General features: G+C 48.1%; 1 protein-coding gene across 1 annotated transcript; it reads left to right on the forward strand.

Annotated features, from left to right (window-relative positions):
• Window positions 1–22,707: 22,707 nt before the first annotated feature.
• Window positions 22,708–53,342, forward strand: HIF3A (hypoxia inducible factor 3 subunit alpha). Its single transcript, XM_064293857.1, has 14 exons — window positions 22,708–22,773; window positions 28,674–28,864; window positions 30,280–30,425; window positions 33,866–33,950; window positions 35,174–35,286; window positions 35,894–36,090; window positions 39,264–39,370; window positions 39,664–39,811; window positions 43,926–44,044; window positions 45,263–45,453; window positions 46,117–46,221; window positions 49,049–49,320; window positions 51,619–51,736; window positions 53,188–53,342. The coding sequence occupies exons 2-14, from the start codon at window positions 28,816–28,818 to the stop codon at window positions 53,275–53,277; spliced, it is 1,740 nt and encodes a 579-aa protein (XP_064149927.1). The 5' UTR covers window positions 22,708–22,773; window positions 28,674–28,815; the 3' UTR covers window positions 53,278–53,342.
• The last annotated feature ends 11,526 nt before the right edge of the window (window positions 53,343–64,868 follow it).

Genomic DNA, 64,868 nt, shown 5'->3' on the forward strand with positions numbered 1-64,868 from the left:
GGTCACCATGAGTCAGACTTGACAGCACCTAACGACAAGGTCGGAAGACCAGCAGGGTTGTCCCAGGGCATCTGTGGAGTCCCAACACGGAGCCAGCATACCCATTCCTGCCAAATAGTTTGTCAGTCGCTTCTGCCCTGATGGTGGAAGTCCCTTGTGGGGGAAGTTAGGGTGTCTAGGTCCAGTCCAGATGGTCTCAGTGCCCTGTAATGGGACCTCGTGCCTGGTCCCTCCTTTCAAGGGGGGAACTGGGGTGGGAAATAGAACCAATGTGGGTACAACTACCGTCTTATTTCCCATAGACCCCCTGAGCCTCCTCTGGCCGTGGGATAAGAGGCAGCCTGCTTCCTGTCCTCGTGGAAATTCTAGGGCCAGTGGAGTAGCTGACTTGTCCCCAGATAACAGAAACTCAGAGTTAGCTGAGACTGGGACGCAGAGGTAGCTCACTTGGTAGTTGTTTTATTTGGGCTCCTGGTGTCTTCTGTGGAGCCCTGGTGGCCCAGTGGTTAAGAGCTCAGCTGCTAGCCAAAAGGCCATCAGTTTGAATCCACCATCTGCTCCTTGGAAACCCTACAGGGCAGTTCTGCTCTGTCCTATAGGTTTCTAAGAGTCAGAACCGACCCCAAGGCAACCGGTTTTGGTGTCTCCTGCAGGACACCAGGTGGCTCCTTCCCAGGGCTGATATGACGTCATGACGAGTGACACAGGCGCCACATATATGAAAAACAGCCTGTCACCGTCAGGAAACGGCAGCAGAGGACCCCGAGGAGAAAGTCTCAGTTTCACTCTTGAGTCATAAATGGGGCCCGTGATTTTGGCTTTTCTTGGCTAGGAACTAGGGCCAGGGTGAGGGTTCCCTCCTGTTGGCTGGACTTTGTGTGGATTGAACTTCCCAGTGACACTACTGGAGGGACCCCATGGGCTTTCTTATCAGGTTGCCCAGGTGTGGGGGAGAAGGGGAGGGGTGAGCCTTGAAAGCTGTCAGAGTCAGACTTCAAAGATGGAATCGTCCTCTTCAGGTAGGAGTGAACAGTGCTCCCTGTAGACAGAAGGGGAGGGCAGGATTCAAAGCCAGGGCTGTGTGTCCTCTAAGACTCATCATTGTCAAGTCACTGTCCCTCAGTGTCCTCACAGAGCTGGACTGGCCCCTGACCTGCCCTGACACAGCCTCTGAGCCCTGCTAGCCCTGTCCTGACCTCCTCCAAGCTCCTGCCCCAGGGCCTGACTCTGCTGACCTGTGACACCAGGCACCCAGCCAAGAGGGCAGCTTGGCTCCTCCCTGCTCAAAGATGCCACCTCCACCTGCCCTGGGGAATGGGCATCTCTTGCCCTGGCTGGTGTCCAGGCCTGGCCTCATCCCTCTCTTTGGCAGAGATGACAAGCTCAGTGCCTGTTTCAACTCCAATTGCCCCTGGAAACACCTGGGACCAAGGACATGAGAACTGAACCCCCTTTTTGGGGGATGTGACGGGGCAGCTGAAGTCAGCAGCTCTTCAGACTGGAGGAGACAAAGCTGGAGAAAAAATGTAGAACAAAATTCTAGCTCAAAAAGAAAGACCAGACTTCTGGCCTGACAGAGACTGGAAAAACCCTGAGAGTATGGCCCCCAGATACCCTTTCAGCTCAGTAACGAGGTCACTCCTGAGGTTCACCCTTCAGCCAAAGATTGAACAGGTGCACGGGGCAAAACAAGACTAAACGGGCGCAGCAGCCCTGGGGTAGGGACTGGAAGGCAGGAGGGAACAGGAAAGCTGGTAATAGGGAACCCAGGGTCGAGAATGGAGAATGTTGACATGTCATGGGGTTGTTAACCGATGTCATAGAACAATTGTGTACTAACTGATGAGAAACTAGTTCTGTAAACCATCATGTAAAGTTCAATTAAAAAAAAAACTTACTTTTGTGGCTTCTTCAACCCCTGTCCCCACATCTGGACTCTCAGAGGGACCAACAGCAACAGTAATAAGAAACTCTCAGTGATGCAGGGATTAAAATCGTTCAGCTGCTAATGGAAAGGTTGGTAGTTCGAACCCACCAGCCACTTCTCGGGAGAGTGACATGGCAGCCTACTTTGTAAAATCTTCCGTAAAGATTATAGCCTTGGAAACCCTATGGAGCAGTTCTGCTCTGTCCTACAGGGTCACTATGAGTTGGAATCAACTTGAAGACAACCGGTTTGGTTTTTGTGTATGCACAGGGCGGGGAGAGGGGTATACAGGAACTCCGTATACTATGTGCCCAATTTTTTTGTAAAGTTAAAATTCTTCTAAGCAATGTTGTTGTTGTTAGGTGCCATCGAGTTGTTTCCGACTCATAACGATCCCATGTGACAGAGTACAACTGCCTCGTTGGGTTTACTAGGCTGTAAACTTCATGGGAGCAGATCACCAGGCTTTTCTCCCTCGGAGCCGCTCGGTGGTTTAGAACCATCAACCTTTTATTATCAGAGGAGTGCTTAACCATGTGAACCACCAGGGCTCCTTCCTCTAAGTAATAAAGTATTAATTAAAAAGAAAAGAAGCAATAAGCCCTTGTTGGATTCAGACAGCTTATGCACACGGACAGCAAAAGCAACAGTAGCAAAGCTGCCAGCTCCCTGTGTCCCTTGTCCCACAGGATGACGCCAGAACACAAGGGACCCATGATGTGGTGATGCAGCATGGCAGTGGGGTGCCCCATTGCTGAGGAGCTGATCCCATGCTCAGCTCAGCAGTTTTCTGGCCTGCAGCTGCACCCCGAGGAAGAAGTGAAGCAGAAAGCTTCATACCTCACCAGACCCCAGAGGCGAAGAGAAACTGTTTCATGAAGGCCTCCCAGAAAGATGGAAAGGGGAGTGAGAATAGCCTTGTGGCAGCTCCTCACAAGCCCCCCATGCTCCCGTGTTCTGGAAGGATCACAGGGCATTCTTCCAAGACAGCCCAGTTGTGGTTAAGCCTTGTCTATGAGGTCTATCCGCCACCCATCTATCAGTTTGTTGCACTGTGGTGGCTTCTGTGTTGCTGGGGTGCTGAATGCTATGCCACCAGTATTTCAAATACCAACAGGGCCATGCATGGTGGCCAATTTCAGCAGAGCTTCCAGGCCAAGACAGACTAGTAGGAAAGGCTTGGTAATCTACATCCAAAAATCAGCCAGTGGAAACCTTACGGATCACAGAAGGACATCGTCTGACTCACTTGCTTTGGACAAGTCATCAGGAGGCATCAACCACTGGAGGAGGACACCAGGTTTGGTGAAGGAGAGGGCCAGCAAGGGCGAGGGAGACCCTCAGTGAGATGGATTGATACAGTAGCTACTAACATAGACTTGAACATGCTGACAATCCTAAGGACAGCAGAGGACCGGGCAACATTTTGTTCTGTTGTACACAAAGTCACCATGTATCAGAGTTGCCTTGACAACAGCTGTCTCTCTGTCTATTTATCTCTCTAGCTATCTATCTATGCAGTCTCTGTGGAGATTCTCAAGGTCTCCAGGACACCATGACAAAGCCATATCCCTACACTGTCCCTCTGTCTTTCATAAGCTCTATCCTCCAGTAACAGGTGTCCTGGGTGGTACGAACTGTTAAATACTCAAAGGTCGATTTCAGTCCACCCAGAAGCACCGAGGAAGAAAGACCTAGCAATCTACTTCCAAAAAATCAGCATTCAGAACCCTGTGGAACACGGTTCTACTCTGACACGCGTGGGGTCGCCATGAATCAAAATTGACTTGACGGCAGCTGGTGGTGGTGGTACCCTCCAACATAGCTCTTCCACTCCTAACTCCAGCTCAGTGTCTGCTTCCTGTAGGACATGAGCTAACCCAAGAAAGACTGACGCAGCAAGTAATTATACTGAAGATAATGGAGGCCAGGTTTTTCATTGTTGCAGAAGGGAGCTAAACATATGGAAAGGGAGAAAACGAAAATGAACCCAGTGGCATTGGATTGAATTGGGAGGTGTTGGTGTGAACGCATGGTTTTCAATAAATACAGATAGAGTAATGAATATGTGGGTGTATGTATGTACTTTGTCTAGTTCTCTTTACTGTAAGGGCCCAGGACAGCAACACTGCAGTAGTAATGAACACCCCGGGCACCCAGACCTTGGTATCCAATACCATCCTTACTGAAGGGAACCAGAGCTCCTTGGAGGAATGGCTGATTCCAGGACCGGGACAGGGGAAGTATAGGATGGGCCTGCAACGTCTTGTAAGGAAGTGCATAAAGGATGACGGGGACATTTCAGAAGAACACGGGGCCAAGTTGGGGTGGCTCCTACTCACCAAATCTTCGACAATTTGAATTTCAAAATAATGATATAACCCAATCATTGAAATAGGAATCCAGGAGTCCATACTGTTATAAATAAAGGAGAAGAATAATATTTTCCTTATGGTAGAATGACAGGTAATAAATCCAGAAGGAAAGACAGAATTAGAATTTTTTCATTTATAACTTTCATTCATAACTTTCATAGTAATTTATTCAGCCAGCCTACAACAGCAGATGCTATAACTAGAGAGTAAAATTTGATAAGGAATGGGATATTTACATAGTCTCAAAGTATCTCTCCACTAAATAATTTATTAATTATCCAAAACTTCATTGCCCTAGAGTCGATTCCAACGGATAGGGACTCTATAGGACCGAGTAGAGATGCCGCATAGGGTTTCCAAGGCTACAATCTCAATGGAAGCAGACCGCCACATCTTTCTGTCACAGCCGCTAGTCTGTTCAAACTACTCCTGGTTAGCAGCCCAGCTCTTTAACCACGGTGCCACCAGGGCTCTTTTTGAATATGTATATAATATGTAAACCCGTTGCCATTCAGTCGGTTCTGACTCATAGATACCCTATTGGACAGACTAAAACTGCCCTGTAGGGTTTCCAAGGAGCGGCTGGTGGATTCGAACCGCCAGCCTTTTCATCAGCAGCCAAGCTCTTAACCACTGCACCACCCAGGCTCCGGGTGTGTATATGGTCACATTATAATTTCATCCACCAGAGGGTGCATCATACTTATTTTAAGGCTTAACCACTTTTCAGTTTAGATAGACCAGTAGTTCACAAACGTTTTGGTCTTAGAATTTCCTGTGTACTCTTAAAAATTATCGAGGACTCCAAAGATGCCATCTCTGAAGCGGTGAACACTCCCGATACCAACTTTATGCTCAAAATAGAGTGTGATCTTCCCTTGATTTACAGGTACTTGCCTTCCCAGAGGAAACCCTGGTGGCGTAGTGGTTAGGAGTTACGGTTGCTAAGCAAAAGGTCACCAGTTCAAATCCACCAGGGGCTCCTTAGAAACCCTATGGGGCAGTTCTACTCTGTCCTTTAGGGTCGCTATGAGTCGGAATTGACTTGACAGCAGCAGGTTTGGTTTTTTGGTTTTTGGCCTTCCTGGAAAATTCGGAGTATATTAAAACCGAAACCAAACCCACTGCCTTCAACTCGATTCCAACGCATAATGACTGAATAGGACAGAGTAGAACTGCCCCCATAGCGTTTGCAAGGCTGTAAATCTTTACAGAAGCGGACTGCCACATCTTTCTCCCCCTGAGCGGCTGGTGAATTCGAACTGCTGACCTTTCGGCTAGTAGCTGAGTAGCCGAGTGCCACCAGAGCTCCAAGAGTATATAAAAATGATGCAAAATTCTTGCTGTTTACGTGTAAAATGGGGAGAGGTTCTAGGCCTCAGGGTTGTGAACAGATTACTCCCTACGTGAGGGGAAAGTCCTCATTGTCAGGACTGAACGAGGCATGGAGGAATTGCACACGTAGCTGGAAGCCCCGGTATGGCAGTCGGCTTCCTTAAAGATTACAGCCGTGGAAACCCTATGGGGCAGTTCTACTTTGTCTTATATAGGGTCGCTATGAGTAGGAATCAACTCAGCTGCAACGGGTTTATACCTCTCGGGCTGGCCCCAGCTGCTGAGAGCTGGTTAAGGATCTCTGAGACGGGTCAGTGCGCAGGAGTGGGCGGGGCTCAGGACCTGGGCAGGGCCTCCCTGGCCTCCCAGAGTTGAGCCTGAGCTCTCCTGCAGAGGGCGCTGCGGCGCTGAGGGCACAAGTGGGGGACTTGAGCCACCACATCCATCACACAAGGCCCGTGGGTGTGGCAAAGCGTTTGCTCTTGACTGCTAACATAAACGTTGGTGGTTCAAACCCACCCAGCGGGACTGCAGAAGAAGTCTGGCAATCTGTTTCCGTTAAGATTGTAGCTAAGAAAACCCTGTGAAGCAATTCTACTCGGCACACATGGGGCCGCCAGGAGTCAGAATCAACTCCACGGCAGCTAACAAAAACGACGACGACAACAGCCGTCGTGCTGAAGTCCGGACACTCACCGGCATCAACGTCAACACATACATCAGCCTCTATAAATGAGAACCATGACACATATGAGCCCTTTACATGCGTGTGTTCATAGCCACGAACATAGCCTTTAGCGTGGGTTAACAAGGAGAAGTGCCCTTATTTATGGAACCCCAATGCACACAGCTGTCACTGTCAGCCTGGGCACCAACATATATCCACATGCCTTCGTCAGCCAGCATGCTAACATCAAGGTGTGTTAAGGTTTCAGTGGAGCTTCCAGACTAAGAGAGACTAGGAAGAAAGGCTTGGCGATCCACTTCCAAAAATCAGCCAACGAAAACCTTATGGATTACAACGGCCCCACCCACAGCTGATCATGTGAACGATGCATGACCGGCCAGCATTTTTTCCATTATTCACGGGCTTGCCACGAGTCAGGGAATAACTCAAAGGCACCTAACAACACAACAACAAGGCTAAGACACATATCTTGATACTGTGGTATCAAATCTACTGCAAAAGACCTCCTTAAAGCGTTAAAAAGGAAAGACGTCACTTTGAGGACTAAGCTGCGCCTGACCCTAGCCGTGGTATTTTCCAATCACCTTATATGCATGGGAAAGATAGACAGTGAACAAGGAAGACCGAAGAATTTATTCATTTGAATTCTGGTATTGGCGAAGAATATTGAATATGCCACGGACTGCCAGAAGAATGAACAGATCTGGCTTGGAAGAGATACAGCCAGAATGCTCCTTGGAAGTGGGAATGGCAAGACTTCGTGTCACATACTTTGGACATGTTATCAGGAGGGACCAGTCCCGGGAGAAGGACATCATGCTTGGTAAAGTAGAGGGTCAGCAAAAGACAGGAAGACCCTCACTGAGAGGGATTGACACAGTAGCTGCAAAGATGGACTCAAGCGTAACAATAGTTGTGAGGATGGCCGGGACCAGGCAGCGTTTCATTCTACTTTACATAGGGTTGTTATGAATCCGAACCGACTCAACGGCACGTAACGACAACAACAAATGATGTGCGCTGTCACATGTCTATTTGCTGGAATCCACACAGTTTGAAAAGACTTGTGGGCTAATGGCAGCCTGTTACTCGGCACCTGTGTGTGTTACCTTGACACACACATGGACATGCCATAGGTATGGACATATGTGTCACCCTGGGTAGTGAAAATGCTGGTAAGAGCTTGTCCTTCTGCCCTCCAACCTGGAGCCTCTTGGTGGGTGGAGGCCGTTCTGATTACGTTCTGTGTCCCATGCATCAGGCGAAGAATAACCAAAAAACCCAGTGCCATAACTCATTCATTCAAGCATTTATGATGCATATATTCTCTCAGGCAAAGAATACATGCATCATAAATGCTTGAATGAATGAGTGAGTGAATGAATGAGTGAAAGACAACAAATCAGAACTCACCACGTGTCAGGTGCTGTGCTAAGCTAAACACTCAGATGCCTGATCTAATTAAATCCATATCATTAAATATCTAGTTAGCATTCTCAGAAAAATTTTTAAGTTTGTTTATTTTAGCCAAGTCACAAGCAAGGCCCAAATGTTGCAGTTGGTTAATATGCCTATAGTAGGTTGAACAGAAGCTGCCAAAAAGATATAGTCATATCCTGGTGGTACAGTGGTTAAGTGCTCGGCTGCTAACTGAAAGCTTAGCTGTTTGAACCCACCCACAGCTCTGTGGGCAGAAGGTGTGGCCGTCGGCTCCTGTAAAGATTACAGCTTTGGAAACCCTGTGGGGCAGTTAGTTCTACTCTGTCCTACAGGGTCCCTATGAGTCGGAATCCACTAGATGGCAGCGAGTTTGGTATTTTTGGTTTTCAACCCCCAGAACCTGTGACTGTGACCTTATTTTGAAAAAAAGTCTTTGCAGATGTAATTAAGGATCCTGAGATGAGATCGCCGTAGATAACAAAGTGGGCGATAAATGCAATGCGTCAAGTGTGTTATTAGAGGCAGAAGAGAAGACACACAGAGGAGAGAGCCAAGTGAAGGTGGAGGCAGAGACTGGAGTCATGCAGCCACAAGCCAAAGGAACGCCAGGAGCCCCCAGAAGGAGGAAGAGGCAAGGAAAGATTCTTCGCTAGAGCCTCTGGAAAGAGTGCAGCCCTGCTGAAACCTTGATTTCAGACTTCTAGGCCTCCAGAACCGTGAGAGAATAAATTTCTGTTGTTTTAATCCACCCAGTTTTTGGTAATTTGTTACAGAAGCCCAAGGAAATGAATACAATGCTGGAAAAAAAAAAAAAAACAAACTTGCCATCAAGTTGATTGTGACTCATGGCTACCCCGTGTGTGTCAGGGTAGAACTACTCCGTAGGGCTTTCATGGCCATGACTTTTCGGAAGCAGATTGCCAGGCTTTTCTTTTGAGGTGCTTCTGGGTGGGTTTGAACTGCCAACCTTTAGGTTAGTAGCCGAGCGCTTAACCATCTGTGCCAACCAGGGGCTCCTCAATGCCAACTAAACCTCTCGGATCTATAGGTTCCCTAACCTTGTAATTTATTAAAGAAACTGGGTCATTTGTCCCCTAGAGCTGCACCACTAGCCACATGCGGTGTGATGGTTAAGGTTATGTGTTAACTTGGCTAGACCATGATTCTCAGTGGTTTGGCAGACATTACGCAATCATCCACCATTTTGTGATCTGATCTGATATGAGCAGCCAATCAGTAGAAAAGAGAGTTTCCTAGGGGATGTGGCCTGCATCTGGTATCTGTGGGTGTTCTGGCAAAGATCTCCCTCTCTCGATCTTGCCTCTAATTCGTCATCCTCTGACCCCTGGTTCTTGGAACGTGAGCCTGCCATCCGACCTGCAGATTTTGGGTTCGACAGCCCCTGCAACCACATGAGTCAGGAGAAGCCTCCAGACTGTCGCCTGACCCACAGATTTGGTGCTTGCCAACCTCCACAACTGTGTGATCCAGTTCCTTGAAATAAATCTCTATATATACTTCACTGGTTTTGCTCTTCCAAATAACCCAGCCTAAGACATTTGGTACTGAGAGTGGTTCTAGAGGAACAAAATCAAAAGCATGAGGTTTCTAAACTGGTTCTCAAGTATGGCTATTCTTAAAGGCACCGGTGACTGCCTCCAGTAGTAAAGAGGGCACTGCTGATCCATGGTGTGACATGGCAATAAAAATATGCAGAATATCACCATCAATGGATCAAATATCTGTGAGAGACAAGGCTCTGGGTAATTGCATATGTGATACATTTCTACGGTTTTATAAGAATGAGAAATATAAGGAAGCTGGTTGGTTGGTTCTACATTTGCGAGACAAAGTGGTGAAAGAAAGAGAAGAGCTCAAAGCTTCAAAGTCACAGCTCAAACACCGCACACAACACCTGAAAGCTGCCACTTGTGCCCGAAAGAAAGCCTTATTTCTTGTAGCAGAGCTGGTGTTGCAAAAACCAAATCCAGAGTCTTATCACAAGAGTGGCTGGATTACAGTGCCAATTGAATTCTGAACATCAAACTGTGTCTGCAGTTAAAGTAAGGACACTGATTGAGAAGAAATGGGATCCTGAAACTTGGGATGGGGTCGTGTGGGCAGATAATCAGGAAGCTGTGATCATTGAGCCCCTAAATTCCGTTGAATTACTCCTGCCAACAGAACCAGCCCTCTTACTCTCATCTGAAAAGATTACCCCATCTTTGTCTGCTAAGTCACTCTTCCCAGTATAACCATTATCCCCTCCACCTCCATCTGATTAGAGTAACCCAGCTGTGCCTGAAGAGTCTTTGTCTTAGATAGTGTCTGGGGCGGGGCCTAGGGTGTTGCCTGGGGCAACGCCTGAGGCAGATGCCTTATAAAACATTGTTGAATGTCCCCAGGAGCCACCTGCACCACCCGTTTTTGCTTCTAGACCTATAACTAGACTTAGGTTCCAGCGAGCCCCAAGAGGTGAAATACAAAGTGTGACCCAGAAGGACGTACACTATTCTCCAAAAGAATTGCTTGATTGTTCTAGTATATACAAACAGAAACCTGGGGAATATGTGTGGGAATGGCTGTTAACGGTGTGGGATAATGGCGCAAGGAACATAAAGTTGGATCAGTGTGAGTTTATTGATACAGGTACACGCAATCGACAAAGACAAGGTGGGCGTGGTTGCCACAATGGACAGCAGAGACAAAGCAGTAATGAGAATAGCCTGCTTTTTTTTTATGGACTTATGACATTGGCTACTTAGTCATGGTGTTCCCAGAAGTGAAATAGATGGAAAATCTGTATCACTTTATCTGTACAAGGGGAAGAATTCTAGGTCAAGTGAAGGGCAGTCTAATTTGAATTGCCAGAAAAAAATCATGGCCGCTCAAATAATTCCCAGGCTTGAATGAGTTTATAGACCCACAACCCCTTGAATGAAGGAGAGGCCAGGTCCCCTTGAGGAAGGAACCCCACTACACTGCCAAAGATTTATACTGCAAATCATTTTTCCAGCCTTCCCCAAAGGGATCTACAGCCTTTTACAACGGTGACTGTTCACTGGGGAAAAGGAAATAATCAGACTTTTCAGGGATTACTGGACACTGGCTCTGAACTGACACTAATTCCAGGAGACCCAAAATGTCACTGTGGCCCACCAGTCAGAGTGGGGGCATATGGAGATCATATTATACATGGAGTCTTAGCTCATGTCTGTCTCACAGTGGGTCCAGTGTGTCCCCGAACCGATCCTGTAGTTATTTCCCCAGTTCCAGAATCCATAATTGGAATAGATACACTCAGCAAATGGTAGAACGCCCACATTGGATCCCTGATATGTGGAGCAAGAGCTATGATGGTAGAAAAAGCCAAGTGGAAGCTCTTAGAACTGCCTGTACCTAAGAAAAATAGTAAATCAAGAGCAATACTGCATTCCTGGAGGAATTACAGAGATAATTGCCATGATCAAGGACTTGAAGGATACACGGTGGTGATTCCCACCACATTCCCATTCAACTCACTTATTTGGCCTGTGCGAAAAACAGATGGATCTTGAAGAGTGACAGGGGATTATCAAAAACTCGACCAGATTACGACTTCAATTGCAGCTGCTGCCCCACACGTGGTTTCATTGCTTGAGCAAATTAATACATCTCCTGGTACATGGTATGCAGCTATTGATCTGGCCAATGCCTTTTCTTCCTTTTTTTTTTTTTTTTTATTGTGCTTTAGGTTAAAGGTTTACAGAGCACATTACTTTCTCATTTAAACAATTAATACACAAATTATTTTGTGACATTGGTTGCCAACCCTGTGATGTGTCACCACTCTCCCCTTCTAGACCTTGGGTTCCCCATTTGCCTTTGTCCAGTTTTCCTTTCCCTTCTTGCCTTCTTGCCTTCTTGCCTTTGCTTTTGGACTGGTCCAATACCTTTTTCTTGATTCTGGTTTTGAAGGAACAGCAGAAGCAATGTGCCTTCAGCTGGCAAAGCCCGCAATGCACCTTCACTGTCTTACCTCAGAGGTATACCAACTTTCCAGCCCTATGTTATAATTTAGTCCACAAGGACCTTGATTTCCTTTCCCTTCCACAAGACATCATGCTGGTCTATTATATTGATGACATTATGCTGATTGGACCTACTAAGGAAGAAGTATCAATGACTTTAGACTTACTGGCAAGGCATTTGTGTGCTAGAGGGTGGGAGGTTTACCTGACAAAAATTCAGGCACCTTCCATTTCAGTGAAATTACTAGGGGTGCAGTGGTGTGGGTCATGTCAAGATATTCCTTCTAAAGTGAAGGATAAGTTGGTACATCTGGACTCTCCTACAGCTAAAAAGGAGGCACAATGCCTAGTGGACCTCTTTGGATTTCAGAAGCAACATATCCCTCATTTGGGTGTGCTTCTCCAGCGTATTTATCAAGTGACTGAAAAATCTGCTAGTTTTGCTTGGGGCCCAGATTGAGAGAGGGTTCTGCAACAGGTCCAGGCTGTTGTACAAGCAAGTCTGGCACTTGGGCCATATGATCGGGCTGATCCAATGGGGCTCGAAGTGTCTGTGGCAGAGATGCTGTTTGGTGTCTTTGGCAGGCCCCTATTGGTGATTCACAGCACAGATCCTTAGGATTTTGGTACGAAGCTCTGCTATCCTCTGCAGAATGGGCACATATATGGATCTCTTCTACCTTATTTACATAATCCCACCCCACAAGGGTCCATGTACCTTATTTGTATTATTAGCAAGCTGTGAAATCCCTTTGGTGGCCACAGCACCTTTTATGCATAGTCCGACTCAGTAATTTGATGGTAGTTACAAGACCATGGTGAGAAAGGCCATATAAAAGTGAGCCATTGCACCGCAGTAAAGCAATTTCGACATTGGAAAATACACATGGTATTTTATTTTCTATTATGGAATTATACATGCCTTTTATTTTTTATGTAAGTAAAATCTGTCTTCCTTGAATCTGTAAATTTTAAATTTAGTTCTCATGTAAGAATGAAATTGTTGCACTTCTCCATAAAGGTTTGTGTTTAAGTCTTTGGGATAAGCCTCTACTAATTTCTTGGATGACTTTATGCATTCTTCTTCAGACTTATCCATGTTATTTAAGAAGGAAAATCTATTGGAAAGAACTTCATACCCTTTTGCCCTTCTTTTCATGCAAGATTCAAGTGGGCCAGTGATGGTGTAGTATGTGGATACACAAAATTGATCTCTGGCATTCAATAGAGTTGTCCTTCAGTATCCAAGGGTGATTGGTTCCAGGATCCCCCATGGATACCAAAATCCATGGATGCTCCAGTCCCTTATATACAATTGTGTAGTATTTGCATATAACCTATGCACACATCCTCCCGTGTACTTAAAATCATCTCTAGATTGCTTATAATACCTAATATAACCTATTGCCATTCAGTTGATTTCAACTCACAGCGACCATAAAGGACAGAGTGGAACTGCCCCATAGGATTTCCAAGGAGCACCTGGTGCATTAGAACTGCTGACCTTTTGGTCAGCAGCCGTAGCTCTTAACCGCTACACCACCAGGGTTTCCAGTACAACGTAAAAGTGCTATGTAAATAGTTTTTAAAGGAATAATGACAAGGAAAAAAAGCCTGGCTTTTTTCTTTTCCTGAATGTTTTTGATCTGCGGGTGGTTGAATCCACAGATGTGGAACCCGCAGATACGGAGGGCCAGCTGTACTTCTGGAGCACTTCTGTCACTTACTTATTTCTTTCTAATGCTTCTGTGACAGTGAACTGCTTGATAATCAGCATTTGGCAGTATTTGTTTTGTTGTGTTTTCAAAATTTTCAAAATCTTCACCTAAAGTATGTAAATACCATGTTAATGACTGGTAGAGATCTGTGCATGTCTTTAAATTTACTTCTGAGTAATGGAGAGTTTGACTCGTCCAATGAAAATGCTGCAATGGGTTATTCCACATAACCAGCATAAACACATATTCCAGTGTTTACGTTTCGTTGGTGATGTTTCCAGCTTCTCTTTTGGAATCTCCTTTTTGTGTCTGATCTTCAGCCATATTTTCCATGGCACCTATAATCTGAGTGTATGATTCCAGGATTGCACCTGTCGCTACAGCGTGCACTTCCAAACTTGTATTAGAAAAACATTTTAGTACTCGATCATTGCCTAAATATGTTTTAAGAAGTGCACATTGGTGAGTAGAGGTGGCAAAAAATGTGTAGAGTAACTGAACAGTAAAAAAAAACAATCAACTGCTTCTGGACAATAATCTACTGCACTACGCACTGCACGATTAAGTAAATGTGCAGTACGTGGTATGATAATGGCATATTCATTAAATTCTAAAATTTTCTGTTATATGCCTTTATAACACCCTGACATATTCGCAGCATTGTCGTGGACTGGCCTCTGCACTTAGAAAAATCAGTTTTGCAAACTTCACATAAATAGCGAAGTATTTGATGTGTAATTTCTTCACTGGTATGACCTTTTAAGCTAGCAAACATGATAAATCGCTCAACAGGTTTTCCATCTGTTGGAGATATGTATCTTAAAATAATACTTAGCTGACCTTTATGAGAAAGATCAGGATTGGAATCTACGAACAAACTGAAATATCTAGCTATACTTATTTCACTGAAAATGTGGATTGAACTTTATTACTTATTAGTTTTATTAATTCTTCATATGTTGTTTTAGGCATATATGATGGGTTGCTCCTTCCTGTGTTACCAAATTTGGGGATGTGACCTGCTAAAAATGGATCAAACTGAGTAACAAATTCAAGTAATTTCAAAAAATCCTATTTTGTGGGGACTTCATACAACCAAGGAAGCAACTCTGAGAGCAGAATACATGTTCTTTCGACACGAGATTCCTGTGCTGAGAAACTCCAGAACCAGGGGGAGATTGATGACAAGGACCTTCCTCCAGAGCTGACAGAGGGAGAAAGCCTTCCCCTGGAGCTGGCACCCTGAATTCAGATTTCTGGCCTACTAGCTACGAGAGGATAAACTTTCATCTGTTAATGCCATCTACTTGTGGTATTTCTGTTATAGCAGCCCTACATAACTAAGACAAAAGTCAACCAATTCGTTTTGGTACAGTGACTATGTGTATTCCTTCCATCTTCTTTTAATGCTTCATGCATCCTTCAATATGGGTATGTTTGTATATATATGGAGCTCTGGTGGCATAGTGGTTAACAGGCTTGGCTGCTAACCCAAAGGTCAACTGTTTGGATCCACCAGCCACTCCTTGGAAACCCTATGGGACGGTTCTACCCTGTCCTATAGGGTTGCTATGAGTCGGAATTGCCTCGGCGGCAACTGGTTGGGATAGTATATTTTCAGTTGTATACATGTTAGTTGTATGATGTTAGGTGCAAGTATGACTTTATAATTTTATTTAGAGATTACGTATTTTTTTTATGGTTTAAGAAGATGTGTATAGGTGCCAAGCTGACAATGGGTGAACTGTGATGGTTAAGGTTGTGTCAACTTGGCAAGGCCATGATTCTCAGTGATTTGGCAGATACTGTATAATCATCCTCCATTTTGTGATCTGATATGAGCAGCCAATCAGTTGATTGGGGAGCTTCCTTGGGGGTGTGGCCTGCAACCAACATGTATGGATGTTCTGGCAAAGCTCACCCTCTCTTGAACCTGCATTTGACTTGTCAACCTCTGACCTCTAGTTCCTGGGAAGTGAGTCAGACATGAGCCAGTAGCCTGCTGTCTGACCTGCAGATTTTGGATTTGTCAGCCCCTGCAACCACATGAGTCAGGAGAAGCCTCCAGCCTGAGAGCTGACCCACAAATTTGGGACTTGCAAGCCTCACAACTGCATGAGCCATTTCCTTGAAATAATTCTCTCTCTATATATGTTTATATATATATACATATATACATATATATATATATATATATGTATGTATGCTTCTGTCTTAGGCTGGGTTCTCTAGAGAAGTAAAACCAATAAAGCATATAGACACAGATTTATATCAAGGAAACAGCTCACACGATTGTAGAGGCTGGAACATCCTGTGTCCGTGGCCCGGGATAGAGGCCTCCCCCAATTCACGCAGCCGCAGAAGCTGGCAGACCCAAGATCTGCAGGTAAGAGACCCGGGCTCCCGTTCACGGGCTGTGAAGGTCGATAAATCCCAAGATCCACAGGCAAGAACACAAGGTTTCTCCTGATTCGCGGAGCTGCAGGGGCTGGTAAACAAAAAACCAAACCCATCGTCGTCGAGTCGATTCTGACTCATAGTGACCCTACAGGACAGAGTAGAACTGCCCCCATCGTGCTTCCAAAGCGGAAATCTTTACAGAAGCAGACTGCCACGTCTTTCTCCCGCAGAGCAGCTAGTGAGTTCAAACACCAACCTTTCAGTTAGCAGCTGAGTGCTTCACCACTTCGCCACGAGTGCATCTCCATCAATGGCACAGGGAATGTATTTGGCCTAGAGAGAAGGATCCACAGAGTCAGATAGTAAAGCCATGGTTGTCCAATTCTATCAAAAGGAGGGAGTGGAGGTTTGGAAACAATAATCTAAACTGTCACTAAACAACAACAACAACAAAATCAAACCTGTTGCCATCAAGTTGATTCTGACTCACAGTGACCCCATGTGTTACAGAGTTAGAGCTGTGCTCCCCAGGATTTTCTTGGCTATAATTTTTACAGAAGCAGGTCACCAGGCCTTTCTTCTGTGGCACCACTGGGTGGGTTTGAACTGCCAATCTTTAGGTTAGTAATTGAGCACAAAACATTTGTGTCACCCAAGAACTTTTCATCTGCCCCAGGAATGTACTATTTTTATCATATTCATTTTCTGGAAGTGACTCTCTGAGTTAGAGAAAAATTAAGAAATTTGCCCAAGGTTCACACAGCCGGTAAGTGGTGGAGCCAGGATTTGAACCCAGGCAGGCTCCTAACCACTACAGTACAGAAAAATAAAGTCATCCATCCAAGAAGGCTGTTGTGATGTTCCATTAAAGAGCAGGAATGTGAAGAGCTTAGCCTGGTGCCTGGCACAGTGCCAGGGCACAGTACTTGGAACTTGTACTGTTTATTTCCATCACTGGACTCAAGGTTGGCCTTGGCTTGAGTTTGGAGGGATATTCTGCCCCTGGCAGGTTGCCAGGGATGGCAGCTGACTTTTCTAAACCCACCTTATTAGGAGTCAGAGTCAGGACAGGGGGGTGATGGAAATAAGATCAGATCATGAGAGGTAGCTGTGCAGGGGCTAGCAACTACTCCTCAAGCCTCGGGCAGCGACGGAGTGTGAGTCACACAGAAGTGATGTCTGAGCAGAGGTTCAGGAGACGCTGGCTTATTGGAACTGGGTGCACGCGGAGTTCTGGATTTTTGTTGCTGAACCCTCTTTCCCCGTCCATGAGACAAGCATTTCTTCCTCTGTATTCCAAGGCATAGGAGGTATATTGGTGGTTCGGGTGTAGAATTCTTGCCTTCCGTGCAGAAGACCTGAGTTCTATTCCCGGCCAATGCACCTAGTGTGCAGCTACCACCTATCTGTCAGTGGGGGCTTGCATGTTGCTGTGTTGCTGAACAGGTTTCAGTGGAGCTCCCAGACGAAGACAGACTAGGAAGAAAGAGCTAGCAATCTACTTCTGAAAATCAGCCAATGAAAAACCCTATGGATCACAATGATCAAGTCTGAAACTGATCATGGAAAGGCACAGGTCAGGGCAGCATTTTGTTCTCTTGTGCATGCGGTCACCATGACTCAATGACAGATAATGACAACAATAACATTACTGGATAAATAAATCAGACAGAAAGAAAGTGCAGGAGGAGAAGAGGAAAAGACTCCAGCCCTCCTTGAAAACATGAAGTCTTCCATTTGCCCAAGACAGGATATACACTAAAAAACTTTTTTCTCTTATCCCCACAACCAGATAATTAGCCAAATAATAATCAACAAATAATCAGTCAGTAATGCCCAAACCATGCCCCTTTTACCCCTTAAATATTTCTTGTAAGGCATTTGGCTGTGTGGATCATGATAAATTATGGATAACATTGTGAAAAATGGGAATTCCAGAAGACTTAATTGTGCTCGTGTGGAACCTGGTACACAGATAAGAAGCCAGTCATTTGAAGAGAACAAGAAGATGCTGCATGGTTCAAAACTGGAAAAGATGTGTGGCAGGGTTGTATCCTCTCACCTTGCTTATTCAACCTCTATGCTGAGCAAATAATTTGAGAAGCTGGACTATACGAAGCAGAACGTGGCCTGAAGATTGGAGGAAGATTCACTAATGACCTGCTATATGCAGATGACACAACCTTGCTTGCTGAAAACGAAGATGACTTGACACACTTACTGATGAAAGTCAAAGATTACAACCTTCAGTATGGGTTACACTTGAATACAGAGAACGAAAATCCTCACGACTGGATCGATAAATAACATCATGATAAATGAAGAAGAAATTGAAGTTGTCAACAATTTCATTGTACTTGGATCAACAGTCAATGTCCATGGAAGCAGGAGTCAAGAAATCCAATTTGCATTGGACGAATCTGCTGCAAAAAATCTCTTTTAAAGTTTTAAAAATCAAAGATGTCATTTTGATGGCTAAGTTGCGCTTGACCCAAGCCATGGTCTTTTCAGTCTCCTCATAGGCATGTGGAAGCTGGACAACGAAGAGGAAGACGGAAGAATCGATACATTCAATTTGTGGTGGACTACCAGAAGAATGAACAAATTAGTCTTAGAAGAAATACAGCCAGAATGTTTCTTAGAAGCAAGAATGGCAAGACTTCAGCTTGCTTATTTCGGAGACATTATAAGGAAAGACTAAAAGCTAGAAAAGAATACTATGTTTGGTAAAGCAGGGGGTCAGCGAAAATGGGGGAAATCCTAATGAGATGGATTGACACGATAGCTGCAACGGTGGACTCACACATACCAAGGATCAGGAAGATGGTGCAGGACTGGGAGATGTTTCGTTCTGTTATACATGACGTCTCCATGAATCGGAGCTGACTGATTGGTAACTAACAACAGCAACGACCAAATGACCACTGAGCATCTTTTCATGTGCTTATTGACCATTTGTATTTCCTCTTTGGAGAAATATCTATATAGTTTTAATTCTATTTTAATGTTTAACAAGTGCCAGTTTTCCCCTGACATGGCTCAAAATGCAAATCCCTTAGATTTTCTATCTGTTATGTTGCCCTCCAATATCACCTGGTTCAGTCCTCCACTCCTCCACTCTTCTCCAGGCCCTTCCGTTGTACCCTCTGGAACTGTCATCCCATGGTTAACAACCTTGCCTTCTCCTCAGTTTCTTTCCTGAACATTTCTTCTACTTTATATCATTACTTAAAGCCTAACCAGCCCCAAGGACACTGCTGCTTCTGCTTCTTGTCAGTTGCCAACAAGTCGACTTTGACTCATGGCACCTTATATAAAACAGAATAAAACATTGCCTGGTCCTGTGCCATCTTCATGATCATTGATACGTTTGAGTCCATTGTTGTAACACCTATGTCAATCCATATCATTGAGGGAGGGTTTCCCTCATTTTTGTTGACCCTCTACTTTACCAACCGTAATGTCCTTTTCTAGCGATTGGTCTTTTCTAATGAGGCATCCAAAGTAAGCCAGTCAAAGTCTCGTCATCCTTACTTCCAAGCTTCCCCTGCAGCCCTCTCTAATTCAGGCCTCTCATTATCTCACACTCCACATGCTTCCACACTGGGGCTCAGGAGCTAACATCTCTGTTTGTCAAGATTCTTTTGGGTGTAAGAAGGTGAACTCAAATTAATCCAAGGACAAAACAAATAATACAATATTTAACCACAAACCAGCAATAACAACAACAAAAAAATCCATAATGGTTCATGTAAAAGTTCCCTGATTAAACTGGAGTTTAGGTATGGCTCAATCCAGGCACCCAAGTGCTGGCATCAGAGCTCTTTGCCAATATTTCAGTTCTGCTTTTTTCTGTTTTGACTTTCATCTCAAGAAGCCTCTCCACTCTTGGTGACAGGGTGACCACCATCAGCTCCAGGCTTACATTCTGCCAGTTTGGCAACTCCAGCAGATAAGTGATCTGTTTACTGATAGGTGTAGCAAATGTTTTGGAGTTGATTCTCACTGGTCTAGGCTAGGTCACATGTTGTCCCTGAACCAATCACTGTGAACAGGGAGACAAAATTAACTGGTTTGTTAGGTCTGAGTCCTATAACCATCCCTGGAGCTGGGCCACGGAGGGTCTGGCCAGCCCCATTCAAACCAAATAGACTGGGGAGGAAAGAGGTTTCTCAAAAGAAAACTGAGCCAGATATTGGGCCAGCAAAACCCACATACTTCTGCTATAGTGTCCCCTTCCCTGCCCAACGCTGGAAATTAGCACACAACTCACTCCCCGCCCCTATACTCTGTTCCTTATCCAGTTGTAATGCTTTTGCCACTCCTTGGTGACCTTGTTAAAAAAAAAATAAGTTGCTGTCAAGTTGACCCTGACTCATGACGACCCCATGTGTGTCAGAGTAGAACTGTGTTCCACAGGGTTTTCAATGGCTGAATTTTTGGAAGTAGATTGCCAGGCCTTTTTTCCGAGGCACTTCCGGGTGGACTCCAACCACCAACCTTTTAACCTTTTGCACCACCCAGGGGTTCTGGTAACGTCGTACCTCTCTCTTTTTACTTGAGTGGTAAAAAGATGCCATTTCTCTGCCATTTTCAAAAGAGGATGTGGTTGAGTTTTACATATTTATTTGACATAAGCTTGATCATCAATGAGAACCTGAAAAGGGAGTTAGAGAGACAAAGCGGTCAGGGTGGAGTGACAGCGATGAAGAAAGTGGGGCTGGGACACAGAGGGAGCCAGACCAGAGGAATTGGGGTGAGGTAGGGCTTGAGGGAGGGGCTGGGGACTGAGAAGGAAGGGTGGGATACTGAGGGGAAGGACTGTAGAAATGGGGTGGGGTTAGGAGTTGAGGTTTGGAGACAGGAGATGGGGGCTGGGGGGCTCAGACGGACACGGAAGAGAGGACAGAGGAGACAGAACTGGGCAAGGGAGGAGGCTGGGAGATGGGAGAGGGTGAGACTGCAGGTTGGAGGGGCCCAACTGGGAGTGGGAAATAGAGGAGTAAAACCGGGGGAGGCGGTCAGAGGGTGAGGGCTCGGGTGTAAGGAACACAGTGAACTGGGTGCGTACAGAAGTGTTGGAACTTCGCAGTGGAGGCTGGGCCTGAAGGCCTGGCCAGCCGACCCGTGCAGGCGACACTACTGAGGAAGTCCGCGGCGAGGGGCGTGGTTGAGGGGTGTGTGTGTATTACGCTACACCCCCCCTTACACACACACACACACAGACACACACACACACACTCTTCGCGTTGCAAGCCTTCGCCTCTGTCCCGCCCCCTTCTCGAGAGTGACGGAAATGCAGTCCAACCAGCGCCGCGGGCCGGGTGCGGCTCAGCCAATTACGCGACGAGGGGCGGAGCTGGGCAGGGGGCTCTCCGGGCCAGGGGAGGGGGCTAGGGGCCTCAAAGGGCTCAGCAGCGGCGACTGGCGAGCCATGGCGCTGGGGCTGCAGCGCGCAAGGTACTGGGGTCCCGGAGCAGGGATGATGGGAATTGAAGGTCTCTCCTTCCAGGGACCCCTGAGCCGGGTGGGGGTGCGCGGGTGCAAACCAAGGACTCCCGGGGCCCGCGGCTGGGGCCACATCCCCTCTGCGCACTCCACCCCAGGGGACTTGCGGGAGTGGGGGATTCCCCCAAATCCCTGGCTGCCCGGTCCGTCCAGCCAGAGCCGCTTCGGGGTGGAGATCCTGGATTTCCCGCGGCCCCGGTGCGCTTCCCCGCCTGGTTGGGAGTGAAACTCGGGGTCCCCACGGAAGTGGGGCCGATTGAGTCCCCAAGTCTCGACTTTCTCCCTCCACGTATTGTCCCCTCTGGCCTCGAAACCCCCAAAACTGACGTTGTTCTTTACCACCAACGCCCTGGGATCCTAGGAGATATGGGACACCCCACGCTGAGCCTTCCCAGGTATAGGGAATACCTTGGAATAGGGTTTGGGCTCCTGAGATGGAGAAAGGTGGTCCCCTTTGATCTATCCCTTCCTGACACAGTGTCCAAAGCCTTGGCTTCCCCTGGAAAAGAACAGAGGGGTCCCCTTTCAAAGCTGTCTGGGATCCTTCTCAGGGGCCCTTTGTCTCCTTTTGAAGAGTAGGGTCACCTCCTTTAATAACAGGGAGACAACCGTGACCCATTTACCGAAATCTGGCCACTTATGTTATCCTCCCCCCCCCCCGCCCCGTCGTCACCCAAACCCTATTTCTGAAGCATAAATTGAAGGGACAGGAGAGCCCCACCCAAGCCTTATTTTGGGGAGACCCCTGGGGGGGGTGTGCCTGATTCAGTGTAAGCCCCTGTGAGCTGTGATGAGAGCGCCCCCTTCCGAAGTGCCCTAGTAGAGGGGCATTTCTGTATTCACCTCCCAGCAGGTGCAGATCTGCTGGGGCAGAGGGGAACCTGTGCCCTGGGTCCACTCCCACGGGGGCTGTTTCTGTCCCTGTTCTCAGGGGACCCTGGAACATACCCCAGGTCCTTGCTTTTCCCTGTCCAATCTGAAGCGTCCAGCAAGCCTCACCCCTTTCCCTCCTCCCTGGCTTCACAGGGCTGATTGGATCCGTCTATACCCCCATGTTTCTCACCCCCCAAGGTCTCCCCCCATCCCATTCTATTCTGGTTCCTGGCTCTGGGCCCACCAGGGAACTCCATCCCACCCCCTTCTGGTCCAGCAGCGGCCCCGCCCCTCCCAGCACCCCCTCCTGGCTGGGTGGGGGCCCCTCTTGGCTGAGCTGGGGCGCTCCCCCCCCCACCCAAGGCCAGCCCTTTCCTGTCGGGTCATCCCACCGCCACCATGCACCACCCACTCACAACTCGCACCCGGATCCCAGCTGCGTCTCATACCCTCCTGCGCCCCCAGGATGGCAGCTCGGCCAAAAGGGGTCTGGGCGATGGTGAGTGGGCCCCCATGCCCCTTCCTTCTTCCTCTTGGCTGGGGCTTGCTGCCACCCCACCCTGGGCAGGGATGATCTTGGGGAGTCCCTGATGGGCACATTGCCTGGGGAGCCCACCCAGGGTAGAGAAGATTCTGGAAAAGATAGGGTCTTCAGTATGGGCACCCCACTGGATTTCCATGTCCTTGGTAACTAACAGAATCGGGGCCACAAAGACCCCCAGGTCCCTTCTTGAACCTGCCCCTGGCCTCTCAGGCCACCTCTGGGCAGTGCCAAGGGGAATCCCTGTCCAGATACAACCTAAGCCCCCCACATCCCTTACAGTTTTTCAAGACCTTCATACCCAGTTGTGTTTAGAAAACAGAGAGGCCCAGGAGAAGTCCTGAATGTGGGGTGGGGTCTCCCTACTTTCTCCATGCCTTCGCTCATGGGTGGCGAGTTCCTCAGGGCAAAGAAGACATGGGTTTCTCCCCATCCTGGCTAGGGGATGCCAGGCCCCAGCCCCCATTCCCAAACCTCAGCCTGGGGCCTCCAGGCCCTGGCCCCACCCCTGTTCTCGGCTGGAACACGGAGGAAGGGTGGCAGGGTTCCAGCTGCACGTCCCAAGCTGGGCAGAGCGCCAGGGGGCTGGCCCAGGCCTGGGCTTGGAGCCAGCAGGGGAGACTGGCCAGCTGGGGAGATCCAGAGGCAGCATGGGTGGTGCAGGGAAAGGGTCTGGAGTCACTGGGCAAAGGAGGGGCAGGGAATCGGGACCGTTGGGTGGGCATGTCCACCAAGCCATGACCTTTAAGAACACAAGCCCCAAGTCAGGGTTCACATCCCAGCTCACTTGTTTGCTGGCCATGTGGCCTTGTGCCAGTGACTGCCTCCCTGAGGGTTTCTATCAGTTTCCTACACTGGAAAAAGGGGGTCTGACCTCCACACTCCTCCCTGCCCTGCACAGGATCTAGATGGGGAGCCAATGTGGTAACAGATAACCGTGTGGGACATCCAATAGGTGTACAAGTCAGAAAGAGTTCATGTCGGGAGCAGACGGACCTGGTTTGAATACTGGCTCTGCTACTTAAAGCTACGTGATCTCAGGCGTGTCACTTCCCCAGGCCTATTTACTTCTTTGTCAGGAAAATGGGGATGGTAATAACAGGTACATGGTCAGGTTGGGTACCTGGATTACTAGTTGTGCGATCTGGTGACACCCCCTGCTTGGAGCCTCTGTAAGAGGGAAATAGCTTTTCCTGACACATAAGGTTGTTGGAAGGATTTAATGGGGTCTCAGGTCGTGCAAACGGTTTGCACTTGGCTGCTAACCTAAAGGCTGGCAGTTTGGACCCACCCAGCAGTACCATGGAAGAAAAGCCCTGGTGATCTGCTTCTGTTAAGATCACAGCCAGGGAAACCCTGTGGAGCAGTTCTACCGTATAACACATGGGGTCACCATTAGTCAGAATTGACTCCACATCAAGTAACGGGAACAACCTGTTATGACATTCAATACATTGGAGCTATTATTTCTGTTACTATCACTGTCATTGCTAGTGTGTAGTATCAACCCAAGGTACGTGTATATGATCCATGTATATACTTGACATATGTACACTATTCCATGAGTTCCCATCAACATCCATGTGTTACTCCAGTGCTTAACAGGATCCTAAGCCTGAACCTTCCATCCCTGAAGCATATAATAGTGCATATGTTGTTGTTACTATCGTTAGTTGCCATTGAGTCAGCTCCTACTCATGGCAGCCTTATGTATAACAGAATGAAACATTGCCCAGTCTTCACGGTCTTTGATATTCTTGAGTCCATGGTTACAGCCACTGTGTATTTTGAGTGTCCTCCAACCTAGGGGATTCATCTTCCAGCACTGTATCGAACAATGCCCTGCGATTCATACAGCTTTCATTGGCTAATTTTTGGAAGTAGGTCACCAGGCCTTTCTTCCTAGTCTGTTTTAGTCTGGAAGCTCTGCTGAAACCTGCCCACCGTGGGTGGCCCTGCTGGTGTTTGAAATACTGGTGGCATAGCTTCCAGCATCATAGCCACACACAAGCCCCCACAGTATGACAAACTGACACTAACCAATTTTTTTTTAATTCTAAGTCTTTGATGTATTTTCCCCAAACCAAACCCACTGCCGTTGAGTCCATTCCGACTCCTAGTGACCCTATAGGACAGAGTAGAACTGTCTCATAGGCTTTCCAAGGCTGCAGTCTTTATGGAAGCAGACTGCCACATCTTTCTCCCAAGGAGTGGCTGGTAGGTTTGAACCACCAACCTTTTGGTTAGCAGTCGAGCCCTTAACCGCCGTGCTACCAGGGCTTCTCTGATATCTTTTAACTCATTTAATCTGCAGAACAACCTATGAGGTCTCGAGATGCTGTTTTGCCCAGGGAGGCTGTGTAAATTGTCCAAAGTTATACAACTAACAGGCGATGGCATCAGAATTGGAACCCAGGCCTGAACCAGAAGAATTACCCCCACTTGGCACAAACGGTTAAGCGCTCAGCTACTAACTTAAAGGTTGGAACCTCAGAAGGAATCCCTGGCCATGTACTTCCAAAAGGTCAAAAGCCACTGAAAACCCTATGGAGTACAGTTCTACTGTGACACACATGGGGTTGCCATGAGTTGGAATTGATTTGAAGGCAGCTGACTTGGGTTGGCTTATTTAACCAAGGAAAGGACAGGCTTCTGGGAAGGGAGCGAGAGGCCCACACTTCCCCTTTGAAGAACATTCGGAAAGAGCACAGGCTGGGAGCTGGAAGGAGGGTCCCACTGCAGCCCCTCCTATGAAGGGAATAGCCCTGCTCCAGAGAGAGGATTACAGAACCCAGCTGCCTGGGAGGTGGGGGCTGGCCCCACCCCCATTCCTGTTCCTTCTCCCTGTTCTCTCTGTTGGGGCTCCCAGAGCAGTGAGGCCCGCCCACCCCCACCCTCTGGGCAGGAAGACAAACATGGCTGGAACAGAACAGGACGAAATGTCCTCTTGGGCAGACGGGGCAGGACTGGAGGCCCCTGCCCTCCACCAGTCAGGAGGGAGAGGATGGGGCCTCCAACTCCCCCGCCCAGCCTGCCCCCTTCCTTGTCTCCCCCACCCTATAGCACAGTTTTTGTTTTTTTTCCCTTCTACAGCCACATAGGAAAATCTCCTTCCCTCTCCTCCTTGTGCCTGGGGGTGGGGCTGCAGGTCTCATGCCTGGGGGTGGGGCTGGTTCTACCCCCAGAAATGGCCTCTGACTCTCTTTTGGAGCCTACCCTCCTAGAGGTTCTGCTTCCCTGGGGTGGGTGACAAGAAGGGGATTAGAGAAGAATGAAGGTTGTGCAACCTCACTACCTGGGTTCAAATCCCAGCTCTGCCAGTTACTGCCTCTGTGATTTCTTGGGCAAAGGGCTTCGTCTTTCAGAGCCTCAGTTTCCCCTTTGTAACACAGAAATTTAAAATGCCCCCTTTCTCGGGCTCTTCTGAGGATTGAGGGAGCACACTTAGGCAAAGCACTTAGCACACAAATGCTTAGCAAATTATGTTGTTAGTTGCTGTCTAGTCGGTTCCAACTCGTGGCAGTCTCATGTATAATAGAATGAAAGAAATATTTCCCAGCCCTGCGCCATCTTTGTGATTATTGTTATGTCTTTCTCTATTGATCAATCCCTTTTAACGGCCCGTCCAAAGTAAGCAAGTCAGGCAATATTCTGTGATCCATAGGGTTTTCCTTGGCTAATTTTTAAGATGTAGATTCCCAGGCCTTTCTTCCTAGTCTGTCTCAGTCTGGAAGCTCTGCTGAAACCTGTCCACCATGGGTGACCCTGCTGGTATTTGAAATTCCAGTGGCATAACTTCCAGCAGCATAGCAACCCACAGCACAACAAACTGACAGATGGCTGGTGGCAGCAAGTTATAGCTGTTTATTAATAGCTTTATGGAAACCCTAGTGGTGTAGTGGTTAAGTGCTACAGCTGCTAATCAGAGGGTCGGCAGTTCGAATCCACCAGGCGCTCCTTGGAAACTTTATGGGGCAGTTCTGCTCTGTCCTATAGGGTCACTATGAGTCGGAATCGACTCGACAGCACAGGGTTTGGTTGGTTATTAATAGCTTTAACAATATTACACGTTAAAAAAAAAAAACTTGTTGCCGTTGAGCCAATTCCGACTCATAGCAACCCTTTAGGACAGAGTAGAACGCCCCATAGGGTTTCCAGGGAGCAGCTGGTGGATTCGAACTGCCGACTTTTGGTTAACAGCCAATCTCTTAACCACTGCACACTAGGGCTCCATTATACATATAAATAAGATTATATATAAACTCGTTGCCATCGAGTCAATTCCGACCCATAGCAACCCTATAAGACAGAGTAGAACTGCCCCACAGGGTTTCCAAGGAGCGGCTGGTGGTTTCGAAATGCTGACTTTTTGGTTAGCAGCCAAGCTCTTAACTGCTGCGCCACCAGGGCTCCAAGATTATATATACTGTACTATATGTAATACAGAGGTCCCTGGGTGGCGCCAACGGTTTGTGCTCATCTACTCGTAAAGGTTGGTGTTTGAACCTACCCAGCAGCATGGTGGAAGAAAGGCCTGGCAATCTGCTTCTGTAAAGATTACAGCCAAGAAAACTCTATGGAACAGTTCTACTCTAACACATGGGGTTGCTATGAGTCAAAGTTGACTATGGCAGCAGGTGTATGTAAATATATGCTTTACTTCTTTAAATTTGAAAACTAAAGTGTACAGACTTTGGATTCATTCAGATCTGGAGTATAAATTTTAAGACTGGCAGAAACAGGAAGAAGCACTAGGACCTGGAGGCAAACCCAGGGCCACAGAGGCAGAGAATGTAAGAGTTTGGGTAGATCGCTGTCGAAAAGATGGCTTCACTACTTAAGGGCAAACACTGCACCTCTCTGTGCCTCGGTTTCCTTATCTGTTCAGTGGAGATGTTATCATCTTCTTTCTAGGGTTGTCTGAGCATTAAATGTGTTGGTGTAAGTTAGATGCTTGCCCTGGGAACTAAGAGCTGGATACGACCACTAGTTGCCTTCAAGTTGATTCCAACTCATGGAGACCTCATGTATGTCAGAGTAGAAGTGTGCTTCCATAGGGTTTTCAAAAGCTGATTTCTCAGTAGCAGATCACCAGGCCTTTCTTTCAAGGCACCTCTGGGTGGACTTGAACTTTTGATTAACAGCTGAGCCTGTTTACCCTTTACATCACCCAGGTGGCAGGAGTTACTGACAAAATGAAACCTATTCTTCCACCTTCAATTTTTCCCCACATATGCCCGACAAATTCAGGTCTATGAAGTGGAATAAAGGGCAGGGGTGAGTGGTTAGCTGTTGGCTGGACAGAAACCTGGGGTTGGTTTGCTGTGTCACCGTGGTGAGGCCCCGCCCCTCTTGGGGACCCTGTTGGTGGGTTGTTGGACTTTGATGTGTTCGCCAAGATCTGAAGACTCAGCTCAACTAAGAGGGGAAAGGGCAGGGAGGGGACTCTGGGAGGCTGTAGGGCAGGGGCCCAAGCTGCAAGCATAGTCTTCAGGCGCCTTCCTCCTTGGCACTAGGCCAGCTCGGCCTGCCCCCTCCCAGCAGGAGGCCTCTCTGTCCCCCAGACGTCCCTAGTCTGGGAAATAAGCAGCAGATAAGTCAGGGAGGGTCAGAGGGTCCCTGGGCACGCCTCAGAGAGGAGCGAGGCGCTGAGAAGGCAGTGTGGGCTGGCGCGGGGACAGGTAAAACCGTGGGCTAGGAGGGGCTCCAGAGCGTAACCCTTCCAGGTCCAGAGAGCGCCGGCAATTCGCTCGGGCCACAAAGCTAGGCCTCTGTGACCCAGGGTCCCGTATGGCAGTGCCCCACGTGTTTGTCCCGGCCACCCCTTCCTTCCGCCTGAACGCTGCCCTTGCCCGCAGGTCGAGCACCGAGCTGCGCAAGGAGAAGTCCCGGGACGCGGCCCGCAGCCGGCGCAGCCAGGAGACCGAGGTGCTGTACCAGCTGGCGCACACGCTGCCCTTCGCGCGCGGGGTCAGCGCCCACCTAGACAAGGCCTCCATCATGCGCCTCACTATCAGCTACCTGCGTATGCACCGCCTCTGCGCCGCAGGTGAGCCCTGCCCTGGGAAAATGCGTCCCAGGAAAGCCCCGCCCCGATGAGTTCCCAGCGCGGCAAGGCCCCGCCCTTGGGAAAACGACCCTCCAGGGAGGCCCCGCCCCCGGGAAGCCGGATCCCGACAAGGCCCCGCCCCTTGATGATGTCTTCCTGGCGCGCTGCCACCTCCCTTGGAATCCACGCCCCCCGGGAGACCCCGCCGCCTTTGAGGTCTCGGCCAGTCGGAGCCTAGTTCCTTGGGAAATACCGCCACTTTTCATGTCTATCATTTGTGGGGCCCCGCCCCCTTTGCGAAGCTCCGTTGGGAAGCTCCGCCTCCTTCGAACTCTAAGGAATGGGAGGCCCAGTAACTACCTAAGACGCCTCAACCCTTTAGTGTTTGGAGCCCTGGGAGACCTTGGCTAGGTCTGTCCCTTTATAATAAATACTCTTGCGAGGCGCCCCCTCCCATTCTTTTTGGCTTAGCAGAACCCCTCAGTCCTTTCTCCTTCCCTTTTCTTTACCTACTTCTATCCTCTGTTCCCTTAGAAACCATCCCTTTGGATCCTCCACCCAGCTAAAATTTCACTTTGCAGGAGCCTTTGCCTCCCCTTCCCCACTCCCCCGCAACAGATCCCTTGGTTTCCCGGGACCCAGAAAAGATTTTCTTGTAGGGGAAGTACAGTGATCTAATGGAGCTCTGCCCCGTTGGAATTCCTTGCCCCATAGAATTGAGTCAGAATCCACTGACAGCAGTAGGTTTGGTTTTTTTGGGGGGCGGGGGGAGGTGGCCCTTTTAAATTTTGTCTGCTGGGAGCTTTTGGTTCTTTAGAATTCTGACCCCCTGGGGCAGACCAAGAGTCCCTGGGTGACACAAATGGTTAAGTGCTCAAATACTAACACAAAAGGTTGGCAAATCCATCTCGGAAGAAAGGCCTGGTGATCTGCTTCTTAAAGGTTGCAGCCTCGAAAACCCTATGGAGCGCAGTTCTTGTCTGCAACACATGGGGCTGCTATGAGTTGGAATTAACTCAAAGGCTACTGTTATTTCAGGGGGAGGGGTTCGATTTGGGGAAGACCCAGCCCTCCAAGGATTCTGAGCCTGTGGGAGGCCTGGCCCCCTTAGCATTTTGAGCCATGGGAGTTCCACCATCTTAGAATTCTCTCTTTCTAGGAGGCCCAACCCCTTAGAATTCTTTTCTCCTGGGAGACCAAACCTCCTTAGAATTCTGTCTTCTTGGGAGGCTCTGCTGTCTTAGAATTTCATTCCTTGGTGGCCCTGCCTACTTCCTTGGGACTCCAGGCCACTGGGATGTGTCCCCACTCACCTGGGGCACCTGTAACTTCCTCTGAGGAAATGAGCCAGTGTGGGCCTGGGGCTGCCTGGGGCTGACTAGAACAATTCCCCATGCCCCCTGCCCTGGCGCCAGGGGAATGGAACCAGGTGGGAGCAGGGGGAGAAGCACTGGATGCCTGTTACCTGAAGGCCCTGGAGGGCTTCGTCATGGTGCTCACGGCTGAGGGAGACATGGCTTACCTGTCGGAGAATGTGAGCAAACACCTGGGCCTCAGTCAGGTGAGAGTTGATGCTTGCTTTATACCCAGGCCTGTGCTGGGTGATCCTGGGGATACAGGAGTGACCAGAACAGCCCTGGCCCTGCCTTCATGGGGCTCACAGTAAAGATGGACACAGGCACGTCACCAGACAGAAAGACTCAGAATAAGTAGGGCTGTGGGAGCCCACGGTGGGGGGGAGCGCCTGACCCAGCTGGGCAGGGTAGACAGGTAAGAGGGAACTTCCTGGAGGAAAAGACATCTGAATGACAACCTGAAGGAGTTAGCCAGGTAAAGGGTGTGGGGAATGAGTGGAACCAGTGAGTACTGGGAATGTACCAGGCAGAGGGAAGAGAGCCTGCAAAGGCCCAGAGGTGAGATAAAACGAAGCGTTTTGATATAGAGACCGAAGTTTATTTTTAGTGGTTACTAGGGGCAAGAGGATGAACGAAAGGGGGAAGTCATTGTTTAGGAAATGTTGAGTTTCTGTTGATGGTGATGGAAATTTGGCAGCAGATACTGGTGAGGGTTGTACAACATGATTATTGTAGTTGATGTCATTAAATCGTACGTGCAAAAAACATTAAATTGGCAAATCTTGTGTTATATATATATTTACAACAATAAAAAGCATATGAGGGAAATAAAGAAGTTTACCTGGCTAGGTTTAGGTGCAGAATAAGGAGCCCTGGTGGTGCAATGGTTAAGCATTCTGCTGCTGACTGAAAGGAGAAAGATTTGGTGATCTGCTCCTGTAAAGATTACAGCCTAGAAAGCCCCGTGGTCCACTTCTGCTTTGTCACATGGGGTTGCTAGGAGTCAGAATCAACCTGATGGCACCTAACAACAACAAGGTGCAGAATACAATGGGAGATGTTGAGAGAAAAAAGACTAGAGAGGTCAGCAGGGACCAGATAATTTAGGACCAAATTATCAGGTTTACCTCCAGGGCACTGGGGAACCACGAAAGGATTTTTAAGTAGGGGAGAGGTTGTGTCAGAGAGGTACAATCTGATTTACATTTTAGAAAGATTCCTCTAGCTACCCTATGGAGATAGAACTGGAAGGACCAAGACTAGAGGCTGGGAGACTAGTGAGGAAGTGGATTCAGAGACTCAAGTGAGAGAAGAAAGGCAGGGGCAGAGGCCATGAGAGTGGGAAGACTTTCAACTCATCCTTTCAGCCAGCCCTTTGAGAAGGTTACCATTTGTCATGGATTGAATTATGTCCCCCAAAAATATGTGTCAACTTGGCTAGGCTGTGATTCCCAGTATTGTGTGGTTGTCCTCCATTTTGTGATTGATGTAATTTTCCCACGTGTTGTAAATCCTGATCTCTGCCTGTGGTTAATGAGTCAAGATTAGGTTATATTAAAGAGGATTAGGGTGGGATGTAACACCCTTGCTCAGGTCACATCACTGATCCAGTGTAAAGGAAGCTTCCCTGGAGTGTGGCCTGCATCACCTTTTATCTTAGAAGAGTTAAAGGAGAGAAGGGAGCAGAGAGACATGGGAACCTCATACCTCCAAGAAACAAGAGCTGGGAAAATAGCTTGTCCTTTGGGCCCGGGCTCCCTGCCTTGAGAAGCTCCTTAACCAAGGAAAGGTTGATGACAAGGACCTCCCTCCAGAGCCAACAGAGAGAGAAAACCTCCTCCTACTAGACTGTGAGAGAACAAACTTCTGTTTGGTAAAGCCATCCACTTGTGGTATTTCTGTTATAACAGCACTAGATAACTAGGTAACTAAGACACCACTCTTTTTTCTGTTTCACATAAATGGGCACTATTTTAGTCTTCTATACCAGAAATAGGTGGCTTTAACAAACGGAAATTTATTTTCTCACTGTTGAGGAGGCTAGAAGTCCAAATTCAGGGTGCCAGCTCTAGGGGAAGGCTTTCTCTTTCCGTGGGCTCTGGAGGAAGGTCCTTGTCTTTTTGACCTTCTGCTGCTGGGTGATCTTCACGTGGCTTGGCATTTCTCTTCCTCTATCTCTGCTTCTCTTGCTTGTTTAATCTCTTTTATATCTCAAAAAAGATCAATTCAAGATACACCCTACTCTAATCCTGCCCCATTAACATAACAAAGACAACTCATTCCCAAATGGGATTATAACCACAGGCATAGAGGTTAGGATTTACAAAACATATTTGGGGGGGCACAGTTCAACCCATTACAGGCTCCTTAGTTGGTGTCGTTTCCCTGCCTCGATACCCCACTCCTGGTACCAGTTTATCTATTAGTTTCAACTCTTGGGCTCATGAAGATGAATGTCTCAGATTCATAAAGCTAGGAAGCAACAGAGGCAGGATTGGAACCCAGGTACAAGAAGTGTTGTCAGAGGAGGATGATCTCATTCTCTCCCCTTCTCACCATCACTGGCGCCACCACTAGCAGACCGTGAGCTGATGTGGGTCCCTTTCCTCTGTGTCCCCTGCTCCCAGCACCAGTCTCCTTTCATGAATTGAAATGAGGAATTGAGGCTTTGCTTTGTCGAAGAGATGTGATTTGAATGGGGTCTCATCTCAGGGCTTTAGCATTTGCTGTTCCCTCTACCTGGGTGGAGCAATGGGTTTGCTCTTAGCTACTAACCGAAAGTTGTCAGTTCAAAGCCACCCAGCAGAACTGCAATAGAAAGGCCTGGCAATCTGCTTCTGTAAAGGTTACAGCCAAGAAAACCCTGTGGATCTCAGTTCTGTTCTGTAATACAGTGGGTTGCCATGAGTCAGAATCGACTCAACAGCAACAGGTTTGGTTTGTTTGATTTTCTACCTGCAACACTCTTGCTTCTGAGGCCACCTCCCACTCTGTTCAACTCTCAATTTAAACATCACCTCCTCCAAGAAGCTATCCCTGACCACTCTATCTAAAATAGCACCCCAGCATTTCATTGCATTATCCTGCTTTATCCATGTTGCTGTGGTTGTTGTTTTAGTTGCCATCAAATTGATTTCAACTCTTGGTGACCCCATGTGTTACAGAGTAGAACTGCTTCTTACAGTTTTCTTGGCTGTAGTCTTAATGGGAGCAGCCTGCCAGGTCTTTCTTCTACAGTACCACTGGGTAGGTTTGAAGTGCCAACCTTTAGGTTAGGAGTCCAGTGCAAACTGTACCACCTAAGGTACAGTTTGCTTTATCTGTATTATTTATTATATTGTTATCATATATATATATATATGTATATAGGTTGGATTAGACAGTTACTTCTGTAAGGCAGGAATTTGGTCATTGTGGTCACTGCTATGTCCATCCCGTTTAGAAGAGGGCCTGGTCCATAGTGAGTGCTGCATAAGTGTTGGTGAGTAAAAGAACAAGTGAATGAATGAATGAATGAGGAGACTCGTAAAGCAATCCAGGCTCTGAATTAGGGCAGGGGCATGAGGATGGGGAGGAGGAGATGGTCAGAGGTCCTGGTAAGAGCCCATTCCCTCCAAGACACCTTGTCCACTCTCCTTACCTGCAGCTTGAGCTCATCGGACATAGTGTCTTTGATTTCATCCATCCCTGTGACCAAGAGGAGCTTCAGGATGCCCTGACCCCCAGGCAGAGTGAGTGCCCTGGAGGCCTTCTGTCCCCACTTTAAAGATGAGGAAACAGAGGCTCAACCCTTCCCTCAGCATATCCCCTCTTCCTCTGGAACACCGGACTGAGAGAAATGTGAAGGGGGGGACATAGCCCTGCCCTGGGGGTCTGAGGGGACATGGCCCTGCCCTGGGATCTGAGGGGCCATGGCCCTGCCCTGGGGTCTGAGGGGACATGGCCCTGCCCTGGGGTCTGGGGGGACATGGCCCTGCCCTGGGGTCTGAGGGGACGTGGCCCTACCCTGGGATCTGAAGGGACACGGCCCTGCCCTGTGATCTGAGGGGACATGGTCCTGCCTTGGGGTCTGAGGGGTTTCAACCTTGTTCTGGGGTCTGAGCTTACACAGCCCTGCCCTGGGGGTCTGAGGGGACACAGTCCTGCCCTGGGGTCTGAGGAGATGAGGCCCTACCCTAGGGGCCTGAGGGGACATGGCTCTGCCCTGGGGGCCTGAGGGGATGTGGCCCTGACCTGGGTCTAAGGAGACACTGACCTGCCTAGTGATCTGAAGGGACATGGCCCTGCCCTGGAGTCTGAGGGGACATGGCCCCGCCCTGGGGTATGGTGGGACACACCCTGCCCTGGAGGTCTGATGGGACATGGCCCTACCCTGGGGGTCTGAGGGGACTTAGTCCTGCCCTGGGGTCTGAGGGGACATGGCCCTGCCCTGGAGTCTGAGGGGATGAGGCCCTGTCCTGGGGACTGAGGGGACATGGCCCTGCCCTGGGGCCTGAGGGGACATGGCCCTGCCCTGGGGTCTGAGGGGACATGGCCCTGCCCTGGGGTCTGAGAGGACATGGCCCTACCCTGGGGTCTGAGGGGATGAGGCCCTGTCCTGGGGACTGAGGGGACATGGCCCCACCCTGGGGCCTGAGGGGACATGGCCCCGTCCTGGGGACTGAGGGGACATGGCCCTGCCCTGGGGCCTGAGGGGACATGGCCCTGTCCTGGGGACTGAGGGGACATGGCCCTGCCCTGGGGCCTGAGAGGACATGGCCCTGCCCTGGGGTCTGAGGGGATGAGGCCCTGACCTGGAGGTCTGAGGGGATACAGCCCTGCTCTGGGGGACCTTCTCTGGTTCCAGGTCCCAGTTTTGGAGGTGAGGCTGGAAAGGCTTTAGTGGCAGCATGCTAGAGGGACCTGGGGCCAGTCCGGCACTGCACTGTGACTCACTCCCCATGGCCCTCCCCAGGCTTGTCCAAAAAGAAGCTGGAGGCCCCCACCCAGCGGTGCTTCTCCTTGCGTATGAAGAGCACCCTCACCAGCAGGGGGCGCACCCTCAACCTCAAAGCGGCCACCTGGAAGGTGGGCAGGGCTTGGGCAGAGGAGGGCATGGCCAGGCGGCTGTGGAGCTGAGCCTGAGCCCCTAAACGCCTCGAGGGGGTCAGACCAGGGGTCTCATGGGTGGGGATCTGCAAGATCTCTCAGGCTGGGTCTGGTGGGCCCTGGGGCATCTAGGAGGTTGGGTGTCTGTGGAGTTGGGGTCTGGGAAGTCCTTGTCATCTTTCTTAGACTAGATTTCTGTGGGCCTAGGGCTTTTTTATTTTTATTTATTTTTTTTTAGGGCTTGGGGTTCTCAGCCTCTGAGCCTACGTTTCTATGCGGCTGGGGTTTGGGGAGTCTTCAGACCCCCCCAAGCCTAGGTCTCCATGGGATTGGAATTTGGGGGCTGGCAGAGCCCCCTGAGCCTGGATCTCCATGGCATTGGAATTTGGGAGCGTCAGAGCCCCTTGAGCCTGGGTCTCCATGGGACTGGGGTCTGGGGGTTCTCAGACCTCTGTGAGCTGGGTCTTTGTAGCCCTCAGAGCACCCTGTGGACCCCACAGAAACTCAATCCCCGGCCCCATGGGTGTCCCAGGCCCAGTGATGCACTGACACAGTGCACCCCACTGACTCCCCCTCCACCCCCCAGGTGCTGCACTGCTCCGGGCACATGAGGGCCTACAAGCCCCCTGCACAGACTTCCCCTGACCTGGAGCCTCCCCTGCGGTGCCTCGTGCTCATTTGTGAGGCCATACCCCATCCGGGCAGCCTGGAGCCCCCGCTGGGCCGGGGGGCCTTTCTCAGCCGCCACAGCCTGGACATGAAGTTTACCTACTGTGACGAGAGGTGGGCAGCAGCTGCTGCCCCCAGATATGTGCCCAAATTCACTGACCTCATCCCTTCCCCCACATGCTTCTCTCTCTCTCTTCGTCTCTCTCTGACTCCAGCTATCTCTGTCTGTCTGTCTCTGATTTTTCTGTGGGTCTTCTTTGATTGTCTTTCTGAGGGTCTCCCTCTTGTCCTTCTGTTGCTTTCCCTGAATGAATCAATCTGTGTAAAGCAGCTCCCACGGTGCCCAACACACAGGAAGTACTCAAGAAACTATATTTATTGATTCTCCCTCCCTCCGTCCTGTACTGGGTTGGATAGTTGTTGGTAGCTGCGGTCAAGTCGATCCCCAACTCACGGCAACCCCATCCTCAATGGAATGAAACAGACCATTGTGGTCCACAGGGTTTTCATGGGCTGATTTTTGGAAGTAGATTGCCAGGCCTTTCTTCCTATTCCATTTTAGACTGCACATTCCACTGAAACTTGTTCAGCATCACAACAACATGCAAGCCCTCCGCTGCTAGTTGGATGCACATGAGGCACATTGGCTAGGAATTGTAGCAGGGCTGGATAGTGTTACCCCAAACTCATGTTCTTCCTGGAACCTCAGAATGTGACCTTATTTGGAAATAGGGTTTTTGCAGATGTAATTAGTTTAGATGAGATAATACTGGAGTACGGCGAGCCCTTATTCCAATATGACTAGTGTCCCTAGAACAAGGGGAGAAGAGACACAGAGACACACACAGGGAAGATGGCCTTGGGATGACATTGGCAGAAATTGAAGTGATGCTGTCATAAGCCAAGGAATGCCTGAGGGCACTAGAAACTGGAAGAGACCAGGAAAGATTGTCCCCTAGAGCCTCTGAAGGGAGCTCGGCCCTGCCGGCACTTTGATTTCAGACTTCCGGTTTCCAGAACTGTGAGACAAAACATTTCTGTTGTTTTAAGCCACCCAGTTTGTGGTACTTTGTGACGGTGGCCCTGGGAAATGAACGTACTTCCCTTTCCTTCTTTTCTCTCCTTCTCTTCCCTCTGTCCTTCTTTCACTTCCTTCCTCCCTTAGTTTTTCCACGTCTTCCATCTTTCTCTCACCGTGGAGTGGTGCTTAGGGACGGTGGCTCTGGGTGAATTCAGACTGCTTGAGTTTAAATCCTTGAAGAAGTGACTTCGCGTCCTCATACCTCAGTCTTCTCATCCGTCTTATGGGGATAATAATAGAACCTTCCTTATACAGTTGTTCTGAGCACTCAGTGAGTTGCCCAGCACAGGGCACTATAGAAGTGTGTTCTTTTCATCATCGCCATCATTATTATTTCTTTCTTTCCATTCTTTCTCCTTTTCTGAATGTCTTTCTCCCCTTCCTTTCCCCCCTCCTATTTCTTTCACCTTCTCTCTCTCTCTTTTTTCTGACCTTCCCCCCACTTTTTTTTGCCTTCTCTCCCTCTTGTATTAGCTTCCTGTTGCTGCTGTATAGTGGCATCACTAGGGTTGGTGTCACCCAGTGTAGTAACTCCTGGTGTCACCCCCCCATGATAATTACCACAATATTGTAGCCAAAACACCAGAAAAATTAACAAAATCGGTGACCATAAAAACACTGGCAGCAATAAAAAGAACAGCTTGTGCTTCTAGCACGTCAGATAAGACCACGTGATCTGCAGAGTCATTGTAATTGGGTAATAATGACAGTTCTGACCTGAGTGCATTAGAAGGTTCAAAAAGTAAATTAGTGTAGAGTTTTAGGCTTGTAGGTATATTGATGCATGTAGGCTGGGCTTACGAAAAAATTTTTTGTTGTTAAAAGTAACCACAGGGTTATTTTTTATAAAAAATGATGAATTTTTGCTGGAACACAGCACAAAAGTTCTAGACAGTCGTTTTGATGTCACCCCCTCTGATGGTGTCACCCAGTGTGGTCTGCACCCACCGCATTGTCCTAGTGATGCCACTGCGCTGTAAAAAATGATGAAACAACACATTTATTATCTCACAGCTCTGGAGGTCAGAAGTCCAAACCAAACCTGTTGCGGTTGAGTTGATTTCAACTCATAGCAACCCTAGAAGACAGAGTAGAACTGCTCCATAGTTTCCAAGGAGCGCCTGGTGGATTCGAACTGCCGACCTTTTGGTTAGCAGCCATAGCTCTTAACCACTGTGCGCCACCAGGACTCCCAGAAGTCTGAGATGGACCTTAAAAAAAAAAAAAAAGTTGCCATGGAGTCAATTCTGACTCACGGCAACCCCACGTATGGCCGCTGGATGGCGCAAATGGTTTGCACTTGACTGCTAACCTAAAGGTTGGCAGTTCAAACCCATTCAGCAGTGTTGCAGCAGAAAGACCTGACGATCTGCTTCGGTAAAGACTACAGCCAAGAAAACAGTATGGAGGTCAGTTCTACGCTGTAACACATGAGGTCTCCATGTAGTGAGCCTTATGGGGCTCAAATCAAGGTGTCGACAGGGCAGGTTCCATCTGGAGGCTCTAGGGGACAATCTGTTTTGTTGCCTTTTCAGCTGCTGGAAGCTGCCTGCATCCCTTGGCTTGTGGCCCCTTCTTCCATCTTGAGAGTGCATCACTCCAACCTCTGCTTCTGTTGTTACACCTGCTTCTCTGACTCCGACCCTCCTACCTCCTTCTTATAAGGACCCTTTGTGATTCAGTGGGGCCCACCTGGGTAATTTAGGGTCACCTCCCCATCTCAGTAGCCTTCATCATATCTGCAAAGTCCCTTTTATCATATAAGGTAACATATTCACAGGCTCTGGGAATTAAGACATGGACATCTTGGGGAGCAATTACTCAGCCTACTGCATCTCCGTTTCTCACTCTCTCTCTTCTTTATAGTCCTGTGTCTCCGTATCTTGCTGGCTTTATCTCTGTATCCCCTGCCCTTCCATCTTCCCACCACCCCAACCCAGCCAGCTGAACTCTGGCCTGACCAGGCTCCGTGCACCCAGGGACGGATTACCCAATATGCAAGGTATGCACGGGCTTACTTGCACTTACTTACCAAGCTGTAGTGCACAATTTCACCTGTTTTTCATCACATCTTTGATGTGAAATTGTGCATTGTGCATTAGTAAGTAAAGGCAATTAAGCCTGTGAGTACCTTGCTTTACTATAAGTCTGTGTGTACGTTCCTTGCTTCCTGGTTAATCTGCCCCTGTGTGCACCCTACCCCCAGGATTGCGGAGGTCGCTGGCTACAGCCCTGAGGACCTGATTGGCTGCTCCGCCTACAAGTACATCCATGCCCTGGACTCCGACGCGGTCAGCAAGAGCATCCACACCTGTGCGTGTGCCCTTCCCGAGGCCTGAGCCCCCAGCCTGACCCCAAACCCAGCCCCTAACACTCCAGAGAGCTTACCCCCACCCAACACTAGCTCCCCAGTTCCCACATCCCAGAGCCTCCCCTTCACACACACCAGCTCCCCAAACTCCAACCACCTCTTCCCCTGTGCATGCCAACACTAGCTCCCTCTTCCCCAAACCCCAAGGAGCCTTCTCCACCATGGCCCCCTCATACCCAACCCCTCCTCAGTTGCCCCTCCTGCAGCCCTCACCCCTCTCTGTCCCCCTTCCCAGTGCTGAGCAAGGGCCAGGCAGTAACAGGACAGTATCGCTTCCTGGCTCGGAGTGGTGGCTACCTGTGGACCCAGACTCAAGCCACTGTGGTGTCAGGTGGCCGGGGCCCCCAGTCTGAGAGTATTGTATGCATCCACTTCCTAATCAGGTAAGCGAGAGGAAGTGGGATGGTTGAGCATGTGGGTCTCATCTACATGTGTGTGGGCAGGTATAGATGTGCGCACACGAGCGTGCGCGTGTATTGTGCATAAGTGTAGCCGCCAGGCCAGGGTCAGCCTGCCTTGAGTCGAACCCCAGCTCTGCTATTTACTTGGAATGTGAGCTGACTCCTGCATTGCTCCCCTTCTCACTCCCTTCTCAGAGCTACCCTGGCATTCTCAGTGTTCTTGGAACATGCCAGACTCTTTCCTGCCTCAGGGCTTTGGCATATGTAGTTTCTTCTACCCAGAATGCTTCTCTTCCCTTTTCCCCTTTCTCCTGAGTTATGCCCACTTACTCTTCTGGTCTCAGCTCGGACATCACTTCCTGAGAGAACCTTTACCTGAACCCCCACACTTGGTCAGGTCTCCCCATTTTTGCTCTTCCTATACTGTACTTCTGCCCCAAACCTGTTGCTGTTGAGTTGGTTATAACTCATAGCAACCCTATAGAACAGAATAGAACTGCCCCTTAGGGCTTCCAGGGAACAGCTGGTAGATTCAAACTGCTGACCTTTTGGTTAGCAGCCGAGCACTTAAGCACTGTGCCATCAGGGCTCCTCTTTTGCCACAGAGCTCTTAAAACCATTTGTAAGTATCTATTTGTATGTTCAACGAGGTCTCTCTGACTACGCTTTTCAAAATTGCAAAATTTAAAAAATTCCCCTTTTTTCTTTTCTCCTCATACTTTCACTGTTGGTGTCTCTGGATAGTGTAAATGGTTAAGCGCTGGGCTGCCAACCAAAAGGTTGGTGGTTCAAACCCACACGACCCACCCAGGGGCACCCCAGAAGAAAGGCCTGGTGATCTGCTCCTGAAAGGTCATGGCCGTGAAAACCCTACGGAACACAGTTCTGCTCTGACACACCTGGGCCACCGTGAGTCAGAATCCACTAGACAGCAACCAGTTTGGTTGTGTGTTTTTGGTTTTTTCCACTCTCTAACCCAGCGCTGTCCAATAAAGTGTGATATAAGCAACAAATGTCATTTTGAATTTCCTAGTCGCCACATTATAAAAAGTTGAAAATAATTTTAATAACATGTTTTATTTTACCCAACATACCCAAACATGATCATTTCAACATGTCATCAGTGTAAAAACTATTAATGAAGTATTTTAGATTGTTTTTTTTTAATACTCATCTTTGAAATCCAGTGTGTATTTTACACTTACGGCAAATCTCAATTGGGACAAGCCACATTTCATCTGCTCCAAGGCCACTAGTGGCAAGTGACTGCTGTATTGAATAATGCAGGTCTAACATCGTCTGTCTATCTGTCAGTCTCTCAGGGGCAGTGGTGGTTCAGTGGTAGAATTCTCAACTTCCACGTGGGAGACCCCGGTTCAATTCCTGGCCAACGCACCTCATATACAACGCCCACCCGTATGTCGGTGGAGGGTTTTGTGTTGCTATGATGCTGAACAGGTTTCAGCAGAGCTTCCAGACTAAGGCAGACTAGGAGGAAAGGCCTGGTGATCTATTTCTAAAAATCAGCCAATGACAACCCTATGGATCATGGCAGTCTGGATTGTTCCATTGTGTGTGGGGTCAACATCAGAGACCATTTTGATGGCAGGGCAGCTAACTACGGCTATCTACCTACCTATCTTCCTTCCTTCCTATCTACCTACCTACCTATCTGTCTCTAAAGATACTATTTATCTTCATTTATCCTAAATAATAATGTATTTAGGATAAACGAAGATACATGTAGTTAATATAAAGGCACATAGTATGGTTTGTAACATGTTGTTAGGTGCCATCCAGTCAGTTCCGGCTCGTAGCGACCCTGTGTACAACAGAATGAAACACTGCTGGGTCCTGCACCATCCTCACAGTTCTTGCTGTGTTGGAGCCCATTGTTGCAGCCAGTGTGTCAGTCCATCTCATTGAGGCGCTTCCTGTCTTTCTCTGACCCTCTGCTTTACCAAACATGATGTCTCTTTCTAGCGATTGGTCTTTCCTAATGACGTGTCCAAAATAAACAAGTTGAAGTCTCACCATCCTCACCGCTGAGGAGCATTCTGGTTGTATTTCTTCTAAGACTGATTTATCCATTCTTCTGGCAGTCCATGGTATATTTAATATTCTTCACCAACACACAGTTCGTCTGTCTTCTTTTTCCATTTTCCAACTTTCACGTGCATATGAGATGCTTTGAAAAGACCCTGGCTTGAGTCAGATGCATCTTAGTCATCAAAGTGACATCTTTTCAACACTTTAAAGAGGTCTTTTGCAGCAGATTTGCCCAATGCAATACATCCCTCTTCACAGATGAGGAAAATGGAGCCCGGAGAGGGGCACTCACTTGCTTGAGGTCACACAGCTTGTAAGCAGCAGAGCTGGGATTCAAACCCAGGCAGCTGGCTGCAGAATCCTTGCCCTTAACTACCATGCCATATTACTTGTCTAGCAAGTGTTTGGGGAGTGAATGAAGGAGCGAGCTCCGTGTGACTGTGTGTGTGTGTGTGTGTGAGCACGAGGGCATGAAGCACACTAACGTATCTGTTTGTGTGTATGTATATGTACACTTGGGTATATAAGTATTCCTCTTTGTGCCTGCGTGTATGAACGTGTGAGATTGTGTGTGCTTGAATTTTTCAGGCAGATGGGGGGCAGCTTCAATCCAGCCTAAACTGAGATGTTTCCAGGCCAGGAGGGCCTTGGTGAGGGTGGGGACCAGTCATAGCTTCTTTAGCGCTTGGCTGCTTAACCAAAAGGTCCACAATTCAAACCCATCAGCTGCTCCATGGGAGAAAGATGTGGCAATCTGCTTCCATAAAAGATTTACAGCCTTGGAAACTCCATGGGGCAATTCTGCTCTGTCCTACTGGGTCGCTATGAGTTGGAATTGACTCCATGGCAACTGGTTTGGTTTGGGAGCCCTAGGCCAGCCTACATGCCCTCCTGTATGGTGTTATGCAGATGAGATGCAAACAAGGGCCTGGTTCTCAACTCCACACCAATTCTCCAGTCACTAATTTACCCTTCTAACATCAGAATAGAAACCCTGGTGGCATAGTGGTTAAGTACAACGGCTGCTAACCAAAAAGTCTACAGTTTGAATCTACCAGCGCTCCTTGGAAACTCTATGGGGCAGTTCTACTCTGTCCTATAGGGTCCTTATGAGTCGGACTCGACGGCAACAAGTTTTTTTTTTTTTTTTTAAACATCAGGATTGTCTCTGCAGCTAGAGACTGGGGATGGGAGGTGCGGGGGACATGAGAAGGGTGTATTTATAAATCTGTCTCCTTGCATGTGAAAAATGTCTATGAATAGAGGCTTCATAAATATCTATCTTATTCATAAAAATATGCCTCTATCAATTCCTACCTGGCAACATAATCTAGAATATATTGAAAATATATTCTTCATCAATATGTTTATAAGAATATGTTCTTAAGTAAATATCTATAAAGAGAATAGTTCTTTGCTTTTCACTCTCCCCCCTCTGCCCATCGGTACCCCCTCTCTCTGCCCCTGTCTCCCCTCTCTTTGCCCCTCAGTCTCCCCTTCTCTTTGCCCCTCAGTCTCCCCTCTCTACGCTCCTTTGTCTTCCCTCTTTCTGCCCCTCGGTCTCCCCTCTCTCGGCCCCTTGGTCTCCCCTCTCTATGCATCTCGGTCTCCCCTCTCTCTGCTCCTCGGTCTCCCCTTCTCTTTGCCCTCAGCCTACCTTCTCTCTGCCCCTCCATCTCCCCTCTCTCTGCCCCTCAGTTCTCCCTCTCTCTGCCCTCTTGGTCTCCCCTCTCTCTCCCCCTCAGTTTTCCCTCCTCCCGCCCCCCACCCCCCATGCTAAATACTAGCTCTTTTCTCTGTCTTCCCTTCAACAGAGGGAGCTTGGGAAGCGATACCCTTCACTTTCTTTTAAATGCCATTATAATGAGAAGCAGGCAATAAAAACGAAATCCTTAAACAAGTATGCGTGGCAAATCCTTTTCTGGAAAACACCCTCCAGCCCCTGGAGAAGTTTGCCTCCTGTGACAGGACCCCATGTGAGCAGGCTGTGTGGGAGAGGCCACGGCCCCTCCCTGACTCCTACTCCCCTCTCTGCCCTGTACCCCAGCCGGGTGGAGGAAACCGGAGTGGTGCTGTCCCTGGAGCAGACGGAGCGACACTCTCACAGACCCGCTCAGCGGGCCACCACCTCTCAGAAGGATGCCCCCAGTCCTGGGGGCAGCCTCGGTATGGGCTGGCCGGGCTGGGGGTGGTGGGCTGTGTCCCTGGAATGATTACTTCAGGCTCTTGTCACCCTGTCCTCTAAATCCTGCTATGGCTCCCCATTGCCTCCGCCCCTCATGTTGTTCCTCTCTCCTGCCTCTCTACTCTTCGGCTTCCCATAATCCTCTTGACCCTCCCAAATCCAGCTCTTTTTCACTTCTTCCTTCCTTCTCTTCCTCCCCTAATCCTTCCCTGTTTGTCCTTCAAGGCCCCATCTTCTCCACACTGTTGCTGGCAGCCCGACCCTGGGTCTGGGATGGGGTTGCTGCTGCCCTTTCCTTTTCTGGCTCAGAGCCGCTTCTTTTTTATTATTTATTATTTTTAAATTTTTACCTTTTTTTAGTTGTGGTCAACATATAGGTAACAAAGCATTTGCCACTTCAGCAATCTTCACATATGCAGTTCAGTGACATTAGATTCATCATGTTGTTAAACTATCGCCCTTCCTGAAATCAGAGCTGATCCTTGACCTCTGGGGACCTTAGAACCCCCTGAGGGCCTCGGACCAGGCCATTCGCCTCACATGCAAGCCCCCCACTTCTATGCAGCTGGAAAATCAGGGCTCAACCATATGCGCCAGCCCTGGTGGCGCAACAGTTAAGCAATCGGCTGCTAACAGAAAGGTTGGCGGTTCGAACCCACCCAGTGGCTCTGTGGGAGAAAGACCTGGCGATCTGCTCCCATAAAGATTACAGCCTAGAAAACCCTGTGGGGCAGTTCTACTCTGTCACATGGGGTTGCTTTGAGTCAACCCTCGACTCGATGGCACCCAAAGACAACAGCTGTGTTGATTTTAAATATTGAAGCACATCGGCACCATTTGGCAAATAGCTACTGTTTTTGCCAAGGGGGTGCCTCCCCACCCTGTCCTTTCCCCTAGGGCCCCTCTGGGGCCTTTCCACAATCTTACAACCAAACACCTGCCCCAGCAGGGGCTTTCCAGAACCCTTCCCTCCAGTGTTAAGAATGGTTTGCACCCTCTTTATACCCTGTCTGACGTTGGCCCCCACTCCTCTCTCTGAGCGCAAATGTCTAGACCGTCTGCCTGTTGACATCCTGGCATCCGTCCTAACTGGTGGTTGAAGATGTTGGTTGTGTTCCCTGGGGTCAGCAGTGGAGGGCCCAGTCCTGTGGACCTGGCTGACCACCTTCACATCCTCTCCATTTCGACGTGTCCTGCAGACACCCCTGGTCCCCAGATCTTGGCCTTCCTGCACCCCCCTGCACTGAGTGAAGCTGCCCTGGCCGCTGACCCTCGCCGTTTCTGTAGCCCTGATCTCCGCCGCCTCCTGGCGCCCATCCTGGATGGGGCTTCAGCAGCTGCCACCCCCAGTGTGCCCCCAGCTGCACGGCGCCCCCAAAGTCCTCTTCCGGTAAGTAGTCCCACTCACTTGAGGGTTTAGGACCTAGGTTGTCTTGACCTTCGGCTTCAACTTCTGGGCCTCAGTTTCTTCATCTGTGTAGTGGGAGGGGAGGGTTGGGATGAGATGGGGTCTGGGGTTCCTTTAAGACTTAGGTTCCAGATTCTTCAACCATTACAATTCCAGAGTCCGGACCCCACCTGAGATGTTTGATGCTGGTACAAGTGACCTCCCTGACATGTGACCAAGGGTCCAGGGCCTCTAACCTTTGACCTCAAGGAGTCAGGAATATGTAATTCTTGAGTCACACAGACCTGTATTCAAATCCTAAATCTACCACTTATCAGCTGTGTTACCCTGGGCAAGTGAATTCTTCAGTTTCTTCACCTGTAAAATGAGGATAATAACAAGTAACCACTTCATTGGTTATTGTGATGTGATGGTTATTGAGGTCATTCATGGTTAAGTACTTCAGAGGGGCCTGGCACCAAGTAGATGGCCAATAGGCTATAGAAGTTATCATTTTTTTCTTAGGGTTCAGATAGTCTGACATTTGACCTCAGGGGTCCATGTGACCCCCACTTCTATCCCTAAGCTCAAATGCTAGTCACTCCCTTACTGGTGACATCTCATAGGCTCGTGATCTCCTAAAGTCTCCACTCTGTCTCCCCACAGGCTGATCTCCCCAGTGAGTTACATGTGGATGTGGAGAATTCACACAAACTGTTTGCCTCTGGGAAAGTCCTCAAGGCAGTGGAGACAGATGTAGATATAGCTCAGGTAAGGGTTAGTATGGAAAGAATGGTCTTCACCTCCAGGCCCTTGGGGTTGACCTATCTAGGCTTCCGAGAAGGGTGGTAGAATGGGTGGATGGATGGATGGATAAATGGACCATGGATTCATTAGGTGGATGATGGTAGATGGATGGATGATATTTAGACAGTTATTTGGGTGGATGGATAAATGTTCGCATGGATAATTGAATAGGTGGGCCCTCAGTTCACTGGATGGATGATGGATGCATGATGGATTGAGTAGATAGATGACAGTGGCATAATAATATTAGTTATGTATTGATGTATAACAAATCACCCAAAAACTTAGCAGCTTAAAACACCTAACATTTGTTATATATATACCACAGTTTCTGAGAATCAGGAATCTGGGAGTCACTTAACTGAGTGGTTTTTTGCTCAGGGTCTTTCATGAGTTTGAAGTCAAGCTGTCAGCCAGGGCTACAGTCATCTGGGGCTAGAGAATCTGCTCACTCACATAGTTGTTGGAAGGTTGAGTTCCTTGCTGGCCTTGGCTGGAGGCCTCAGTTCCTTACCCTGTGGGCTTTCAGATAGACTGCCTCACAACATGGCAGCTGGCTTCCCCCAGAACAAGTAATTTGAAAAAGAGAGAGAGAGCCCAATACAGAAGATGCAATATATTAATTCTTGTGTATTGTATTGGTCACATAGACCAACCTAGTACAATCTGGGAGGCAACTACACAACAGTGTGAATACCAAAAGGCAGAGATCATTGGGAACCCCTAGTAATTCATGCTTTTTCACCACACACAGTACACTTACCACCTCCCAAGACCTCCAAAAAACTCATCCCATTTTAGAATCTGCTTGAAGTTTAGAATCTTGTCATCTAAATCAGGTCCAGGTGCAGATGAAACTTCTCAAGTATAGTTCCTTTTGATTGGTAGGTATGTGAACTAAAGAGACAAGTTATCTGCCACCTACGTACCCAACATACAGTGGTGAGACAGGCATAGAATAACTGCCATAGATCTTCCTATCCAAAAGGGGGGAAAAGATGAAGCACATAGTTGTCAACTGGTCCATATCAGTTTTGAAATCCAGCTGGGCAAATATTGAAAATTCTTTGACTAGAACTCACTCCTCCTACTTCCTCTAAAACATGGACTTTTTTTCTCCATGGTTCTTGGCTCTGTTTTCCGAGCTCTTGGTTCTTCACTCTGAGTCTAACTTCCTTTCTCATAAAAGGTAATGTATATTTGCAGCTGAGTAGTTTTCTCTGCCTGCTTCCTGCTTGTAAAAGCTTGGTGGTCCAAAGACCTCTTTTCATTTTGTACAACCTCTACCCCTTTCAGTCCAAGTTTCTGTTGATATAAGTCTCTTAAAAACTTTGCAGGTCTCCTGTGAATCTTTTTGGTGTTCACTCCATTAGACAAAAGCCACACCTACAAATCTCTTTGAGATAAGCCCTACCTTGAAGTAACAATGTCCATCAGTTTATTAGAAACCCTATTGTTTGATTGAGAGAATCTGTAAGTCATCACATGCTTAAACTCTTTAGAGGGGCTTTGTCTGAGTGAAAGATACCCTGAGAGGCACCACCAGAGTTAATATTCTGAGCTCTTCATAAGAAATTTTATATTCATACCCTAGGCTTCATCTTTAAATCATGCTTTCTTTAGAGTATGCTTCTTCACACAGAAACCATTTCTTAATTTTAGCATCATTTGCCATCTGGGGAGACTGAGAATTTTCAAAACCATCATGTTCCAGTTGCTTCATGTTTAACAGTTCTTCCTTTAGGATTATCTCTTTCCTCTTGTCTTTTACTATATGTAAGGAAAAAAAATTTTTTTTTTTTTAATATGTAGCAAGAAGAAATTAGGCAACCCCTTCGGAACTCTGGCTGATAATCTTCTTAGCTAGAGCAGTCAATTCGTTAGTTACATTTTCTCCTCTCCACGGAACAGCAGGCAATAAACTTTCAGTTACGACTTAACAAGGATCTCCTTTCCGCTGGTTCCCAGTAACATGTTTATCACTTCCCTTTAAGCCTTCACTGACAACCTTTTTAAAGTTCATAATTTGACTAATAGTCTGTTCAAAGCAGTCTAGGCTTTCTCTAACATGCTTTTCAAAGTCCCTCCAGCCCCTGCCCAGTTCCAAAGCCACTCCCATACTTTAGGTTTTTTGTTAGGACCCCACTTTTGGTCCAAAATCTGTATTAGTTATTTATTTCCGGATAACAAATTACCCTAAAATTTAGCAACATAAAAGAACAAGTGCTTACCATGGTACAATTTCTGAGGGTCAATGGTTTGGGAGCCACTTATCCAGGTAGTTTTGGCTTGGGATGTTTCATGAGGTTGCAGTCAAAATGTCAGCTGGGATAGCAGTCATCTGAAGACTTGACTGAGCTAGGTGATCCACTTCCAAGTTCACTCACTTGGCTGTTGACTAGGGGCCTCAGGTCCTTGCCCTGTGGGTCTCTTGATAGGACTGCTTATGACATGGCTTCCCCAGAGCAAGGGATCTGAGAGAGAAACACAGGGAGAGAGACAGAGTGAGACAGAGACAGAGAGATGGAAGCCACAGCATCTTCTATAACCTAATCTTAGAAGTGACACATCATTATTTCCACAATATCAAGGTCACTGTGGTAGGGGATCCTTGGGGGCCATCTTGGTGACTGGCTACCACAGAGTCCTTACCCCCGTTTTACAGATGAGGAAACTGAAGCTCAGACTCTTGACCTCAGACATACAGCTCAGAAGTGGTGGAACTGGGACTCCAGCCCAGGTCCACCCAAGTCCAAGGCTCATGCTCTTAACTCCCTCCTGCCCTCCGCAGGACGTCGATGCTCTGGATTTGGAGATGCTGGCCCCCTACATCTCCATGGATGATGACTTCCAGCTCAACTCCAGCGAGCAGCCACCCAGGGCCTACCACAGACCTTCAGGGGCTGTCCCCCGGCCCCGCGCTCGGAGCTTCCACGGCTTGTCACCCCCAACCCCTGAGCCCTCTCTGCTGCCCCGCTGGGGGAGTGACCCCCGGCTGAGCTGCTCCAGCCCCTCCAAAGGGGACCCCTCAGCACCCTCCCCCATGTCTGGGGCCCGGAAGAGGTGAGCCACAGTAAAGGAGGGATATACAGGGAACATAGAGAAGGTCCCTGCTCCCTGCCTTTCCCCAGCCTCCCACTCTGGCCTTATCAGCCACTCTTCTCCTACCCTGATCTCTGCTCCAGCTGAGCCCATAAGGCCCCAGCACATGCCAGGTTTGTCTCAACCTCCAAGTCTTTGCCTAGGCCCTGCCACCATTTTAGAGTGCCTTCCACCATTCTCATTGTTCGTCCAAATCCCACTGGCCACCCGGGGCTCTCTCCTTTGGAGCATATTTATATTTGGCTGTATTAGTCTCCTGTTGTTGTTAACTGCTGCGGAGTCGACCCTCGACTCATGATGACACCATGTGCAATGAAACGAATCTCTGCCTGGTCCTGCACCATCCACGTGATTGGTTGCACATCGGACTGTTGTGATCCATAGGGTTTTCATTGGCCGATTTTTAGAAGTAGGTTGCCAGGCCTTTCTTCCTGGTTCATCTTAGTCTGGAAGCTCTGCTGAAATCTGGTTAACATCATAGCAACATGCAAGCCCCCAATCACAGATGGTGGCTGCACATGAAGTTCATTGGCTGGAAATCGAACCCTGGGTCTCCCACATGGAAGGCAAAAACTCTACTGCGGAATTATCAGTGCTTCTAGGGCTGCCATAACAAAGTACCACAAAGTGGGTGGCTTATGAGAACAAAAATTTATTGTCTTAGTTTTGGGGGTCCAGAATCAGGGTATGGGCCATGTTGAATCCTTCTGAGGGCTCTGAGGAAGAATCTGTTCCACACCTCTCTCCTAGCTTCTGGTGATGGCCGGTGATCCTTGGCATTCCTTGGTTTACAGCTCTGCCTCTGTCATCCCCTAGCTGTCTTCTTTCTGCATTTCTGTGTCTCGTCTCCTCTTTTATAAAGACACCAGTCATATTGGATTAGGACCCACCCTTCTCCAGTATGACATCTTGTTAACTGATAACATCTTCAAATACGCTGTTTCCAAATAAGGACACAGTCACAGGTACCGGGGTTAGGACCTCAACATATCTTTTTGGGGGACTCAATGCAATCCATAACTCTTGCTTAGTGACAGTTTTTGCTGCAGTGAAGAGGATATTGCCACAGTGTCAGAGAAACTCTAAAACTAAGTGTCCTAGCCCCTTTGAGACTCTGAGGAAAGCTACAGACTGTTCCCCCCAAAAATTTCCGATGCACACAGACACACAATTTTGCATATACTTTCAGAGAGGCCATGTTCTCCTTCCAGACATTGGGTTATTAAATACTCAGGGTTTTGCTCTTCGAGTTGTAGGCATGCGCTCATCTAGTTTCCAGAGTGGTCTCTTTACTCTCCTTGTGAAAGGTTTATGAATATATCTTGGTATCTCCCAAGGATCCTAGTTTGGGGCCGGGTGTACAGTGGGTGCCTAGTAAATAGTTATTAAATGAAGGAAGGAGGGAATTAATGAATATAGTAAGTGGATGGAAAAATGGATGGGTGAGTGGGTGGATAGCTGTATAAGTGAATAGGTGGGTGGGTGGGTGGGTGGGTGGATGGATGGATGGAGGAAGGAAGAGGGGGTATATGGATGGATAGATAGGTAGATGAATAAATGATGGATGGGAGGTTGGATGAGTGGATGGTGATGGATCATCAAGTGGATGAATGAAAAGGTGGATTGATGGATACACATATGGATAGATGATGGATGGATAATGAATGAATGGATGGATGATGGATGGATGGGTGGATGGATGATGGATGGATGGGTGGGAGGATGGATGATGGATGGATGATGGATGGATGGGTGGATGGGTGGGTGGGTGGATGGATGGATGATGGGTGGATGGATGGGTGGGTGGATGGGTGGGTGGATGGATGATGGATGGATGATAGATGGGTGGATGGGTGGATGGATGGATTATGGATGGATGATGGGTGGATGGATGATGGATGGATGGATACACATATGGATAGATGATGGATGTATGATGAATGGATGGATGGGTGGATGGATGATGGATGGATGATGGATGGATGGATGGGTGGATGGATGATGGATGGATGATGGATGGATGGATGGGTGGATGGATGGATGGATGAATGATGGATAGATGGGTGGATGGATGATGGGTGGATGGATGATGGGTGGATGGATGGACGGATGGATGGATGGATAGATGCATTGGTAGGTGTATGAGCAGAAGAATAAATAGGTGATTGGAGAGTGAATAATGCTCATTACCTGGCTACACTGGTGCTTACACCTGTCCAGGTTTCCTGTCTTCTGAGACTCCTGCCTTTTTTACTCTAGGACCCTGGTCCAGAGCCCAGAGGACGAGGACGAAGGGGTGGAGGTACTGGGAGTGAGACCTCCCAAGCGTCTGTCCAGCTCAGAGCCCGAACACTTTCTCCTGCCTCCCCTCAGCCTGGTACGTTTGGGGATTGATGGGATTCTCTGGCCCTCAGAATCAAACAGGCTTATATCTATTTTATACATGGGAAAACCAAGGCCGAGAGAGGGGCAGGGGCTGGCTGAAGGTCACACAGAAAGCCGTCGGTCCAGCTAAGTTTAGAACCTTCATCTTCTGGCTCTGGTAATGGGTATGAAAGGGATTTGCAGTCCATCGGCTGCACATAGTAGGTGCTCAGCTGTTGTAGGAACTGGGGATACAGCAGCGGAGAAGACAGATAGAAATCCCTGCCTTCAATGAGCTAAACCCATCAGAGCTCAGAGAGCAAGATCATGTGCTGATGTAGATCACACGTGCCAGTCTCCTGGGGCACAGAAGAAGTGGAAGAAGGGCACAACAAGGCCGTGGAGGAGAACACATGTAGGGTGTCTGGATAAGGACCTGCCTAAAGCCACACAGCTGGCAAGTGGCTGCTGCACCCCAGTGGTACCGTTAACCACTGCACCGTCCTGCCTCCTGGGTGTTGGTGATGATGATGATGGTGATGGTGTTAGTCAGGGTTCTCCAGGGAAACAGAATTAACAGGAGATAGAGATAGCTACCCTGGTGGTGTAGTGGTTAAGTACTACAGCTGCTAACCAAAAGGTCGGCAGTTCGAATCCACCACCAGGCACTCCTTGGAAACTCTATGCGGCAGTTCTAATCTGTCCTATAGGGTCGCTATGAGTCGGAATTGACTCGAGGGCAACGGGTTTGGTTTTCAGTTTAGAGATGCATAGACAGATAGATAAATAGATGATAGATAGGCAGGTAGATAGACAGACAGGTAGAGATATAGGCCAATAAAACCAGTTGCCATCCAGTCAACTCTATGACTCATGTGTGTCAGGGTAGAACTGCACTCCACAGGGTTTTTAATGGCTGATTTTTTGGAAGTAGATTGCCAGGCCTTTCTTCTGAGGTTCCTCTGTGTAGACTTAAACTTCCAACCTTTTGGTTAGTAGCCAAGTGCATTAACTGTTTATACCATCCAAGGACTCATATATGTATATACACATATATATATATGCAGAGACAGAGAGCAGGGGGGCAGGGAGGGAGGAAGGCAGAGAGGAACAGAGGCAGACAGACAGACAAAAAGAGACAGAGAGTGAGATTTATGTTAAGGAATTTGGCTCATGTGATTGTGGGGCCTGGCAACTCCCAAAATCTGTAGGCCAGGCAGCAGGCTGGAAACTCCAGCAGGATATCTATGTTACAGTCTCGAGGCAGAATTCCTTCTCCCCTCGGAGCCCTCAGTTTTTGCGCTTAAGGTCTTCAACTGATTGGATGAGGCCCTCCCACATTATCTTCTTTGCTTAGAATCAACTGATTGTGGATGTTCATCAGTAACATTTAGACTTGTGTTTGACCAAACAACCAAATGGCAGTAAACTTGGCCTTCACAGTGGCTTTGTCCCCTCCCACAGAGTTTCCTTCTGACGGGAGGACCAGCCCCAGGGAGCCAGCAGGATCCCAACACCCACCTCTTGGACATGAGTGAGCCCCTGGGTGAGTAGCAACCTAGATGTGCAGAGGCCATGGGGACCCCCTTGCCCCTGGGAGAAAGAGGGATGGAGCCATCCTGAAGGCAATGGGGGATTTTCAGTGCCCGGAGGCACTTGGTGGAAGCAAGCAGCCCCTCCCTCCTCTCAGGGATGCTGTGGGGCTCCACTGGGGAAAATCGAGAGGCTCAGCAAAAGGCATGGCTTGCCAAGGCCACCTCTGGGGGTGGAAACCAAGCCGAGACCTGAGCCTGGGTCTCCTGAAGCCTGCTTTGTAGCCTGACTGAATTGGGGTTGCATCTGCCTTGACCTTTTCCTAGCTGGGTGCCTTTGGAAATGGTTCTGCTCTGGAGCCTCAGTTTTCCCTTCTGTTGATTGGTGCCATAATGGTTCTTACCTTATGAAGATGTTTTGAAGACTCGTGGGGATGCTGCACAGGAAGTGCCTAGCACAAGACCTGTTACATAGTAAGCGCTCAAGCACTGTGTCCGTGGTGGCGATGCCATTCCTGCAGTCCCGCCACAGAACTTGAGACAAGTTGCTGTGCATGTTTGTGTTATTGTCATCATCTTCCAGTGCAACTATTGGTAGCCATAGCTCCACATGTCTGACCCTCCAGGCGTCATCCTGAGGGATCTTTGTAAAGCACCAATCTGACCCTGGCCCTTCTCTGCTCAAAAGTCTTCCGTGGCTCCCTACTACCTTCCAGAGAAAGACCAAACTTCTCATTCTTGAACTGCAAGACCTTGTGGGGTCTGGATGATGCCTTGTCTCAGACTCCATTCTGCTTCACACCCTCTGTTTCAGCCACAGACACCGTGTTTTGGTGCATTCCTTCCTTCCATCATGTTACAGATATTTATTGAACTCATATTACATCCCAGGCACTGTCCTGGGTGCTGGAGTCACAGCCATAAGAAAAACACATAGAAATCCCTGTCCTCATGGAGCCAATAGTCTAGTGAGGGAGACAGACCACAAGCAAAGAAACAAGTACAAAAAAGAGTGGGAGAGATGAAAATTAGTGCTACTGGGAAAAATAATGTATGCAGGAGGAAAGGAAGTTCCGGTATGGGAGAACTCAATTTCGAATACACCCACCCCTCATTTATCGACGTGGTTAGGTCACAAAGACCAGATTGTTATGTGGCAATTGGTGTTATGCAAAAATGGAGGATGACTGTATCAGGTCACAAAATGGAGGATGCTTACATCATTACATAACTGCCAAATTACAGCATTACATAACTGCCAAACCACTGAGAATCATGGCCCAGCCGAGTTGACACATAACCTTAACCATCATAGAAAAAAAAAAAAAACCATCATAGCCAGTGTTATTCTCGCTTTTGCACCTGAGTGCTTGTTACTGCCAGATGTATGTCATTAATGTGCAAAATAGTCAGATAGTAGTTTTTTTTTTTTTTTTTTAGTATTTTCATAAATGCAGAATGTCAGATAATGAGATAGTTGATAAGTGAGGAGTAGGTGTGATATAAATCAAGGAGGAGGTGATCATTGAAACTGATGTCTGGAAAGACCTGAAGGAGGTGAAGGAACAGGCTGTGAGGATATCTGGGAGAAGAGCATTCCAGCCAGAGGGAACAGCCAGTGTGGGGACAAGCAAGCCCAGTGTGGCTGAAGCAGAGAGAGTAAGGGGAGAGAGGTGGGGGACAGATTGCACAGGGCCTCCACAGGGCCTTCTGATGACTTCGAAGTCCTCTTGCTTGAGGAGACATTTGGATACACTGATCCCTCTGTCTGGAATGCTTTTCCCTCCATTCTTTGCTGAATTTCCTCATCCTTAAATATAAGCAGGAGCCCTGATAGTGAAGTGGTTAAGCACTCAGCTGTTAACTGAAAGGATTGCAAGCTTTTAAGACCCCACTTGCTACCCACCAAAGTAGGATGTTAGTCATCTAGTACTGCTGTAACAGAAACACTACAAGTGGATGGCTTTAACAAAGAGAAGTTAATTCTCTCACAGTCCCAGTAAGCTAGAAGTCCAAATTCAGGGTGCCAGCTCCAGGGAAAGGCTTTATCTCTCTGTCAGCTCTGGAGGAAAGTCCTTATCATCAGTCTTCCCTTGGTCTGGGAGCATCTCAGCACAGGAATCTCAGGTCCAAAGGACGTGCTCTGCTCCCGGCACTGCTTTCTTGGTGCTATGAGGTCCCCATGTCTCTCTGCTCACTTCTTTCTTTTAGGTCTCAAAAGAGATTAGCTTAAAACGCTATCTAAGCTTGTAGACCTCATCAGTATAACTGCCACTAATCCATCTTATTACATCACAGTGATAGGATTTACAACACACAGGGAAATCACATCAGAAGATAAAATGGTGGACAACCATACAATGATACAAGGGAATCATGACCTAGCCAAGTCGACAGGTATTTTGGGGGGATACAATTCAATCCACGACAGATGTAGAACATTGTCTTTATGACCTATGTTATGCCAATTGACCAAGATGTTCCCTGAGACTATAGTCCTTAGCCTTCAAGCCCAGTGACGCAGGTCCATGAGGCATTTGATTGTGTCTAGGAAGTTTCCATGACTGTGCTCCCTGTGTGCTCTATTATCCAGACGAACGTACATGCAGCACATACAAATATATATGTAGAAATATGCGTATCTAAGCCTATATATGCACGTGGGTGTACTTGCATATGCCCTTCCACACCTTGCAGGATTGTATATGTTATAAATCTGTATGGCATATGTATACGTATATGGGTACCTTTCAGTATCTCCTCTTGCTTTGGTAATGATGTACTGACTTCCCCCTTATTGGAGCTCACATTTATTTATTGAACACTTACCCTTGCTGGAGTCCCCAGGTGGTGCACACAGTTAATGTGCTTGGCTGTTAATCAAAAGGTTGGAGGTTCGAGTCCACCCAGAGGCACCTTAGAAGAAAGATCTGGCAATTAATTCACTTGGAAAAACAGCCATTGAAAACCCTGTGGAGCCAATTCTACTCTGACACATGTAGGGTCACCATGAGTCAGAGACGAGTCGATAGCAGCTGGTTTTTACTCTGCCAGGCTTTGTACGTGTGATCTAATTGATGCCTCCCACTAGAACGTTAGGGAGTTTCCTGTGTCACCTTCATTGTTGTATCCCCAGTACCTAGCACCGTGCCTGGCACTCAAGAAACCAAAAACCTGTTGCCATCAAATCGATTCCAACTCATAGTGACCCTATAGGACAGAGTAGAACTGCCCCATAGGGTTTCCATGGAGCGGATACAGGATTTGAACTGCTGACCTATAGGTTAGCAGCTGAGCTCTTAACCACTGTGCCACTGGGACTCCAGTAAGTGCTCAGTAAATACTTTTGAATGAATGAATTCTCATCAGTGAGGTAGCTATGAGTATTTCCATTTTCCAGATACCAGCAGCTTACTTACTGAGGGTTCACCATGTACTAGTTATTGTTCAAAGCACTCTCCTTGGATTTACTCATTTACTACTTGCAACAGCCCTGCAAGGGAGATACTATTATTAGCCCATTTTACAGATGAGAACTAAAGCACAGAGAGGTGACGTCGCCTGCCCCAGGCTGCACAGCGAGTAAATAGCAGAGCCTGGATTCAAACTCGGACAGTGTCTTAGTTCTATGAGGGCAAGTATTTCAGTGTGTTTTGCTCATGGCTGTGTCTCCAGCACGTAGGACAGTGCCTGGGACATGGTATGCGTTCAATAACTGTTTGTTACATGAACAAAGGACAGAACAAACCTAAGCACATACCAAATTGGGTTCTTAACCACTGCCCTAAATGTCCCCAAGACCTGAGGTTCAGAGAGAAGAAAGGACTTGCTGGGATTTCACTGCTATTTGAATTCAGGCTTGCCTGCCTCACTGCCACGCTTGTAACCCCCACGAAGGGAAGACGGGGTTGGGGTGGTAATTCTCACGGGTTCATTTTCCATGTCCCCCACAGGCCTGGGTCCCTCGCTGCTCTCTGTCTATTCGGATGAGGACACTGCCCAGTCCAGGAGCCACCTCCAGCCAGCAGGAGGCTTGACCCAGGTCAACTGAGCCAGCCCCTTCTCCCACCGCTCTTCTGCTCCTCCAGAAAGGACCTCACCCATACTCGAAGATGGCAGCGAACACACAGGATGGGGGTATCAGGAGAGGGGCTCCCTCTCTCCTCTGAGTGCCCCTACCCGCCTCGGGCCTACCTCAGCCCCCCACCCCTCTGGCCTCTGGGGGCTCTTTGGGGTGGTCTCAGCTCAGTGACCTCTGGGAGGAGGTCCCTGGCCCCCTCCTCCTCGTTCTCTCAGGACTTCCCTTGGGTTCTTGATTTTTGGTTACCTCATTGTCCCTTTCTCAGACTCTCTTGGCTTTATTTTGGGGAGCTAGGAGGTGGGGGCCAGGTTGAGGAACAGATCTGTGTTTCTGGGCTCTGGGGGATATTGATAACCATAATCATATTTTGTCTATCCATCTTTCTTATATTATTGTTCTTATTTTTGTTGTTTTCTTGATAAGGTTTTTAATAACTATGAATTGTGGGGGGCATAAGAGTGGGGGGCTCTGATCTTCCCCCCTCCTCAGGTGTCAGTGGGAGGTGTCTCTGGGCCAGGCCTTACCCCCAGCTACTTCCAATTGAGCTCTCAGTCTCCCATTCTGCACCAGTTCTGCCTGTGCCTCCCCTCACTCTGGACTTACCATAGTTCCCAGCCTCACCTGGACCCTGACTTCGTTCATGGTCTTCCTGTTCCAGGTGCAGGCTCCAACTCCCTCTGCTTCCAGATCACATAACCTCCAACCTTCCCTGATTCTAAACCGCACAACCTCCAATGTGTTCAGTTTAGACCTCTCATCCTCCAAAGCCCTCTGATTCCGGATCTCACAGTCTTCAGCTCTTTCTCATTTTAGACCTCATACCCTCCAACTCTGTTTTCAAACCCCATGGTCTTCAAAATTGTCTGGTTCTAGGCCTCACAACCTCCAACTCCCTCTGGCTCCAGAACCAATGGCCACCAGATTCCTCTCATTCTAGATCTCACCCTCTATCTGTCTCTGGTTCTAGACCGCTCCCTATAAATTTCCCTAGTTCTAGATCTCATCCCCCCCAACTTCCTCTGACTGCAGGTATTATGACCTCCAATTTCTTCTGGCTCTGGGCCCCACAACCCCAAGCTTCCTATTGGTTCTAGAACTCCCAATCTGTAATATATTTGGTTCCAAATCTAGATCTAGTTTCTAAATTATCTTGGTTCTAATGGGAAACATGATACGAAGCTTATTCCTCTTCAGCTTTCTACACTCAAGGCTTGCTTTCTCAATTACAAACCCCTCACCAGAAGCACATTTAAAGTACAGCAAGTCTTGTGTCTGGATCTTATAGTCAGTTCTTCCAGAACCAGGCATCATGTTCCAGTTCTCTTTGGTTCTAGACCTCATGACCTCTACCGTTCACTGGTTCTAGGTTACCCAACCTGTATACCTTGCAACCTCCAAGACTCTCTGATTCCATGCTGATAATCTCGCATTTCTCTGCCTATAGAACTCAGCCACTAATGTCTTCTGACTCAAAACCTCATCCTATAAGTTCCCTTAGTTCTGGACCTCACAAACTCAGCTTCCCTCATTCCTGATCTTATGACTCCAAATTACTCTCAGTCTAGGACTCAGGCTTTAAGTGTCTTCTAATTCTAGACCCCCGTTTTATAAATCCCACCCCTTTTTGATTACATTATGGCTCCAAAAATTCCTCTGGTTCTAGAACTTGGCCTTCAAACTTTTTCTAATTCTATTCCTTATTCTATAAACAGCTCTGATTCTAGGCCTCACAGCCTCAACTGCTTCTACTTTGAGATCCAAATTCTTCTGGTTCTGGAATTCAGCCTCCAAATGCTTCTGATTCTAGAATCTAGACCTCACTTTGTAAATTCTTCTGGGTTCAAATCTTAGAACCCCTAACTTTCTGATTCCAGAGCTCACTCTCCAAATTGGATTTTGGGCTTCCCATCTGTCTTAGTTATCAAGTGCTGCTGTAACAGAAATGCCACAAGTGGATGGTTTTAACAAACAGAAATTTATTTTCTCACCATTATTTTCTTACCGTTTAGGAGGCTAGAAGTCTGAATTCAGGGTGCCGGCTCTAGGGGGAAGGGTTTCTCTCTCTGTCAGCTCTGGAGGAGGGTCCTTGTCTCTTCTGAGCTTCTTCTCCTAAGCAATCTTCATGTGGCTTGGCATCTCTCTCTGCCCATCTCTGCTTCCTAGCATGCTTTGTTTCATATCTCAAAAGAGATTGAACTCAAGATGCACCCTACATTAATCCTGCCTCATTAACATAACGAAGACAACCATTCCCAAATGGGATCATAACCACAGGCATATCACAAAAACCAAAACCAAAGCCGTTGCCATAAAGCTGATTCCGACTCATAGCAACCCTATAGGCATAGAGGTTAGGATTTACAACATGTATTTGTGGGGGGACACAATTCATAACATTCTACCCTTCCCCCCCACCAAATTCATGTCCTTGCCACATGTAGAACACATCCCGAAAGTCTTAAGTCAATTTCAAGTTCAAAATCTCATTTTCTGAATCATCTAAATAAAATATGGGCTACACTTCAGGTGTATTCCATCCTGGGGTAAAATTCCTTTTCATCTGTGAACCTGTGAAATCTAGGCGACAAGTTATCTGTTTCCAAAGTACAATGGTGGAACAGGCACAAGGTAGACATTTCCATTAGGGATGGGAGAAATTGAAGGGAAAGAAGGCATAACAGGCACCCAGCAAGTCCAAAACCCAGGAGAACAATTTACATTAGCTCTCAAGGCTTGAAAATAGTCCTCTGTTCTCTGAAACCATCTGGACAATGGCTCTGCCCACCAAACTCGGGGTGTTGGCCATGCTCTTTGGATTCTGGGTGGAGGCCCATCAGCTCTGGGCTTCAGGTCCACGTTCCAGGTCCACTAGAACAGCAACTGTGCTCCCTGGCTTTGGGCACCACATGCTCCTAGTCCATTTATGTGGCAACCCCACCCCCTTTGGCCTGGCAGGCCCCATCCTTCTGCCCCTCAGGCATGGCAGCCCCACCCTCTCAGCTTTGGGCAGGGCCTCATCCTCTTGGCCAAACTGAATGGCAGCCCTACACTCTAGAACCGAATTGGTGAAAACCTGACTCTTGGAAAGCTAGGAGGCTGTGGCTCTACCCTTTGACATCCCAAAGGGCGTGTCCCCACCCTTTGAGACTGAGATGGCTCTGCTTCCCGTGCTCCTTCTAGCAGTTCTGCTGATCTCCAAGTTGCTCTGGGGGTGGTTCTTTTCTTGCAGGACAACAGATGTAGCTCCTTCGGCCTATTTCTTACCTGTGGAATTCCAAGAGGCAGATTGTGTTCTTTCCCTTCCTTCTTCCTCTGTCCCCTTTGGTCTTTCTCTGTCCCCTTTGGTCTAAGCTGACAGGTTTTCTACTGTGGCAGTTGGTTAGAGCCATAAGTCACAGGCTTAATCTCTTTAACGAAAGATGAACATTCTAGGACACATGTCCTTAGTTTGTACAGTAGAATTTTTCAGATCTTAAAAGTTTTGTTTTCATTTTGCAAAGTTCATTTTTAAGTCCACCTCTTTCCTCTTGCATTTTACTATAAGTGGCAAGAAGAAACCACGTGGCCCTTTCAAAATCTTGCTTAGAAATCTCAGTCAAATATCCAAGTTCATCACTTACAAGTTCTGCCTTCCATCAAACACTTGAACGTAATTCAGAGAAATTCTTTGCCACTGCATAAAAAGCATCACCCTTCCTCCCTAGCACAATCACATATTCATTGTTTTCTTTTAAAACCTCACCAGAAGCACATTTATAGTCCACGTTTCTTGCAACATTCTGTTGCTGGTACCATATATATTCTCTAAGACGATGTAGACTTTCTCTATAGCTCTCCTCACTTCCTTCTGAGCCCTCATCAGAATTGCCTTTGACATCCATGATTGTACCAACAGTCTCTTCAAGGCAGCCTAAGCTTTCACTATTAAAAAAAATTTTTTTTATACTGTTTTTTTTTTTTTTTTTTTTAGGCACCTTAAAACTCTTCCAGCCTTTACCTATTACCCAATTCCAAAACCATTTCCACATTTTAGGTATCTGTTAGAGCAGCACCCCACTTCAGGTACCAAATTCTGTCTTAGTCATCTAGTGCTGTTGTAATGGATAATACCACACATAGTGGCGGTAACAAAGAGAAATTTATTCTCTCACAGTTGAGGAGGCTAGAAGTCTGAATTCAGGGTGTCAGCTCTAAGGGAAGGCTTTCTCTATCTGTTGGCTGTGGAGGAAGGTCCTTGTCTCTTCTGAGCAGAATCCTGCCACTGGGCAATCTTCAAGTGGCTTGGCAGCTCTCTTTCTGCTTGCTAGCTTGCTTGTTTGATCTCTTTTATATCTCAAAAGAGATTGAACTCAAGATACACCCTACACTAATCCTGGCTCATTAACATAACGAAGACAACCCATTCCCAAATGGGATTATAGCTACAGGTTTAGAGGTTAGGATTTAGGACACATATTTTGGGGGGATACAATTCAATCCATAACACCGTCTCACTCAACTGTCTCCAGTTCCCCGCCCTCAGTCTTGTGTCTTCCCATTCCAGATCCTGGCTCTCCAGGCCTCTCTGCTCATGGACTTCATGCGCTAGTTGCTCCTTTCTCAGTCCCAAATCCCTGCTCTAGACCCACTCCACTCCCCATCCCAGCTCTCCAGGCATGCAGTCACCTTTACTTTACTCCAGATGTCTGGGGGACCTGGAGCTCCCTTCCCCCGCTTTGGGGTTCACAGTCCGGGAAAACTTCTCTAGCCGCCTCACAGGCACACGCACAGCCCTGTCTGCATATCGCAGGGTGGGGACAAAGGCCAGGACTCCTTGGCGCTCCACCACCACCTGTGCATCCCCCCTTGCCCCTGACTCCCTTTCTACGATGGTGCTACTCTTGGTGTCTCACCAAGAGAAGAAAAGGCCTCCCTCTCTCAGCCTGATTCACCCCTTTTTTGGAAGGCTCTGCCCACTATGTTTTATCAGGGGATGACCTGTCCAGATTGGTGCTATAGGGGAAAAAGGGCCTGACCCCTCCCTCCCTCAGGGGGTGACCCCGCCCCTAAGTGGTGGGAATTGTGCTGGCATGGGGAAGGGGAAGGGGCTGGGCCAGCCAAGGCTGACCGAAACCCGCTAACGTTCATATTACCATAAAGACCTTGCCTTGGCAGACACCAGAGCTCTCTGTGTTGACTCATCTGTGGGGTGGTTTCACGGGGTGTGGGTATACTGGGTGACTCACTGTGTGCACCTGTGTGTTCCTGTTACTTAGTGAGTATGTGTGTGTGAGAGAGGGAGAAGGTGAATGAAAATATATGTTCCTATGTGGGCCCCCCACCCCCGTGTTAGTTTGTCCTACTGTGGTGGGTTGCATGTTGCTGTGATGCTGGAAGCTATCCCACTGGTATTTCAAATACCAGCAGGGTCACCCATGGTGGACAGGTTTCAGCAGAGCTTCCAGGCTAAGATAAACTAGGAAGAAGGGCCTGACAATGTACTTCTGAAAATTCACCAATGGAAATCTTATGGACCACAGCAGTACATTGTCCAGCTTGCTTGCTTTGGACATGTTGTCAGGAGGGATCAGGCTCTGGAGGAGGACATCGTGTTTGGAGAAGTAAAGAGCCAGCAAGAGTGAGGGAGACCCTCAGTGAGATGGGTGTCTTAGTTATCTAGTGCTGCTATAACAGAAATACTACAAGTGGATGGCTTTAACAGAGAATTTATTCTCTCACAGTCTAGTAGGCTACAAGTCTGAATTCAGGATGCCGGCTCCAGAGGAAGGCTTTCTCTCTCTGTTGGCTCTGGTGGAAGGTCCTTGTCATCAGTCTTCACTTGGTCTGGGAGCATCTCAGCATGGGAACCTCAGGTCCAAAGGATGCGCTCTGCTCCCGAGGCTGGTTTCCTGGTGGTATGAGGTCCCCAGCTCTCTACTTGCTTCTCTTTTATCTCTTGAGAGAGAAAAGGTGGTGCAGGCCACACCCCAGGGAGACTCCCTTTACATTGGACCAGGAATGAGACCTGAGCAAGGGTGTTACATCCCACCCTAATCCTTTTTGACCGCAGGCAGAGATTATGATTTATAACACATGGGAAAACCACACAGTGGAGGACAACCAATTTGACACATATTTTGAGGGGATACAATTCAATCATTACAGATGGGTTGGCACAACAGCCACAACGATGGACTCGAACATGCCAGTGATTACGAGGATGATGCCAGACTGGGCAGTGTTTTGTTCTGTTGTACATAAAGTCACCAGGAGTCGGAGCCAGCTCGACTGTCTGTCTGTCTACCTACCTACCTATCGTGTGGGCCTATGTAACTTGCATATTTCTGGTGAGGTTGTCATTTTGTGTATATACATTGTGTCATTGTGTGTCTTCGTGACAATTCTGTGAATCTCTGTGTGGGGGCGGGGAAGGCGGGGGGTTATAATTCTTTCTACGTGTGTGTTAATATCCAGGTGAAATGATTCTGCCTCATGAGTGTTTATGGTTCCTTTAGGTTTCTGTGGTTCCTAAGTGTGGACAATGTGATTTTTTTGGCCCCTGGGTGTGTCTGAAGGAGCCCTGGTGGTGCAGTGGTTAAGCGCTCACCCAGAAGTTGCTTGCTTGAACCCACCAGCAGCTCTGTGGGAGAAAGACCTGGCTATCTGCTTTTGTAAAGATTTGAGCCTAGGAAACCCTACGAGGCAGTTCTACTCTGTCACATGGGGTCACTATGAGTTGAAATGGACTAGAAACAGCAACGGGGTTGCTTTTTTTGGGGGGTGTGCATCTGTGTGATGTTGTGATTCTATGTACATATGTGCTGGACTATGAAAAGCTTAATTTTGTTTACCTATGTGTGTCTGTGTGGCATAATTCTCTGTAACAGTGTGTGTGTGCAAGAAAGAGGTTGCGTGTCTACATGCGTGAGTGGGAGTATCTGTTTTGTCACATCTCTGTACATCACTCTCCTTTGTTCCAAGTAGGAATATTCAGGGAATAAAACTTTCAGGGCTTCGCACTTGCCGCTCCCTCTGCCTTAAACACCTTTGACCCTCCCCTCACTTGGTATCTCCTACTTGAACTTCAGAACTTAGTTCAGACATCCCCTCCTCCAGGAAGCGTTCCTGGCCTGCCTCAACTGGGCAAGGTCCTCCTCTGGGTTCTCGTAGTCCCCAGAGGGCCTTCCTCCACCATCACAGCGCTAGTCACTCTGCCCCACTCTGAGTATTTATGCTGTGTGAAGCCCTCTGCCCAATGCTTTATTCATGGGATCTCATAAAATTCTCCCCTAACAGTATGTAGTTATCGTGTTGTTGTTGTTAGGTGCTGTCGAGTCAGTTCCAAATCACAGTGATCCTGTGTATAAACAGAACAAAACACTGCCTGGTCCTGTGCCATACTCACAATTGTTGCTATGTTTGAGCTCATTGTTGCAGCAAGTATGTCAACCCATCTCATTGAGGGTCTTCCTCTTTTTCGCTGACCCTCTACTTTACCCAGCATGATGTCCTTCTCCAGGGACTGGTCCCTCCTGATAACACGTGCAAAGTAT

The sequence above is a fragment of the Loxodonta africana genome, chromosome 11 (assembly GCF_030014295.1).
Source record: "Loxodonta africana isolate mLoxAfr1 chromosome 11, mLoxAfr1.hap2, whole genome shotgun sequence".
NCBI classification, from domain to species: domain Eukaryota; kingdom Metazoa; phylum Chordata; class Mammalia; order Proboscidea; family Elephantidae; genus Loxodonta; species Loxodonta africana.

Coding starts and splice junctions, on each gene's coding strand:
- HIF3A (XM_064293857.1), top strand. CDS start 28,816: ATGCGCCTCACTATCAGCTACCTGCGTATGCACCGCCTCTGCGCCGCA. Junction 44,045..45,262: donor CAGTCCTGGGGGCAGCCTCG/GTATGGGCTGGC, acceptor CGTGTCCTGCAG/ACACCCCTGGTCCCCAGATC. Junction 51,737..53,187: donor TCCTGCCTCCCCTCAGCCTG/GTACGTTTGGGG, acceptor CCCCTCCCACAG/AGTTTCCTTCTGACGGGAGG.